Source organism: Rattus rattus, chromosome 5 (assembly GCF_011064425.1).
Source record: "Rattus rattus isolate New Zealand chromosome 5, Rrattus_CSIRO_v1, whole genome shotgun sequence".
Lineage (NCBI taxonomy): Eukaryota > Metazoa > Chordata > Mammalia > Rodentia > Muridae > Rattus > Rattus rattus.
This window is the reverse complement of record NC_046158.1, coordinates 145,936,979-146,009,067: the sequence shown is the minus strand read 5'-3', so window position 1 is coordinate 146,009,067 and position 72,089 is coordinate 145,936,979. Positions and strand designations below refer to the sequence as shown.

At 47.7% G+C, this 72,089-nt stretch overlaps 1 protein-coding gene across 1 annotated transcript; it reads right to left on the bottom strand.

Annotated features, from left to right (window-relative positions):
- Nucleotides 1-43,128: 43,128 nt before the first annotated feature.
- Cbln4 (cerebellin 4 precursor) lies at nt 43,129-50,448 on the bottom strand. Its single transcript, XM_032904724.1, has 3 exons — nt 48,989-50,448; nt 45,912-46,028; nt 43,129-44,466 (listed from the first exon to the last, which is right to left on the bottom strand). Exons 1-3 carry the CDS (start codon nt 49,268-49,270, stop codon nt 44,269-44,271), a joined length of 597 nt encoding a protein of 198 aa, XP_032760615.1. The 5' UTR covers nt 49,271-50,448; the 3' UTR covers nt 43,129-44,268.
- Nucleotides 50,449-72,089: the final 21,641 nt, after the last annotated feature.

Genomic DNA, 72,089 nt, shown 5'->3' with positions numbered 1-72,089 from the left:
CTCTCACTGTCCTGCAGCTCACTGAATAGGCTGGGCTGACTGACCAGGAATCCCAAGGACCCTCCCTTTGCCCCCCACCCCAATCATGGAATTGGAAGTATATAACACTATGGCATGCCCTGCTTTTTTACAAAGTTTTTTTGTTTTTAAGACCAGACTCAGCGTCTTATGATTGGATGGCAAAACTTCACTGATTTCACTCTCTCCCCAGCCCCAGCAATCTTCATCCCCACAAACATTTACCAGGGGTGCTATTGCTTCCCTTGCTTATCGGAGAAAAACTAAAGCTTACCAGGGCAAGTGAAAGACAGATCTAGTTCACTTGCAAGTGTTTGGGGGTTGCTGAAAAAGTTCCCAGCAACAACTTAAATACCCACAGCCGTTCATGGGTTCAGAGGTGATCTGCCGTCTTCATAGCGCATGGCTTCCATTGTATATCTGTACTCCATGGAACATGGGGGGGGGGGTGGAAAGGTAAAAATGGTCTCCTTCTACCCTGAAGAGTAAGCCCTTAAAGGAACGTCTGGAAGGTTCTCACAAAGCTCCACTCGCACACCTCATTAGTTGATGGGACCATAACTACCAAGAAATAAAGGGGAAATGAAGTTTACCACTCCCAGAGTGGAAAGTTAGCCCAGCTCTTGTAGTAAGGAAAGGGGGAGCATGATTCTTTAATAGACCTCTTTCTCCTTCCCTCCTGGACTGAAAAGGCCACTCAATCCCCCACCTGGAGCAGGTAATGAGCTCCAATTCCTTCCCCTTTTGGTTGGTTTTGTTTTTGAGACGGGTCCTCATATAAACCAGGATAGCCTCAGGCTCACAATGTAGCCAGGAGCAGCCCTGAGCGTCCTATCCTCCTGCCTCTACCCCCAGAAAGCTGGGGTTACCATTACACGCTGCCGTGTCCGGTGAGGTGAGGGCTTGCCCCATGTGAGGCAAGCCGTCTACCAACTAAGCCCCCTTCCATTACAGATATCGGCTCTAACTCCAGTTATACCCCTCCAACGGCTTTCCACACCCCCATACCTAAATCCAGCAGGGACCAAATGCCCACGTGGCCACTGCCAATGTCCCCAGCTTGACTTTCTTCATTCTTCCCTGTCCTGTCTGGCGAGCAATGACATTCATTCCCGCCCTGACATCTAACAGTCTGAAACTTCCTGCTCAATTTCTATTCAAGCTCAGCTTTCCAGTTCTTCAGATACTCCTTAGGTAGAACCACCCTAGGCTAAGAGGACCCATCCTTCCCTCCTGCTCTCTGCCCTCACCCCTCCCTCCCTCTTTCCCCTCACTCCTCCTCCCTCTTTCCCTCTTCCTCTCTCCCCTCCTCCTCCCTCCCCTCTCCCCTTCCCCCACTCTCCCCTCACCCCTCCCTCCCACTCTCTCCCCTCACTCCTCCCTCCCACTCTCTCCCCTCACCCCTCCCTCCCCTCTCCCCTCCCCTCCCTCCCCTCTCCCCCTCATCCCTCCCTCTCTCCCCCTCCCTCCCTCCCCTCTCCCCTCCCCCTCCCTCCCTCTCTCTCCCCTCACCCCTCCCTCCCTCTCTCTCCCCCCCCCTCACCCCTCCCTCCCCACTCTCTCCCCTCATCCCCCCTCCCTCTCTCCCCTCACCCCTCCCTCCCCTCTCCCCCCCCTCCCTCCCTCTCTCTCTCTCTCTCTCTCTCTCTCTCTCTCTCCCTCTCCCTCTCCCCCTCCCCCCCTCCCTCCCACTCCCCCTCCCCCCTCCCACTCCCCCTCACCCCTCCCTCCCTCTCTCCCCTCACCCCTCCCTCCCCTCCCCTCCCCCCCCCCTCCCCTCCCCCTCCCCCCCCTCCCCCTCCCCCTCCCCTCCTCCTCCCCCCCCCCCCTCCCCTCCCTCTCCCCCTCTCTTCCCCTCCTCCTTCCCTCCTCCTCCTCCCCCCCCCTCCCTCCCTCCTCCCCCCCCTCCCTCCCTCCTCTCCTCTCCCCTCCCCCCTCCCCTCTCTCCCCTCCCTCCCCCCCCTCCCCTCCCTCTCCCTCCCCCTCCTCCTCCTCCTCTCTTCCCTCCCTCTCTCCCCCTCCCCCCCTCCCCCTCCCCTCCCCTCCCCTCCCTCCTCCCCTCCCTCCCCTCTCCCCCCTCACCCCCCCCCCTCTCTGCCCTTCTCCCCTTGCACTGAACTGAGCTCCGAGGAGCTGGGGCACAGTGACTCCGTCATTCTCAGGTCTCTAGCACCTTAGTGGCTCCACACAGCAGGGGCATCATTTGTTTGTCAGGTCACCCACACAACTAATAAAGGACCATGATAGCGTATTGTGTGTTAGGTCTGTGCCTCCATGCTGCCCTGGGGAGGCTCTGCAGCACAGCGCATCTGAATGTCTTTTCGGTTTTCTATTGGCTTACATCTGGCAGAAGCTTAATAATGTATTTTCCAAGCAAACACACGTCTACTTCCCCACGATTTATTAAGCCCCTACTACATACCATTCGCCAGGCCTGTTTGAATCATGGAGACATGGTAGATAGAATGCATAATTCATTCGGTGCCCTTGGGTCCCCCCAAACCTTCACCTCACCAACCCATTAAACTTTCAGCTCAGAACCCCCAAGATGAGTACACTCCCACCCTCTCAACAGAAGAATAATGGAAGGTAAATTCCTGAACTTTCTTCATGATTTCTTTGTGCATCGTACAGGAGAATACAGCTCATGTCTCTTGGAGATCAGGGTGACCAGAAGCCAGCACTTGACCCATGTCACCTGAAAGGGCCCAGTGTGAAAGGGACCAAGTCTCTGTGACTCCCAAATGACGAACGGTGTTCCACCACCTTGGGAACAGAAAAGTTAGTTTCCTGAAACATTATCCATATCCAGAGGCCTCCCCACAAACGCCATTCCCTCTTTGTTGGAAGTTTGGGTGTGTTTATGAGGATGACTTATCAGTGTGTTAACAACAAAAGTCTCTCTCCAAGCCTGGGATGGCACTCCACAGAATAAAAGCAATTCCACCTGTGGGAGGAGGTGGGCAGGGCAAGCAGCCATCAGCGAAGCAAACCGAACTTGAGTGAGGACAGGGCCAAGAGCTCCAGGGGCATTTGTCTTGACGCTGCTCTCTGACAGTTCTGCACTCTAGAGCTTTCTTTGAGCTGTCTCTTTTAATCCTAAAGTGTAAAACAGAAGCCCTGCTGTGAGGATACAGCCCTGGACACAGTTGCCTTTTTGTTTGTTTTTACTTTTGTATAATTAGCGTACAAATTATCAGGTTTCACTAAGCCATTTTTTTTTTGTTTTGTTTGTTTTTGATTCCCCTTCTCTGTCTCCCTGAAGCCCTGCCCCCCAACACCAGTGATCTTCCACCACCACCACCCCTGCCTCCAAGGCACAGGAATTCTTCTCAACCTATCTCCTACCCCAACCTAACTCCCCTCCCCACCCTGCCCCACCCACCCCCCCACCTCCCCATTCCTTTCCAGCTCTATGACTTAGAGCCACAGGCACATATGCATAAATATGAAAGCGAGGGTCCAAGTTTGAGAGGAATGCAGTATTTACTGTTCTGGTCTGGATTACCTCCCATAATATAATAATTTCCAGATCTACACATATTTCCCAAAAATGTTAGCTATGGTAGACAGAGCCTGAGGTTAGCCCCTGGCATAGGCTTGTACAATACCCACAACCACACACACACACACACACACACACACACACACACACACACACACACACACTACTCCCTGGGCCGCATTGGTTTAACCTGCTCGAGTCCTCAGTTAGGACTCACCTCACTAGGATAGTAAATGTTGACCCGTCTCCTTCCGCTGACAGGACACACTGCACAAGCTTTCTGCCCTTTGCCCCCTGCGGGGTCAGAGGCTGCCCTGCCCTCCATAAAGGGGGAAGATGCTAACAAAGGCAGGTCAGACCCAGCCCATGCTCACCAACAGCAGCTGATTTATGAGAAGAAAACTAAAACAACCGCCTCCAAGAGCCAGCCCTTGCATCCCGATCCACAATTAAAGCTGAACCGAGCAATCTTTGCATTTAAAGGGAAATCAATGTCATTGATCGAATCAAATAAGAACAGCCACATACGAACGCATGACAGTTCTGACTGCTGCAAAACACTGTTCTCAGATAAAACATGGAAAATAAAATCAGTGTGGGTGTCTTAGAGCCGTAGATACGGGGAGGGGTGCCCGCCAGGGAAGCTTGGACGCTCTACAGGGAGGGGTGCCCTCCAGGGAAGCTTGGACGCTCTTATTTCGGCTGTACATGGGGTACAATTGTTCGGAGTGAGCTCTTGGCTGGTGACCCAGGTTTGTCTAAGCCCTCAGCGGCTGGTCATTTGTCGGTGGATTTTATTTAACGGCAAGGACTTCAATGGATTTCCTACCCCCTTTCCTGGGGTTCCACGCAGCAGTCAATTAAATTAGCCCCAAACTTGAAAAGACACCGAAGTAATCTGTTTAGGGGGATTCGGATCACACTGGCTCCAAGTCTGGTTTTGCAAGGCAATCTTAAGTCTCCAGCCACCGGGCTCTGGAATTGCATCCAGCTTCCTCGGAAGGAAACTCATGGGCAGTGGGGCCAGCAGGGCTGCCCGTTGGCCTCAGTTTTAGGAGTGTCATTCTTGACCAACCCCATCCACACTTCAGCCCCAGTGGTGTGAGTCTCGGGAAGCAATTGCTAAAGACCGAAGGGTTCCCCCAACTCCCCAACACTAGTAGACAGTATAGAGCATGTCCATAAGTGTGGGAGCCGCTATGAATCATGCCAAACTGAAAAGGTGACAGGAAGATTAGATTTCTCAAACAAACATTTTTTAAGTAGTTGGGGTCTGGGGTGTGGCTCAGTGTATAAAGTGCTTGCCCTGCATTCACGGAACCCTTCCTGTGATTCCCGACCCAGCATGCACCAGATGTACGTATGCTGGGATTGTAGCCCTTGAGAGCAGAGGCAGGAGGTTCAGAAGTTCAAGGTCATTCTCGGCAGCATAGCGACATTGACGCCATCTTGAAACACAGAAGACACCGTTTAAACAATAATAAAAATGAGAAGCAATAAATAAATCCTTCGTATCTGCAAAAGTTGACCAGGCTAGGCATCAAAAACTGCTTGGGAAATGTTTACTGTCAAGCAATGGTGCTCTCCTCAAACTTCAACTTAAAAGAAAGCCCTCAGGAAGCCTCCGCGGGGACGGGGTTTCCCACACAAGACTCTGAGGTAGAGTTTCAGGGTTATCTAAGTTGGGTAGAGGTGCGGGCTTTTATGTCTCTTCTATTGTAATGAAATAACCCGGAGACGTTTCCATCCCTTTATTAGCGTTTCCATTAAATCTGATGCATGGCGAAGAGCACGGCCTTGTAAGGAGAATCCAGGAGGAGCGGCAGCCAATTGTCATATCGCTAACCGAGAGTGAAGTGGGATGAAAACCGTAATGCGGCGAATAAATCCCAGGATCCCCGGGAATTTACCTCAAGAGCTGAATCGCTAAGCTACAAATAAAAACTAAACATGGAGAGGGGGAAAGGCCGTCAAAGCCGAGAGCTATGGCTTTGGATTTGTGGCTGGAGTGTACAGGGGTGTGTGCACACCTGTGGAGACCGGCGCTCGGCCTCAGGTGTCATTCCCCAGGACTGTCCTCTTCCCGTTGAGACAGACTCTTTCAGTGAACCTAGAGCACACAAATTCCGCTAGGCTGGGTGTCTGGTGAGCTCCAGGGATCTGCCTGTCCCTGCCTCGTGAGCCCTGGAACCACAGAGGCACCTTCACCCTCAGCTTTTTACCTGAAGGTCAAACTCAGGTCCTCCTGCTGAACCCGTCATTAACAGAACCAGCTCCCCAGCCCACATAGTGGTTGGTTTGTTTGTTTTTTTTAACAAATAAATTCATTGATTGATTTAAATGATACTTGGAAGCACCTACTGTGTGTCAAGTGCCACTCTATGTGCTGCAGAGACCAAAACAGACAGAAATTCTGGGGCCATCTGGCTGACATTCTGTGGGAAATGTAAGAGGAGCAGATCAGCACTCAGATAAAGCCGCAGAGCTGCAGGGGCTCTGAGAGCACCTCTGGTCTTTGATGGCCTCCTTCTCTGCTACATGGATGCATCAGAGGCTGGGCCTCAGCCTCACCCCATCGCCAGAGCAGTATGAGGGGTAGAGGAAGGCTGGGCACCAACCTCCTTCCCCACACCCGTGCAGATGGCAGAGCTGGCACAATCGTACCTAACTCCACAGAGGTTACACCTGTCGGGAAAGCCCGGGGCAGGAGAGGAGGATGGGTTTGCAGTGGGGTAGAAGCCAATTGTCTTTACTGATACCTCAGAGAGAGAAGAGGGAATAGCAAGTAAAGACGGACACTCAGTTTTGCGTTCTGTTGCTTTGATAAATATACCATGGACCACCTTGGAAAACATCTGTTTTGCTTACAGGTCCCAGTTTATCATCCAGAGACCCCAAGGCAGGAACCTGGGTGCAGGAGCTGAAGCAGAAACAATGAGGGAATGCTACTTATTGGTTTGCTTTCCATGGCTTGTTGATTCAGCTTTGACATACAGTCCAGGACCACCTACACAGGGACAGTTCTGCCTAGAGTCAGCCCGGTCCTCCCACATCCACCATTGATCAATAAAATGTCCCCCAGACATGCCCAGGAGCCAACCTGATGGGGTCAGTTCCTCAGGTGGGGTTCCTTCTTGCCAGGTTTGATGGTTCATATATGTTCCACCCAGAGAGTGGCACTATCAGAAGGTGAGGCCCTGTTGGAGTAAGTGTGTCACTGTGGGTATGGGCTTTAAGACCCTCATTCTAGCTACCTGGAAGCCAGAGTTCTGCTAGCCACCTTCAGATGAAGATGTAGAGCTCTGAGCTCCTCCTGTACCATGCCTGCCTGGATGCTTTCCTGCTCCCACTGATAATGGACTGAACCTCTGAACCTGTAAGCCAGCCCCAATTCAGTGTTGCCCTTTATAAGACTGGTATTGGTCATGGTGTCTGCTCACAGCAGTAAAACCCCAACTAAGATCCAGGTGACTCTAGTTTCTGTTGAGTTGACAAAGCCTAACAGCAAAGAAGTATGGGTAGGGATATCATCATAGAACAGAACAGGGATCTTGGCTAAGGAAAGTGTCTAAGGGTGGGATCCTGAACCCGGCTCCTTAGGTTTTCAGATAGCAAATTATAGGCAGAAATTTGCCTTAACGCTTCCTGCCTCCCCAACTATCAAGTTAAAGTGTCAGTTCACTGCCTCCTGAGCGGCCCCTTGATGTTCTGCTCCAGAAGAGAATGACGGAAAAGGGCTATTAATGGTTTGGGCCTGTGTGGTTGGGCTGGTCACTTAGCTGACCCAGGCACAGCAAATACCTTCTGCTCCTTGCTCATGGGGAAGCACAGGGGTGTCGGAAGGTAAGCAAGACCAAGTCACCATCTCAGGCTTCTCTACGTCTTGCTGTTTCTACAGTCTTCAAAAGAAAAGTAAGGGGTAACCCTCAGCCAGGTTCACAGAGTTAAACTGATTTGATTTGTGAGTGCTCCCTCGAAGTGACTGACAGCTATGGAAATGACCTGGCAAATGTTATGCAAATCTCAGCAGAGATTTCTCCCCCAAAATGAATGAGTGACTATGTAAGTTATATACTCTGTTCTGAATAGGATAAAGATATTTGATGACAAAAAAAAAAAAGCCAAAAGAAATGAAAGATAATGAAGACCAATCTCATTATAGTGTTAGGGGATATAAAGTCAGGCTCCTCTTTGCCCCTGAGATCTGGGGTGTGCTGTGGGTGCTATGGAATTCACTGTAGAACAATGGTGTTAAATCTCAGAGCCAAAAACTCATATCTGTCTGCTTACCACTGTCATTCTCAACCAATTACTCCCCCTTGTTTAAATTTCTTCTGGTTCCCAAAAAATGGTGGATCTGAATGGAAACGTCTGGATCTATGACCCTGGGCTGAATTCTGTTAGGACCTACCACCTGGCCTCCATTCTGGGCTTTAGACTGTGGCCTTATGTCCTGTGCTGTTGGATGATAAGGGTCCCCTGGAGAGTTTGAAAAATCGTCCAGATCAGAAGAAGTCGTGGAGCCTCAGTGTCCTGGTGACCATGCAAGTTGGACAGAGCTCTTCAACCTGGTGTGCCCCAGGCCTTTCTTGAACGGCACTGGAGGATTCCATCATCACAGTGCAAGGTTGAGAAATGAAACACACACCAGACCAGGAATGAGATCTGGATCCTAGTCATGGAAACAAGGGTGAATGAAGGGAGTGCCCAGACCACAGAAACCTTATCTGCTGCTGAGAGGGCAGAACCAGCCAGTGTCCATCCACAGAGGGATGGAGAGACACAACATGGTTCACAGACAGCAGTGTCCATCCACAGAGCAATGGATAGATACAATGTAGTTCACAGACAGCAGTGTCCATCCACAGAGGGATAGATACAATGTGGTTCACAGATAGCAGTGTCCATCTACTGAGAGACGGATAGATACAATGTGGTTCGTATACAGCGGTGTGCATCCACAGAGGGATAGATAGATACAATGTGGTTCACAGACATCTACTGAGAGATGGATACACGCAACATTGTTCACAGACAGCAGTGTCCATCCACAGAGGGGTTGAAAGACACATGTGTTTCACAGACACAATGGGAACCTATCCCTAAAGAGAATAATGATGTGACATTTGCAAGAAAATGGTTGGAACGAGAAGCCACTGGGAAGTGGAAAATGCTAGAGGCAGATGGACGAATGCTGCCCAGTGGCTCGTAGATTTAAATGCATGTGTGTCTCAAGGGATGGGCATGAAGGTAGAAAAGAGACAGAGATCTCAGGAGAGAGTAGTAGAATACATTTGACACGAAATCAGGAGGGACTTTTTGGGGGAAAGAGGGGGATTAGCTAGAAGGGATAAGAACAGAGATGACAGGGTGGGTGAAGCACAAAGGACATGTGTGCAGATGTCACAGTGAAACATGTTACTCTGTGTGATGATTATTTTTTCCTCCGTGTTATCTTCTGATTGCCATCCATGGATGGGTGCATGCAAACACATACACACACATGCAAACACAATACACACATATGCAAACACACATGCATGCAAACACATGCATGCATACATACAAACACAGACATATATACACACATGCATGCAAGCACCCACATACACATACACACACGCATGCGTGTAAACACACACACATATGCAAACACACATACTCTCTCTCCTGTGTGATGATTTTCATAAATTTAAATTAAAAAAGAAAAGAAGTAAAGATGTATAGAACTGCCCCCTAGGCAGAGAGGCCTGAGCAAAGATAATACATCATTAGGAGCCTGGGGCTGTGACTCCCACCCGTAATCACACCACAGCAGAGGCTGAGGCAGGAAGATTGCCACCAGTGCAAAGCTTGCTTAGGTTGTTTAACAAGGAAGTGCTAGCACAGCCTGGGTTACGGGTTGAGATTCTTTCTCAAAAGAGGAGAAAATTAAGATGCTTGTTTCTCTCATTTAGCTTTCACTAAATGTCATTTTACATTAGTTTAGTGTTATTATTAATTGCTAGTTATCGCTTTAAAAGCATTGCTGCTTCCCCAGCACCCACTGTTGAAATTCGGACATCACCGTCTGGCCTTCAACAGACCCTGCAGAATGGCCCCGTCTTACTCTTCCCTCACTGTCTTCCCCTTTCCAGCATCCTTGGCCTGCCAGACGCTTCTGAGGTGCACAGGCATTCACCCTTCCACGCCCTTGCTCTGACTGCCTCTTTCCCATAAAACGAAAAGCAAAAACCGACAAAGCTAGCCCTTGTATACTGAAACCCAAAGTCTTCTGAGATCAGCCTGAGTCACGCATGTCGTCTTTATTTTGACCTCACCGAGAAGAATCCATGTTAGGACGACAAGAGGAACAAAAAACGAATCAACAAAATGAAACAAACCTACATCAATATCCATAGGTAAAAGGGCACCCGTTGTGACCAGCAATCGGCTCTTCTATAAGTTGGGAAATTAATACACACATTGATAAACAGCCTCTATCATTTGCCCTTCCATTGCTAAAGACTGTTCCTTCCTATGAGTGAGCTGCGTTTCGTCACACTTTCATCCACTTACAAATACTTGGGTTGACTTCTTGTGTTAGATCTTGTGAGCAGTGCTAAAATAGACACAGAAGTGCAGGCGTCTCTTGGACATGGCGGTTTGAATAACTTTGAATATGCACCCATTAATGGCACAGTTGTACCCAATGGTCTTTCCGGTGTTGGGCTGAGGAAAACCTTGATGCTGTTCACCATTTTCTCCAGCGGTATGAGCGGGGTGCTTTCTTTGAGCCTTGCTACTCTGACCAGGCCGGAGGCTGTGTCACTGCAGTTTTGAATCTTTTTTCCACAAGACCGGCGATGCTGACATCACTCACACACTAGTGTGTCCTTTCAAAGAGCATGTTCTTGTAGCATTTGTATCACATGACAGTACCAGGTCAAGTCCAGTGTTTATAGCAATGAGCCACATACATATGACTCACTCGCAAGACATCATAAAACCGTCCTTACAGTAGCCTTTGCTTTTACAGAGAGTAAGAGCACTGCGTCTGATTTTATCTGGGCGATTATTTCTAAAATTCCATTGAAAATGGCCTGCAGCCCATCCTGAGGTATCTCCAATCACATGAGACAGTGTGGCGAGCACACACAGAGGTCTTGTAGATGCTGTACAGTCTAGAGACCACACGGGAGATTGTATGGATGCTTTGTGGTCCTGTTTTGTTTTGTTTCTTTTTCTTTTTTTTTTTTTCCGGAGCTGGGGACCGAACCCAGGGCCTTTCGCTTGCTAGGCAAGCGCTCTACCACTGAGCTAAATCCCCAACCCCCTTTGTGGTCCTGTTGCTTCTTTTCCAGCAGTGGGGAGGTCGGTCCAGGCCCTCTGACGTTGAAGACCTTTCACTCGGGATCCCCCACACCAGAGAACTCAGGTTCCCACACACAGCATCCTTCCTGGTGCTGGGGCAAACCTCTCCTCTTCCCTGCCTCAGCTCTTTGTGCATCTCGGAGTGCTGCCCTGCCCTTGAAGCTGCCAGACCTAGAATTCGGCTAACAGCTCAGCTCCTGTGCTGGTTATAATGGCTTCTCTCTTGTTCTTCTTAAAGTATGTAATACTGACATGTCACGTGTATCACCAGTCACAGAGCTGTGCGAGTGAGTGTCTGCTGCAATCTAGGAGTGAGATGTGGGAGATCCTGGTTTGGGCATTGAAATTTGTTTTTAAATAGTTATTTGGTGTGTGTGTGTGTGTGTGTGTGTGTGTGTGTGTGTGTGTGTGTGTGTGTGTCTTCTATTTATTTGAGGCAGAGTCTCTCCCTGAATGTGAGCCCAGTTTCTTAGCTATGCTGGAACTCAGCAAAAGCCAGCAGCCTCCTTGTCTCACCTCCCCCTCAAAGCTTGGCTTACAGTCATTACCAAATGTCCTCCTGTTACACGGGCAGTGGGATCCACACTTTGTCCTTAAGTCTGTGAGTCAAATACTCTTAACCATTGCACCATCTCTCATTCCCTGAAAGGCTCTGCCAAGCTTTCTATGGTGTAAATCCCACGGCTCCTCCATGAGCATACATACGCATATCTGTCTTCCTTGCCATTTTCAAGTTAACTCGGAGTTTCATCCCGTTTTACCTTTGTTTTCACCCAACAAACTGTAAGCTTCATTTATTCATTCAAGAACTACTTATTGATCTCTGATCTGCACCAGCCTCTGTAGTAGACTGGGGATCTATAAGTGAGTCAGACAGGCACACGCCCTTCCCTTTATGGAGCCAAGAGTCTTGGTGGCAAAGACATATATAAAAAAGGGGGCTCCATAAATCATCACATAATTAAATTTGTGATCTATTCCGCTCTAGTGAGAACCTGCTGATTCACATCTCCAGTGCCTGTGAGCTCTGCTCCTCCCCCTGTGAGCTCTGCTCCTCCCCCTGTGAACTCTGCTCCTCCTCCCTGTGATTTCTGTTCCTCCTCCCTGTGAGCTCTGCTCCTCTCCCTGTGAGCTCTGCTCCTCCCCCTGTGAGCTCTGCTCCTCCCCCTGTGAGCTCTGCTCCTCCTCCCTGTGACTCTGCTCCTCCCCCTGTGAGCTCTGCTCCTCCCCTTTTAGCTGCTCCTCCTCCCTATGGGCTCTGCTCCTCCCTGTGAGCTCTGCTCCTCCTCCCTGTGAGCTCTGCTCCTCCCCCTGTGAGCTCTGCTCCTCCTCCCTGTGAGCTCTGCTCCTCCCCCTGTGAGCTCTGCTCCTCCCCCTGTGAGCTCTGTTCCTCCTCCTGTGAGCTCTGCTCCTCCCCCTGTGAGCTCTGCTCCTCCCCCTGTGAGCTCTGCTCCTCCCCCTGTGAGCTCTGCTCCTCCCTGTGAGCTCTGCTCCTCCTCCCTGTGAGCCTTGCTGTTCCCTGTCATTTTCTTTCACACTATAAATCTGCTTTATACACTCTGAGGGGTGGGATTTAGGAGTCAGCCGTACCCTATGGATGACAAGTGTTTCAAGCATTGTCCTAGGCCTCTATGGGGAGCGTCTGAGATTGATCACGTGACAGTGACAAGTATCAGGAAATGAGACTTACATGGGGATGGTTATTGCTCAACAGCTCTGTTCAACCAGACCAGGGCCAGCAAGATAGCTCAGTATAAAAAGGAGCTTGCCACCAAACCTGACAGCCTGTGTCTGTGTTCTGTCCTGCACTATCCTCCCACACTGTCCCTTCCATATTCCTGTTCACAAAGCTGCAGTGACTCCCTCTGCTGAGATCACTGGGTCCTAACACCCCGTGAGTTACAGACTTAGGTAGTTCACGCTTTTATAACATGCTAAGCGTGGAATATACAGTACCTTATTTACTCTCTCAATGCCCTCCTGATGAAGAAGTCTGCCCTTCCCCATTTGGGATGTGAGGGCACAGAGCCAAGAAAGGATTGGATGACATGCCCAAGATTGTCAGCAGTCAGGACTGGAACCCAGGCAGTCTGGGTCCTGGCATCATCTCCAGAAACACAATATAATGGCCAGCATGCGGGTGGTAGTTGCGGCCAATGCATTTGAATTTGCATTTCTGTATGCACTTGTCCATGTAGAACCAGGTGGGATCCACCACAATGGCAGCGCCAAACTCAATTTCTCATCATCCGATCTCCTCGCTTACATAGAAGAGAAAAGAATGGAATTGCTCAGGATCATGCAAAATGCTGGCTCTCCCCACAGACGGCTGTGTATATGAACACCATCCATCAGACGTGTCATCACAGAAGACGCTTATCAACCACTGACCCGGGGACTCAATCCAGTGCTTCTCAGTTTTGAATTCAGATTCTCCGTGGCTCAGCCATGACCCACAATGCCCACTTCAATGCTTGCAAATCCCTGCCTCGCGGCACCTGTGCTCCAGCTAATATGATCTTCCTGAACACCCCCACATCACCTGGGCTCAGACCCTCTCCCTTCCCTCCCTCTTCAAAAAGTGCATAGATCCAGGAGCCACTTGAGTGGTCAAGCTTTGCCAGGAGCATTCGAGTTGAAAGGGAGCCCTCTCCTCCAAACCCCCACCTCTGCTCTCCACCTCATGCCTTGGTTAGCAAGATGCCAGTGAACACCGTAACTGCAACGAGAAGAACAACCTACGTTCAGCTCAAGTCGCCTGCATGAGTGCGGTACACCAGGCAGAAGGCCGGCGCCATTTGGTGTTTCCTGTGCCGCTCTGTTTGAGGATGTCCCTGGGCATCTGTGATATCATCTCCCAATGCAGGGGGACACCAGAAGTTGTAAGACAGAGGGAATAATGATATTTTGAAAAGGAGAGAAAATGCAAACGTTTCCCTGAAGTTCCATCCTTAGAATGTAAACTCCTTTCCTTGTGCAGGAAAGGTAGCGGGGGATCTCCTTCAGGGACAGGCTGAGCTGGCCTTCTGGCAAAGGAAAGGAGGCTGGTATGCAGGTTCAGGGAGTCAGGATGACCCTCCTCTTCTCTCTTATCACTTTGGGTGCAAGCACAGAATTCCAACAGAGAGCGAATGTGCACCCCTATTTTTCACTCTGACAGTGCTATTTGTGGGAAGTGAACCTCAGCATCTCGAGGGAACTCTATGCTTTTCCATCCTGAACTAGGGCACGAGTGTCCTTTCCAGACAGGAAAATGATACGAAACAGAGAGTAACGCAACAGCTGCCCATTTGTGAGTTGAACACACTCTATGAACCTTACTGATGCCTTTTGGAAAAAAAACTTCCCAGCTAGTGAAGCACCATGGGCTCTGGAAGCCATCTTGGCGACCAAACAGTTACATACAAAACAGTTACAAGGTAAAGCCAAGGAGGTGGCTGTTCAATTTCTTCTGTGCCTCTCCTCAGAAGAAAATAATATGAACAAAACTATGGGGTTTATCAAGAGGATATCGTCACTTGTCAGCACAAGGAAGGATAGTCACCTTACCTACAAAAGTTCATTTACCCTCATAGCAAACCCCACTCACTAGAGATTCGCTGTGGTCACAGTGTAGGTTAATTACAGCCCCAGCAGGTGAGGGATGTGGTCAGGACCAAAGAGAGTCAGGAGACTCCCTCCTCCCCTCCCTCCTCCCCTCCCTCCTCCCCTTTCTCCCCTCTCTCCTCCCCTCTCTCCCCTCCTCCAAGTCTATGTTTGTATTTTCTCTACTACATTAACCAAAGTTACTAGTGCAGAGAAAGAAGGGGAGGGGGAGGGGGATGGAAGGGGGAGGGTATAGGAGAAAGGAAGAAGGGGGTTGGTGTGGCCTGCTTTCCCCGCCCTGTAGCCCCTTCCAGGCTGGTTTTATGTGTCTATGGCCTTGGCCTTAGTAGTGATGTGACTAGTAGGATGGATGTAGGGATGGGTAAAATTTTGTATTCAGTCCCTCAGAAAATGTCACGTGTTGAAAAGAACCAGAAGGCCATGGAGGACTCGACCCTTGCTTTTCAATTAATTATTAAAGTAATGTATTCAAGCAACAACATCAGGAGTGTATTGCAACAAGAAAGAAAATCACTTGTTAGATAAGCAATTAGAGTTAAAATATCTTTGAAATAATCTTTATACTCTATGGAGGGGGAAGTGCCTGAATGCATGGAAGCAGACTAGGATTGGCTGGACCGTGTGGTGGGAGGGGATTAGTGGACAAGCTTGACTATGGAGCCATGCTGCTGCCCCTGGCTCCAGTCGTGCATAGGGATTGACCGATCAAGAACCGACTGGGGAACAGGACCTTAGCCTCGGCACTACCCCTTCACTGTTAATTTTATGCATGCTTAATATTTTTTATATAACCATCCTCAAAAAATGAAAAAATTGAACAAATAATCTTCATTCTTCTCCCCTGACCCTAGATCGATTCCCTACCCCTGCTCTCCCTCTCCGGGCGCAGGAAGGCAACCTGTATTAGATTTCTAGCACACAGGTCCAGAAATTTTCTATTTGTTTACAAATGGATCTGTCCAAATTCTTTCATCTAACAGTGCAGCCAGTGCCTTCCCAGCCCCTACATCATGCGGGAAACTCTCTGCCTCCCATCCCGGCCTTCTTACTCTCCTTCTGCCTGGTTTACTCCCAGCGCAACGTTGGACATTCCTTTACATGAAGTCAAATCTGAACAATGCAAAACTAGTAACTTGAAAGCCGATAACACAGTGTCAGTGAGGAGGCAGTCAGTTCTACAAAGCCCTCCCCTCTGCATAGATCCAAAGCATTTCCCCGGAGGAAGTCAGGTGCCCAGCCCCTGGCAATGACCCATGCTCTGCCCAGGTAGATTTTCCTCTTCTGCCTGTCTTCCATCCAGTGGGTCATGTCACATGTGGCTCTAATGGACAACTGGGATGTTCCCGCCCATTTAATGCAAATACCATTGCCATGAGCATTCTCGCATGAGAATTTACAGGAATGCTTGCGGTTGCTGGTATGCATGTGTAGCCGTGAATTTCTGCGTTATGAGCCAGTGCTGTGCTCGGATTTTGGGGGAGTACCCAAGCTCTACTGCAGTGACTGACCTACTTGCATTCCCACCAGCAACATAACAGAAACGCAACTCTTCCCAGCCCACAGCGCCAGTCACCCTGTCACCAGGTTCGCCCGTTGCTTGTGTTTAGAGCATTCTTACTTTCCCTCTGCCCACGATGGACTGAAGGAGACAGAAGAAGACAGGACTGGAAAGCAGCCATGACTGTATCCTCATCCACAAACACAATGCCTTTCACACAGAAAGCCCACATGTATTTTCTCAAAGAACAAGAAAGAGTCAGACATGAGAGAAGATTGTCAAGTAACCACAGTAGACCTGCATATTCTTTCTGGAAGCTGCAGTATGGGTTGATACCATACACTTGCTCCCAACTTGACCGACTCTGACCCCCAAATCTACCAGTAACTCCCCCTTTCCTCTAAATGCACTGAATCTTCCTAGTGGCCAGTCTAGTGCTACAACTGTCCACTCCTCGCTGTCTTAGGCAGTTTCTGATCTGCTCCTTGTCCCTGCTTGCTCCTCCCCTGCATCACTGTTCTCCAGCCTATTCCGCTCCTACCTCAGGGCCTTCCACATCCCTTAGCCCTTCCTTCTTCTCAGGGAGCTCTTCTACCAAAAGTCCAGGGACTCCTTCCCCTCCAGTCCTTCAAGCCTTTGTTTATATGTTCTACAACATTAACCAACGTCTCTCTCACATGCTGACTGGCAGGCAGGCAAGCAGACAGACAGGCAGGCAGGCAGGCAGACAGACAGACAGACAGAGAGGCAGGCAGGCAGACAGATAGGAAGGAATAAGGATAGAGGGAAGAAGGGAGAGGAAGAGAAGGGGGAGCATACAGCCTGCTTTCACTTGATCCCCGCCTCTGTTTCCCACTGCATGCAGCCTCAGTGTACTGGTTTTTTTCCTAAAGTCCCACATGCCCAGCAGCTTCCTGACAAGAGGGGTTTACCTTACTTCTGCATCCAAGTCCTGCAGGAAGCAAGCAGTCAGTACACACAGGTGGATGAAGAAGCAGTGTACTGACTCCCTTCCCATGGTGCTCCAGTGCCTTATCCTGCTGTGTGGGAAGCAGCTGTGGGCAGGCCTCCTCACTCCTTTATTGACACATCAGATTGATGGACACTTGAGTCCCTGAGTTCTAAGCTGAGCTGTTTGTCGCCTCTCAGGAAGTCCAGGATGCCCAGGAAGGGCTCACCCTCCTGCTCTCTCTGCAGGGGTCCAAATTAGCTCAGACCACCTCTGCTTTGTCCTGCCTGGGCTAGCATAGTTTAGCATGATCAGTAAGGAAGGCTTCTGGCATTCTACCCCTGGGTGAGATACACTGGTAACAAACAGCAGGTCCCTGTTTCCACTAGGGACTGGGCTGAGGGCCTAGACTGGGCAACCTAGAGAAGATAATTGAGCTCTACATGTCCTGTCATTGGGGCTTCCACGGAACAAAGAAACAGAACCTGTAGCCCGCTCTGACAGGGTCAGCCATAATGGACTGCCCCACTGTGAAACACTGAATTCAGTCCAAATCTTAATTTTTTTTTTAAATAAATAGAACAAGAAAGGTTGAAGTATCACTGGCAGATGTGAGGACATGAAATTGGAAACTTGCTCAGAAGTGGGTTTTATTTTCTCTCTGACCCGATAGTGACTTTTCCAAACCCTACCTTAGATGCTGCCCTTGTTACTTTACCGCTGCTGTGATTTAAAACACACACACACACACACACACACACACACACACACACACACACACACACACAGGAGAATTAGATAACAGTATCACACCAACATGTCAGAGTGGGGCATCTCTGATCTAATGAAACATCTTCTTGTGGGAGAATGAGAATGTCCCCGACAGGCTCATCTATTTGAATTCTTTGTCCCCAGTTGGTGGTGCCATTTGGGGAAGTTATGGAGCCTTTAGGAGGTGCATCCCTGGGAGGTGCTCCCTTTCCTGTGAGCTGCTTGGCATTTTCTCAAAGCAACAGAAGGGCAAACGATTACCTCTTTACAAATTCAAGTGGCGAACCTAAGTCGGAGTTCTCTGTTCCTGACTCAGGGAGTCAGCCATGTTGCTGGGTGTGTGTAGAACCCCAATTCAAAGGAAGAGCTCCCTAAAAGCCACAGGGACTGACTGAGATCTCTGGTTATTGGGACAAGTGGTGGGCTTTATATGACGGTTTTGTTCAATTGCATCATCGTTGATCATATTCACTCCCCACTAACTTCTGTCCTCTCACTCTCCCTATTCTTCCCACAGATACACCTTCTGTTCTTGTACTACATATCTGTGTGTGTACATGTGTGTATATATGCATGTGTGTGCATTTGTATGCACATGTCTTTATACATGAGTATGTAACTATGTATGCAAATTTTGTCTTTGGGATGATTGCCAGATTGTCTCATTATCCTGTAAATGACATAATCTCACTCTACTGCTGCCTGGATTACATTGTGCAGACACGACACACTATCATTACGTGGACACACTGCCCTTGGGTGGACACACGGCCAGTGTGTGTGGACACACTGCCATTGTACAGACACACTGCCATTGTGAGGATACATCTGCTAATGGACATCCAGGCTGATCCCGTGCCTTGGCTTCTGTGGACAGTGCTGCGGTAAACATGGTATGCAGGAATTTATGTGCTAATACCAACTTAGATTCCTTTGAGTCTCCCCCAGGTGTCATGGAGCTGGGTCATGAGGCATCTTTGGGCTAATTTCCAAAGTAGTTGCACCTGTAATATTCTCCACCTACCCATTCTTGACCCCCTGCTCAAAACCAACATTTCTGAGTCTTCCGACCTCTTCCACATGGGTACCTCTTGCTCCAGGGCAGCAGGCCTTTGGTCTCCATCTCCTCTCTCTTGCTGCCCTCGCTCAAATTCCAAGGACTTCAGAACAGTTCAGAACTCATACACAACAGTAAGGGATAGGTGGGAGAGGAAAGACCAAGCCTGTCCCCACAACTGTTCACATGCCCAAAACAGACTGTGTGTCAGCTTTGTGTGTGAGCACTCATACGTGTGAGCTGGGTTATCCATGCATGTTGGATAAACTTGTATTTATATTTCTCATTTAAAATTATAAATGCATAGAGATTTTTAAAATCTCCTATGAAAAGGGGACCAAAATGGCTCCTGAATGAGGGAGAGTCACTTTTCTTGGTGGGAGTAGCCATTGGTAGGTTGCCCCAGTGGATGACCCCACACATATATGTATATGAACATCACTAATTAGACTTAGTGGTTTATTTAAAAAAAACATGAAATTGAGAGAGATAGGAGTGTGGGAAGATGGAGAGATAGGGAATATTAAGTATGAGGTTTTCAAAAAATTAAATCAAGTAAAAAGGATTGATTCCTATCAGAGTCCACAGAGTGGTAGTTTGATTGTGTTAGAATCCCTGACTTATCGCTTAACCAGCGGGGTGAATTCAACTACCTTTGTCTGTGCCCCATCCACCTCCAAGAGCCTTGCACTGTTTTCTGAGAGAGGAGGTAAGAACAGTGCCTTACAAACCAAAGATATGAAAACCTAGAAGACAAATTCCCCCAGTCATTCAAGAAGAGTTCCAGAAGAATCCATCTGAGGAGAACAACCCTGTGGAATATTTGATGAGAGCCAGGAGCCGGTGTAGGAGTCCTGCTGTGTCACGTGAGCTCCGGGGTCCTGCTGGGCCTGAGGCCCGTGGTTTTGGTTCTTTGACCAACTTCTTTGTTAATGAAACTTCCCATCATCTGCATTTGAAGTGACCCTATCTAAGGAAGGCGATTGCCTTTGTTTTAAAGCAAGAATGCAAAACGCAGGAAGTCAAAAGCAAAAGCATGAACCTTAATTACAGAAAAAAGAGCTACTAGGGTTTTTGACCCACAGCTGTGTGACCGGCATGAAGCCAAGCTGTGCACTCACTGGCCATATATGGTGAATCGCACTTAGCACGAACACTCCTGCCTAACCAGTCGTCTCTCGGAATTCTTAAAGTAAGATAAATAAAACAACCAAATTTCCAATACCCAACTCTTTCTCTTGGTCTTTTAAAATGAATTCTGTGTCTCGGTTACCATTCCATGTGTCAGAGAGAAGAAAAACAGACACACAGGAGAACTTCCCCATAAATCAATCTTTATTCCATTTCAAAGCCAGCGAGCTTTTCCAAGCATTCCAAAGGTCTCCTTTCTTGAGTGAAATACTACATTTATTTAATAAAGCAGGCAGGATTTACTATCTGGGCACGGGTAAGCACTTTTCATTTTCCACAAGATAGATGACGGCTGCTGAAGGCTTTCTCCCTCTTTTCTGCTTTATTTTTTTTTTCTTCCCGTCTCTCTTTTGCTATGACTGCACAACTTTCCTATCACAATTGAATTACTGAGCAGAGCCAAAGGGAGATTGTCCCTGTGGGGATGTTGCGCAGGATACAGGCTCTATTACCTTTTAAAGATGGCTTTAAAGAATTAGAAATAAATGTTATCAGCCATGCCTTTAAATGATGCTGGCTTATCACTCTGGTGGAGCTATACCACAGTCCTTCCGAATGTGTACGCTGACACACATGCACATCAAACCCATGTGCGAGCATTCTGCTGTATATGGATATGAGGGAGTACACTCACAGAGCTCCAAGGAGGATGTTGGGTGTCCTGTTTCTTGGCTCTCTGCCTGATTTCTTAGAGATAGGGTGTCTCACTGATCCTGGAATTTTCCTAGTGGCCAGCCAACAAGCCACAGTGCTCTCCCTACATGTGGGGAGCGGGTGTGGCGGCAGTCCCAAGATGGCGCCCGGGACTGCAGCTAAGTCTCATGACTAGCACCTGACTTCCTCACACACCTGAAACTAGCCACGTCCATTGTGAGAGCTGCGCAGGCGCACCATGACGCAAGATCAGGCCATGTGACGTGGACCTATGAACTGAGATTACGCAGTCTGGACTGAGGAGGCGGAGTTGAGGGAGGATATAAGGGAGTGTGCTCGGGGGCTGGGAGAGAGAGAGAAAGAAAAGAAAAAAAGAGATTGCTGCTTGCATGCAGAAAAAAAGGTTCCTGAATAAACTGCTTTGAGAAGAAGGTTGTGGTGTCGCTCCTTTCTGCGGGACAGAGATGGAGACAACACCTACAGGTACCTATGCATGGTTTTTTTTGAGTCCCCTTCCTCCCCCTTCCATGTGGAACCTGGGGCTTGAACTCAGGTCTTCAGGCTTTTGGTAGTAAGCACCTTGCTATGCTATGGCACTGCCCTCAGACTTTTGAACTCTGGTGTTTCTGATTGTATAGGATGCACCCAACACACTGAACCCTTCAAGCCCAGCCTTCCAACTGTGATATTAAGTGGAGACATACTGCTTGGGGGGAGCTAGACCACCCCCCACACACACACATACAGACACACACAGACACACACACACACAGACATACAGACACACTCACACACACATACACAGACATATACACATACATATACACACACACAGACACACACAGAGACATATACACACACATACACATTTCATATACATACACACAGACACATACACAGACACACATACAGATATACACATATACACACATACATATACACATACACACTCTCATATACATACACACATACACAGACATACACAGGTATGCACATACATATACACATACACACACTCATATACATACACACATACACAGACATACACAGGTACGCACATACATATACACACAGGCACACATATACACATACACACACAGACACACACAGATACATATGCATACATATACACACAGACACATATACACACAGACACACACACAGACATACACACAGACACACACACACACACACACACACACACACACACACACACTTTCAGTTTAACTTGCAGGAGACCAGAGGTGGAAAACAAAGACGTGAGAAACTTGACAATCTGAGATTCCACAGCCAGAGGAAGACAAAATCCTAAGCCAGATCTGGGTCCCTTGGCTTGATACAAGTTAAGGAGCTAGTGGTGCTTTAAATAGAGTGAAAGCAGCTGGAGAAGAAGAAAGGCGTTTGTTTTCATTAGCTGCCAGCAGGACAGAAGGTGAGGGTTTCTCTCGACATCTTCACCCATAAGTTGGGCGGCAAGCCAGTTTGCTCTTTGGCAGAAAAACTCCAATTAAAAATGTATGACTTCCATCTTCCAGAGGAGGAGGGGCCAAAAGTCAGCGCTGGGCTGTGCAAACACTGGAGGCTGCAGAGGCAAACAGAGGGACTCTCCTTACCTCACTTGCCACCTGCTGTCTGGGACACAGTGCAGCTAATGATGGGCAGAGACGGGGGAGAGATGCAAAGTCACACTCCACAGCCCTTACAGATGACCCTGCCATGAACCCCACACTGTAATTCCAATGGACTACAATGGGTGCCAACAACTTAACCAAATGGTTCCTCTAGGTGCTTACACGCATGCTTTTATGTGCACAAATACATGCACTTCCAAATGTGTGTGTGCACATACACACTTGCATAGTTCCTTGTCAATTCTTGTCCTGGACCCTGGATTATCAGTGTCTGAAGATTCTTCCTTTATCTCCTTTGATCACTCTTGCCTTCTTTCAGTCTGGCCTTGTTCATCTCTACTCTGACTCCTCCAGTAGATAATAAGCAAAGGCTAGTTCTTTAATGGAAGGAAAGATAACCACAGTGACAATGCCCCATTTCCCATTATCTACTTACTTCCTTGTGCATGTCGACCACCTATAATCTTCTCTCCACATCCTGTTTTCTTAGCTCCATTGGAAGATTCCATTTCCACAATGGAAGCTAAGGATCCATGCCAATGGGGCAAAGTGAATCTTCTGGGGGTGAGGGAGGCTTGCCCTTCCCCCAAGCTCAGCCAGTCCTCAGATACCTGGCCTTCCCAGCATTTGACAGCACCTCCTTTCTTCTTCTCTGTGACACTAGGCAATTTGTGCATTCACACTTACAGTTCAGCTTCTATCTGAACAAGAAGACCATCGGGGCATGGTGGCTCATACCTGGAATCACAGTGCTCAGGAGGCAGAGGCAGGAAAGTAGCCACAAAATTAAGGTTGTGCACTAGATAGTGAGTTCCAGGCCAGCTTGAACTAGAATGTAATACTTGTCTGAAAAAGAGAGAGAGAGAGAGAGAGAGAGAGAGAGAGAGAGAGAGAGAGAGAAGAAGAAGAAGAAGAAGAAGAAGAAGAAGAAGAAGAAGAAGAAGAAGAAGAAGAAGAAGAAGAAGAAGGACAACGATGACGACAACAACAGAACAGAAGAGAAAAGAAAAGAAAAGAAAAGAAAAGAAAAGAAAAGAAAAGAAAAGAAAAGCAAACTTGCATCAGCAAGAACTTACTAGAAATTCATGGTCATTCACAACCTACAAATCCAATCTCTTCCTTGCCAGGGACTTGATAAAATCACTTCTTCTGATCTCTATTCCTGAGTGAGGGTCCTGATCTGTGAAGTTTCATTAGTTGTAACATGGGTTTGTCCAAACTCATCCTTCTAATGTCTAAGGCATCTTTTATTACCCCTAATGACTCAGTCAGAGTACAAGGTAAGTCTGGGTAACTCTGGGTAGTTGTAGTACTAGGTAACTCTGGGTACTTTTTTTTTAGTACAATTGCTATCACCCTTGGATCCATGAGGATTCTCTTGTGACCATTTGCCTTGTGTGTATATTTGCCTATGATCGTTGTCTTTCTTAGTTTATTTTATTCATCAGTGAACTTCCCTCTATAAAGCCTCCTCCCCCAGTGTTTCCCAGATCTTTAAATTCTCTCGTGTGTTAGCATCCACCTAGCCACAGCTGGACCACATAACTCATTTCTCATGACTGGAATAGGATAAAAAAATAATAATAGTGATCACCTAGCACTTGACTTGCCACTTTGGCTGGCACATGTTGACCAAGCATTCTGCTGTGGTACAGCCAACTCCATGTGAACCACTCGGGAAGCACTGAGACTTCCGGTTCACGGATGTATGTCAAGGTGATGAATTCAGTCACTGACCACACAGGCTTGAAAATTGATTCTTCAGCAGAGACTCCAGACAAAACCATGGCTTTGGCTGATAGCTTGACTGACGCCTAGCGTGAGACCTTGACCCCAGACCACACAGGTAAAGTAGGTTAATCTATCTACCCAGAGGAACTGATCTGGTAAGTTAGCGTCTGGAGGTGAGACCTTTGTCCTTGTCCAAGTCATGTGAACAAGGAAGGGTTCAAGCATTTACCACCAAGACACAGCAATGAGATAAAGCTGTCGAAGAGTCACAGGCCACCCATCAAAGGAGGAATTAATGAACTGATATTCCTTCCTTGTTTTGACCATCACGGAAATATAAAGAAGAGAAAGAGGCTTGCCAAGTCACATAGCCTGTCACCAGCTGCATGGAACACAGCTCTTAGTATATATGTCGTGTAGGATGTCATAGCAACATGTGGTTGAATTCCTTATGTGTCTGAAGAAAATTAATAACCAGTTCATACTTGGTCTTTTGCTCGTCTCTCCTAGAAAGGCCACAGTCTGAGCTACTCTGCTCATCAGCAAGGCATTCATTATGGGCCAAGAAGTATTACTCTGAAACAATGTCACATTTGAGGTCTTGTGTCACCTAGATGAGATAAGACATGGACACACACCAGAAGTAGCAGTAACAAAATAGGAGTCTCTAAGCTGGGCGCATCAAGTGTGCATTTTTGGCTCCCAACGGAGAGTCAACACGAGTCAGCATTGGGATATGTTTATCAAAATGTCAGTGTGTGTTTTCCACGGTCTCCAGAGAAAGAGGATGGAACAAGGTAAATTGCTCCCCTGACCCCATGTTTTCCTGGGAGAGGCACAGATGGCTTCTGCTCTTGTTTTACTGACATGCTGTGGACCCATGTTCTTGTCATGTGACCTACCTGTGTGCCTGGGAGAGCACCTGATGGGTTAGTGGATGGCATGAATGAGTTCCTCAAGAAGGGTTAAATCCTACTATGGTGCTAAAGGTGCCACCTCACTGGAAGAGGCTGCCTGGTGGTAAGAACAGGAATCTGACACAGGACTAACTGCTTTAGAATCCCTTCCTTCAGACAGAGCTTGTAGGTTGACCCCTGTGGTGCTTTGTAGTCTGAGCAAACTTGAGAAAGACACAGGATACCCAGCTCTCTGGCTTCACATTAGCATTGGGCGTGCCTCTAGGGCGTTTCTGGAAGAGATAGATGAGTCTCTGGATTGGTGAGCTAAGTAAAGCAGATGGCCCCTCCCAGGCAGCATGCAAGCCCTGGAGGTCCTGGACAGGGAGAGGGAATGGAGAAAGATTGGATTCATTCTATGCTGGCTGCTGAGCAGAATGCGGATCTCCTGCTGCCCTGTGTCCCACTGCCCTCCCTCTGTGTCCCGTGCCCTCCCTCTGAGTCACACTGCCCTCCCTGTGTCCCACTACCCTCCGAGTCACACTGTATTCCCTCTATGTCCTGTGCCCTCTCTCTGAGTCCCACTGTCCTCCACCTGTGTCCTGCTGCCCTCTCTGAGTCCCGTTGCCCTCCCTCCCTGTTCTGTCACCTGTGTCCTGGTCCTCAAGCCTGAAGACTCAGGTGAGACTCTGCCCCATCTGATCTGTATCTTGCCACCTTCTACCTTCCCAGTGGTTTCCCGGGCTCCAGTTCAAAAACACAGAAGCATATCATTGGACTTCTCAGCTTCCAAGGTCTAGATCCATGGTTCTAACCCTTTAATACAGTCTCTCATGTTACAGTGGCCCCTGGCCATAAAATTATCTCTTTGCTCCTTCATAATCACATTTTTGCCTCTGTTATGAATCATAATGTAAATATCTGATATGAAGAATCCCTGATATGTGGCCCACAAAGGGGTCAGGACCCACACAGGTTGAGAACTGCTGATCTAGGTAAGTCCTTTCAGAGGTCTGCCTTCTATTGGTTCTGTTCCTGGGGCGATCCCTAACTAACCTAGACCCTACTGTGTCACGGCTTGTGTTGATGAGGGAGAGAAAGCTGCCTAATGATGAAGACCATGTTTAAAAGATGGAACCCACCAGGGAAGAGCACATCTCCAGGTAAATCAGATAATAAAGCCGCACAGAGCACATACACAAGGCGAGCATATAGGGTTGGAGGTGGGGATGTGGTGTGTACATGTATGTGTGTGTGCTTGTGTGCTCGTGTGTTAGCATGTGTGTGTGCTTGTATGCTCATGTGCGTGAGCATATATATATGTGTACAACATATATGTCTGTGTGTGTGTGTGTATGTGTATGTGTACAACGGCACACTGCATTGTTGGTACCTACATAAGTTAACCAGGAATCCACTAGGACAGGACATTCCCCTGTGATGCTGGAGCCAACAGTGAAAAGAGTGTTTGCATGGAGGAAGAAACCCAAAGCCAGGGCTGTATCTTGCAGGCGAGGAAGCCACTCAACACTGGTAGCATAGAAACGTGGGTTGTGACTGGAGAGAAAAATCCCTTGCAGTGATGAAGCCCGGCGAGGACCTCACAGTGTCATCAGTACTCACATTTAGAACTGAAGAGGGGCTGGAATTGGAGGGCATCGGGGTAAATCCAGTTTGGATGGAGAGATGGATGTGGGTGTAATTAGACACCGTTGTTCTCCCTCGATTGTCCATGGAGAGCTCGCAGGGCACCCATGCGAGGAGCAAGGAGCACACCTGTCTCCCAGGTCTTCACTTGAGAGAGCCAATTCCCAAGATGGTGGACTGGAGTGCCCTGCAGAAAGGCTCTGTACGAGCTGGTCGTAGGACATCTTTCCCTGCTCAGAGCGTGCTCAGGGATGGAAGTGTGTTTCATCATTGAACCTGAAAAGGTTCTTCTGGCCATCCCGGGACAATCTGGAGTTTTGAGCAAGTAATGATAGCAATGGATTATATCCAATGAACACACTCAGACACCAGGAGACACACATATAAATAGACAGATGACTGCCCAGTCTGGTGGAGAATGAGACATTGGAATAGCCCCACAGACCTTCCACAAGATGTATTTTAATTCCAAAGTGGGATGGGGGGGCAGTGACCAACAGCCGTAGACAAGCCTCCACCTTGACGATCAGAACTATATCACAAGGAATGGGGACAAGTTTAAATCGCGCCTCCCGCAAGGCCGCAAGCAGCAGCGCTTCGGTTAAGTCTCTGGCAAAGATGCCTAACTGGAATCCAATCGTGAAAAGTCGCAAAACGAACCCAAAGCACAGGACAAAGTAAGCACCGGGCCTGTTATCCTCAGAGAAGCCAAAGCCAGGAATGGGAGACGCTCAGTTGGTAAGCTGGAAGCCACCCAAGCATGGGACCTAAGTTCAGATCCCCAGCACCTCCACGGAGCCAGGCAGAGCAGTGTGTGCTAGCAGTAAGGACAGAGGTGGCGGATCCGAATAAGTGAGCTAAACCCAGTGAGGAATCCAAGGATACAAGGGACGGATTGAGGAAAACTCCTGCACTGGCTGGTTTTGTGTGTCAACCTGATACTAGCTGGAGTTATCACAGAGAAAGGAGCCTCCCTTGAGGAAATTCCTCCATGAGACCCAGCTGGAAGGCGTTTTCTCATTAGTGATCAAGGGGGTGGGGAACACAGCCCATTGTGGGTGGTGCCATCCCTGGGCTGGTAATCTTGGGTTCTATAAGAGAGCAAGCTGAGCAAGCCAGGGGAAGCAAGACAGTAAGTAACATCCCTCCATGGCCTCTGCATCAGCTCCTGCTTCCTGACCTGCTTGAGTTCCAGTCCTGACTTCCTTTGGTGATGAACAGCAAAGTGGAAGTGTAAGCTGAATAAACCCTTTCCTCCCCAACTTGCTTCTTGGTCATGATGTTTGTGCAGGAATAGGAACCCTGACTAAGACATCTCCTAACACAACTCTGAGACTCACATGTGCTTGTCCTATGTGGCTTCACATATGACCACACACCCACAGAAAGTCAAGGTCACTGGAGGTGGCTGGGGAGTGAGGAAGCATCTGAGTCCTATAGTGTCCGAATAAGGAACGTGATTCTGATGCATAACCTTTTGCTACAAGGGACACTGTTGAGATAACTGTTGAAACCCAGTGGAGTTCGAGAACCAATGCACTTGTGTAACGAGAATTCTAGAATTTTGGTCTCTTTAAAAACACGGGGATATTACAAGGATATGTTTTTGTTTTAACCCCCAGTGTGGCGTATATGGGGCTGCTTCAGACAGCAGCTGACTGTGGTTGACTTCATGCTCTAGCAAAGGAGTGGTTTTGCCAGCTGCAGATAGTTTTTGGATTGTGATGTTTGGAATTCTGGGAGCATTTCAGATGCTATACAAAGACTGGGGCTCAGAAAGGGGGATTGGTGGCAAATGGTCCTTCAGCGGGGCTGGTTGTGGTTTATTAGAAGCTATGTTCAAAAAAGAAGCAAGTAGAAAGAAATTAGATTCAGATCCTCTCTCTCTCTCCCTCCCCCCCCCCTCTCTCAAGATAGGGGCCAAAATCAGGGGGATAAAGGGTGGGAAAAAGAACCCACAAAGTAGCAAAATATCAGCTACAAACAAAGAAGAAACAAGTCGAAAGGAATTAGATTCAAAGGTTTCTATTTCTCTCTCTCTCTCTCTCCCCCCTCTACTCTTCCTTCTCTCCTATCTAGAGATAGGAGATGAAACTGGGGGATACAGGGTGGGAAAGAGAATAACCTACAAAGTAGCAATGACCAGCTACACATGTGTATGGATTTCTGGCTCGGATGCTCCAGGACAGCGCTGTAGATCTTCTTATTTGTTAGCAATGCATGTGTATTTGGGGGTCAGGGGTGTTCAGAGGGTTCATGGGCAAAACCATGGTTCTGTGGTAGATTTTTTTAATGCTCCCAAACAACATAAAGAAATGTATTCATGGTAGGTTAATGGGAAAAGGTTGTTACAAAGTGGCGTGAGCTCAGTTTTGTTCCTTAAAGGGAAACACACTGGACCACACAGATGCCTTAAAACACACTCAAAGTGCACACAAACGCACCCACATGGGCACAAGTCTGTGGCATCAATAGTAAGAGCCTCTGAGTGGGGCATAGCCTAGAATCTTTGTCATCGTCTTCCAAGGGCCCAGGTTCACTGCTATTCTTGGGTGTCCCTATGGTGATGGGAACCGGACATTTGTTTTCAAGGTTTGCAGAGCACAGAGCCCACATAAGCAGCAAGACAAGGTTGAGGAGGGTATGAAGGCATAGAATATCACTCTGCAATCCCAGGGGTTCTAGGTCTGTCCTCTTTGGGCCTCTTGCACAAAAGGCATCTTCAGGATTCCTTGAGGGATCCAGGGTAGAGGCTAAGAATTAGCAGGCTGCTGAGCATGTCAGCCATAGTCACTGGAAGGTCGGCTGCCTTCCTCGGCTTCCTTGAAGCTTTATGAGGCGCGTATGCCATTAGCGGCAACTTCTGCACATCAGAAGCAGGGAGGCTGGCTCATCACAGGGGCCTTCTGTCACCCCGCGCCCAGAACTGAGGACCAGGGGCCTGTTAACAAGCCTGCTCCTCCCTTGTCCTGTCAGTCACGGAGCAGGCAGGGGAGAGAAGGGAGAAGTTCCTTTGAGTTCCTATCTGCGTCACGCAGCGGGTCCTCCCTCCTGCCAGCGACCCCACCAACACCCAGTGGCTTTTGTTGACTGCACTACAGCAGACTCTCCATCAGACACATCTCAGACTCTGTGGTTTTAATGGAGTTTAGATGAAAAGATGAAGTAAGTTCAATTTTCATATGACTGGGTTGTTCTAAGCCAGAGTTTTGAACATGCTAGGTTGGCAAGGGCACTGCCAGCGACCTACACTCCCAGCCACAGTCAGGGTCTGACCCGAGACTGAATGGTGCTGGGATTGTGGGACTGTTAGAACCGAGGAGTCACAGACCCCCGTGTACTGAGTGAAGAAGAGAGCCCAGTTCTTCTGGAGTCCGCCCCATGCATGCAGCATGGCTTCCTCTGTTTTAAGTGAACGGGTGATAATTTGATTGCTCAGGGGATGTAAGAAGAATCAATAAAGCAGCTAGGAACAATCCAAGCTGGTGCGATGTGCTCGCTTCACAAGACAGAGAGACGCCTTGCACTTGGACCTTCTTCTGTCTGTCTAAGACTTCATGTTCTCATTAAGAAAGCAATAGGAGAGGCAGGCAAGATGGCTCAGTAGGTAAAGGAGCTTGCCCCCAAGCCTGATGACTTGAGTTCAGTCAGTTCCCAAGACCTACAGTGGTAGAAGGAGAGAACTGACTCCTGCATGTTTCTTTATGGTCTCATACTGTGGCACATGGATACATACATACATATATACATATATACACATACACACATATTCATACATGAACACATGGATAACACACACACACACACATATATACACACATATTCATGCACGAACACATACATATATAAATACATACACACATATGCATGCGGGCACATATATATGTATATACCTATAAATACATATATATGTCTATACATACGCCTACACGTGCATGCACTCATACATATACATACACATACATATATGCAATCATACACACATGCACATGCATGCACTCAAACACACACATACACATGTATGCATGCATGCATGTGTATACACACACATACACATGCATGCATGAAAACATACATGTGTGGACAACCAACTTAAAATGGTTTTATTTGGAAGAATTTAAAAGAGAAAATGATAGTCAGTAAAGAGACAACCATTCCTCATTATCACATTAAAAGCAACCCTCACGTTAGGGTGGCCCTCTGTGGCCTGTGGCACCCAGCATGTATTTTTACTTGAAGGCTCATTGTCATAGGGTAGCCTAGGAGCAAGTGATACCAGCCTTGCCCAGCCTCTTTGTTGACAGCCCTAGTCCCGGCACCCAGACGTGGGAGGCTCATGAGTTAGAGTCTAGCCTTGCCTACATGGTGAGACTCTAAAGATAAAACAATCCCCGTGGTTCTAAGGAACCCGCAGCTTCCTCAGCTCCCACCCTAGAATTGTGGATTCGGAAATGGCAGGGCTGGGGGCCATGTGCAGAAACAATATAGCATTTGAACGGAACATCTGATGAGGTCTTAGGTGAAGTGAAGTTTAAAGATAATTAGAGTCTAAAATCCTCTTGGGGAAGCAAGGAAGAAAATAGCAGAACCACTTATGTGCCCGAGGTGACTTAGGGGTTGACTGGAGGACTCTCAGTCCTGGTACCTTTCTAACGGCCTTCACAGTCACTGGGCAGCACAATTCCTCGGAGCACCTAGGAGCAAACCCTGGAAGCCCCTCCCACCCTCACCACTAAGCAGCATCCCCTGTGGAAGGACAGAAGGAAGTAGGTCTCTGCGACCATCATGAGTCAGGTTGCTCCAGAGTCTGCATGCCTCCTTGGGATTAGGAGAACAGTCCCCTGTCCACGCCGGATTCCAGCTGGGAGAAGTGTGGGGATCCTGAGGGTCAGCCCTGAGCTTCAGAGCTGGGCCTGGAAGTTGGGGAGACAGGTTCACAGTCATCGGGACTGTGGACTTCCATCACACTAACTCGGTAGATGAAGTAACTGTGCTCCCCTCCTTGTCCTGTCCCTCCTTCACCTTCCCAAGCTCAACTCCCGACTCATCTCTTCTTTCTTCTTGAAGAGAACAGTTTTGGAAGCTTCCCGGCCCTCTCTGTCACAATTCACCTAGAGCCGCAACCTGATGGCGCTCAGCCGCAGTTCCCACTGGAAAAGTACACGCGGGATAAGAGGCTGGAAGCAACAATAAATGAGAAGAAAAATTACACCAACCGGTCTAACTACGGTGTGGGCCGAGAGTCTCAGAGGTAAAGTGAAGTGGAACCATGCGAGGTTCTTAAGGAGTTGCTTCCCTTACAAACCTAAGTGCGTGGGTCTATAGGTCACCTGGGCTTTAAAGGAGGCTGCTGCTGGCTCACAGGAAGAGGGGCGTGGTCTATAGGTCACCTGAGCTTTAAAGGAAGCTGCGTGCTGGCTCAGAGGAAGAGGGTGGTTCACAAGGGAAAACCCCTGCCCCATACAGGCCACCAAGGGTTTCCTGTGAACTAGAACGTATCAGAGACCTGCTCTCCACAGGGGTTCACGTGGGCTTTGAAGGGCCTAATGCAAGCCAAGTCAAAAGTCCAACATGCTCCCTTCCTAGAACCAAAGGCACTCTGGAAATCCTACAATGACATGCAATAAAGAGCTTCCCCTCCGAAGCACTCGGCTCCCACCACTGTTCCCAGAGGCCCCGTGTCACTCCTCAGCCTTGCACAAAGCCTGGCCCCGAAAGAACACGTGGTTAAACCAGGTGGGGATGGCTGGCAGCAGGCGTCTGCTTCAGAGCGTGAACTCGTTCTGCGTTCGCACGGCGAAGTTCCCGCCCATAAACTGCAGAGGCATGTGCCAAGAGGGTAGCAAATGAGAAACAAAGATGAGAGGCCAGGTTCACAGTATGGGGTATGAGATAGGCGTGCAGAGTATACAGTAGGTACACAACTAGTGAATTTATTAATATTAGTAAATAATATATCATAAATTATATAAATAATATCAATATGCTTGTATTCATATAAATAAAATACAATAAAATTAATAATAATCATATATATTTATATTTATATATAATTAATAAGATGGGCTGACCCAGTGTGTCTTCAGTTTAAAAAAATGGTGGAGGCCAGGGCTATGACTCCTTTGCCTCACAAGTGTTTGCCTTACAGGCATGAAGATCTGCATTCTGTCCCCAGAACCAATGTAAAAGGCCCAATGGGACAAAACATACCTGTAGCCTCCATGCTGGGGAGATGGACACAGGAATCCCCAGTGCTCTTGTGGCCGCCTGTCTAGCCAAATCTCTAACTAGGATGGCGAGTGACTGAAGAAGGCACCCCATGTGCACCTCTGGCCTCCACGTGCACATGCACACGTGTCCACAAATGCACATGTGCATGTATAAACATAGACACAAATAATAAGTAAAGAAATAATTTCTTTTTCAGAATTTTTGGTTTTTGAAAAATAAATTCTTCTCTCATACAACACGGCGCAACCAGTTTCCTCTCCCTCCGCTCCTCCCAACTCCCGCCACCCTCCCCTCTCCCCATTATCCACTCCTTCCCCATTGCCCTTCAGAAAAGCGCAGGAGGCCTCCAAGCGACAACACCCAAACATGACCAAACAAGGCGTCTTAGTTGGAGTTTTATTACTATGAAGGGACATCCTAAGCATGGCAACTCTTACAAAAGAAAACACTTAACTAGGTCTGGCTTACAGTCTCAGAAGTTTAATGGTGGGAAACAAGATGGTGTGCAGGCAGACATAGTGCTGGAGAAGGAGCTGAGGGTTCTACATCTGGATCTGCCACACTGGGCACAGCTTCAGTATAGGACAGTTCAAAGCCCACCCCCGCAGTGACACACTCCCTCAACAAGGCTACACCTTTTCCACTGGCCACATCTCCTAACAGTGCCCATTCCCTATGGGTTAAGCATTCAAACACACGAGTCTATAGGGAGTCCCTATTTAAATCACCACATTTCACCCTAAGGCCCTCATAGGCTTGCCATAACATAATGTATTCAGTCCAACTCCAAATATCCCATAGTCCATCAGCACTTTTTAAAAGTCCGAAGTGAAGTCTCTTCTGAGAGTCATAAAAATCGCTTAACTGTAATCTCCTATAAAATCAGAATTAAAAGATCATATATACTGCCAACATACAATGACACAGGATATACATTACCATTGCAACACGTAGGGAAGGGAGCACAGTGAGGAAATAGTGGACCAGAGCAAGACTGAACACCATCTTGGCAAACTCCAAGCTCTGCATCTCCGTGTCTGATGTCAAAGCTCTCTTCAGGTCTCTCGACTCCTTTCAGCTTTGTTGACTGCGACACAGTTCTTCCTCTGCGGCTGTTTCCACTCCTGCTAGCGGCTCTCTGGGCAGGTATCTCACGGCTCTGTCACCTACATCACTTTGGGGTCCCCAAGACAACCCAGGCTTCACCTTCACAGCTTCACATGTGCAAGGTCATCCCTGACCGGTTTCTGACGTGAGCAGCTTTCCTTAGCCCCAGAAAACAATTCCACAACCCCCCTCTTCTATCCATGACTCTAAAGCCGGAACCAGGTGGCCAAAGCTGCCATGTTCTGCTGCTTGCCGTGGTTGGAACGTGGTTCCCCCGCCCAATTGCGTCTTCACCGTCTGTCTATGATCCACCATTTCTTTCACTGCCTAAACGTGGCTGACCTGAAACTTGATCTGTGGACCAGTCTGACCTTGAACTCAGAGATCCGCATGCCTCTGTCTCCTGAGTGCTGGGATTAAAGGTGAGTACCACCAAGCCTGTGCCTAAACTGCTCTTTAGTTCCTTTTCACAGGATGGAAGCTTAGCTGGGTGACCTTACCCTGAGGTCACCGCCCCCTTCATTCCGTTTAATATCTTTAATCCGTGTAATCTCCTTTAACACAGGGTTTAGCTCCATTCCACTCTCTGGTGCCCCTTTTCTCCTCGAATCACACCTTCTGTATTTTTCCTTGTTCAGTGTGCTCCTCTTCACCAAACTGTTCTTCATAAGGGTGGACACTAGTAGTCACAAGACAGAATCCACACTAGGCTGTTTTGAGATTTTCTGTTACAAAGGCAGCTAGCCTAAGTCTCTTCTCTTTAACCTCAGGCAGACTCTTTGGACAAGAGCAAAAAGCAGCCACATTCTTCACCAAAATATCACAAGAATGATCTCTAGGCAACGCTCTCCTCTGACCTCTCGAGACAGGCCCCACCAATACAGATCATCCTCAGTGCCCATCTTCTATGCTTCTATTAACATCGACCAGTAGGCAGTGCTTAGAGAATCCCGCTTTCCTAAACCAAAGCCTCAAACCCACATTCCTCCAAACGAAAACATGGTCAGGCCTATCACAGCCATACCCCAGGCCTGCTACCAACTTCTGTCTTAGAGTCTTATTGCTGCAAAGAGACAGCATGATCATGGCAACACTTATAAAGGAAAATATTTACTTGGGGCTGACTTATGGTTTCAGAGGTTTAGCTCATTGTCAACACGGCAAAAAGCACGGTAGCATACAGGAACACATGGTGTTAGAGAAGAAGCTGAGAGGTCTACACCTTGATCCACAGGCATCAGGAGACTGCCTGCCATACTGGGCATAGCTTGAGCATAGGAGACCCGAAAGCCCGCCTCCACAGTGACACACTTCCGCCAAGAACTCCACACCTACCTCAACAGGACCACGCCTCCTAATAATGCCTCTCCCTTTGGACCAAGCATCAAACACATGAGTTTATATATGGAGGGCATAGCTATTAAAATCATCATACACAGTACCATGAGACAAGGCAAGAAAAATCAAACTGAGGCTGGATAAGGTATTCCAAGAAAAAGAAAAGAGTCTCAAGAACAGGCAAAAGAATCAGAGATGCACCCACTCCTACCCTAACAGGATTCCCACAAAAACACCAAGCTAACAGCCATTACACATGTGGAGAGAACCTGGTGTAGGATCCACACAGGCCCCAGGCTTTTAGCTGCAGTCTCTGTGAACTCATGCAAACCCTGCTTAGTTGACTCAACGGGTCTCGTTTTCCTCATGTCTCCCATCCCCTCCGACTCCTATAATCTTTCCACCCAGTCTTCCTCAGGATTCCCTAAGCTCTGAGAGGAGGGACCTGACAGAGACCTCACATTTAGACTCCCTCCATTGTGGGTCTCGGTACCCTCTCCTATATCCCTGCTGCTGCTCTCTCATGATGACGGGATGAGGTACTGATCTATAAGCTAGCAGAACATCATTAGGAATCATTTTTATTTATTTATTTACTTACCTATTTTGGGGAAGATAATTTTGTAATTATATTTATGTTCAGAAACCTTAGCGTACATTTAACCCAGTTTAGTGGCAAGTTCTTTAGCCTTTGCCTTTTCCAGCTTGGCAATGCGAGCCACAGACTTAGGACCCAGGACGTGGCCTCCCCAGTGGCAGCGGATCTCGTCACATCTGTCATTATAATTGGTCCTAATAGCTTCCACCAGCTTAGCCAGAGCACCCTTGTCTTCCCAGTTCACCTGTGTGAAGGCAACAGTGGTCCACGTCTTCCTGTGGACCAGGCGCCCCAGCCTGGCCTTTCCCTTGATGATGCAGTAGGGCACCCCCATCTTTTGACATAGGGAAGACAGGAAAACCACCAGCTCAATGGGGTCTACATCCTGGGCAATCACCACCAGCTGAGCCTTCTGGTTCTCCACCCAGGTGGTGACTGTATTGACCCCTGCTCGGAGGACAGACAGTCTCTCAGTTGGGAGGTCCCATTTGCCAGCAGCTTTCTTCTCAGCGCAGGCCAGCAGCCTCTGCTTCTTCTCCTGCTTTGTCTCTGGCCTGTACTCGTGGTCGAGCTCAAGCAGCTGAGTCGCTGTTTGCCTGTCCAGGGCCTGGGGGAACTGGTTAATGGCAGGAGGTACTGTGAGCCGCTTATAGAGGATGGCTCTTTGCCGCTGCAGCCTGATGTAGCGGAGCCATTAGAGGAAGCGTGTGAGATCTCTTTTGGGCTGGGTGTCCTGCCCAATGCAGAAGTTCTTGGGCCTTTTCTCAAACAAAGGATTGACCATCTTTTTGGGGCCACCTTTATCCCCTTGGCCTTCTTTCCTTTGGGCATCCATCTTGCTTGACTGGAGGAGAGAGTTATTTATTTGTTTGTTTGTTTGTTTACTTATTTATTTATTGGCCAGTCATACCAGTGACTGGCCAGCCCTGAGATTCAGCATAGAATTTTTTTTAAAAACCTGCTTACAGGGGGAAAGATTAAAAGAAAGAAAAATGGGCATCCCAAGTCCCAAGAGAAGGCTCTTACATTCCTTCCTTCCTCACAGGTAATGGCCTTGAACTCTCAAAACCTCATGCATGACCTCGTGGCTTTAATTCTACCTCAGCTCCACCGTATTGTGCCAGCTAGCATTGTAAAGGAGGACTTGGGACTTTTTCTCTTGTTTTTAACAATTCAGAAAATGAGGAATCTTGTACAACAGGACTTTTTAACGGTTCTTGTGGACTCTGTGGTCCCTTTATGAGTGCTTATAAAATATTGTCTTACCTTCTTCCAAGAAGGAAAAACAGGAAAGTCCTCTGGCCCCTCAGTCCATCCCGGGGTGGAGGTGGGGTGGTGATGCCAGCCTGAAGTCCCACAGCCTCCAGAAGCCTGAGCTGGAGCCTGGCTCCCAGGCCAGGGAGAGCAGAATGTGGCTTCCTGTGGAGCTCAGACAAAAGCCCCCTTGGGTTGCTGAAACGCAGGGCAATCCTCTCCCTGGAGAGAAGTTACCAGACTCTCCTGACAGCGTTAGTTCTTCCAATTATCCCAGCCGAGAACAGGAGGGGAGATGTGGAGTTTCTTCTGATACAGCCTTGGTTCAGAAGTCACCCCTAACGAACAGGAGCTGAGCCCTTGCTGCTGTGGCCTTATTCCTCCACCTGCAGAGAACTGACCTCACCTCTCGGAAGAGAAGGGGGAAATAACACCGAATCTACAGAGTACGGCCCCTTAGCTCTCACAATACTACGGTAAGGATGTATTGATGTCAAACACCAGTCTAACTCATTCCCACTGAGTTGTCAAGTCGGATCCTAGCAAAGATTTAATGGCTGTTTTTCTGCTTATATTATTATTTTTTTGCTGGGTTAATTTTTCTCCCTGAATGCTGCTATTTTGATCAAATGCTTCCTTTGTTAGCATTTCCTCCATTTGTTTTCTTGCATGGGGCAAAATCATGACAGCGCTCGACTGTGGTGTTAAAAAATGCTAACGGTAAAAGCAAAGATATTTTAAAAGGAACACGTGTGACTGTTTATGCATTTTAAGACAGCAAGGGATAGGATCTTAGAAGAAAATAGTCTCCTACTCCTCACAGACAAAGAGGAACACACAAAGGCCCCAGCCCCACCCCGGAAGTCCCATCACTCAAGCTGAGCATCATGGGAGTGAACTAAGACCCTGGTCCATGAGACAGGGGTCTGCAGAGCATAGAGCTGTGAAGTGGTTCTGTCAACAGAGCACTGGGGTTGCTATGACACCATAGGGCCTGAGTTTATCCGCAGAACTGGCCTTTAAAGGCTGGGCACCGTAGCCGCACTTACAACCCGACCCCATACAGAGATAGGGACAGTATCCTTGAAGCTCACTAACCAGCCCGCCTCTATGAATGGGTGATCCTAGATCCCACCAACTCTGTCTCAAAAACAAAGCAGCTGATTGTGATGACATATGGCAATAGGATTTGCTGAAGGAGATGGGAGTAGGATATCACATGTTTGAGGCTATCCTGGGCTACGCATTTGCTGGATATCGTGGCACATGCCTTTAATACCAGTACTCAGGAGGCAGAGGAAGTTGGATGTCTTTTGAGCCCTGCCTGCTCTACGTAGTGAGTTCTGGGAGAGACAGAGCTATGTGGAGAGGCCCTGTCTCCAAAATCAAAGTGGACAGCTCTTGAGGACCGACACCTGAAATTCACCTCTGGCCTCCACATACAAATACACATACATACTTGTGCACCCACCAACCATATCTACCCACATATGCATTACCAAGTATCCCCTCACGGTGACACATGCATCCACACACACCTCCACCTTCCTCCCCACCACACACACATACATACACACAGAGAGAAGGAAACAAAGATAGTGAGGGAACAGGGGTCTTTGTGTAATTTGGAGCCTGGAGATATTTTCTGACCTGCAAACCACTGTAATGTTAGTCCTTCAGTGGCTTGCCCAGTGGGCTATACAGACACAGTAATGGCGAGTGCTGTCCTGTGCCTGGGCAGTAAATCCCATGCACAACACACCTTGTCTCTCCCGGTACTCCCACCTCAAGGCGAGCCCAGCCTCTGCTTCTTGGATTTCATTCATCTTTTCTCTAGAACGCTTTGAAAGAAAACACGAAATGACTCCCAGGGAGGACAGGTCGGTGGAGCCATTTATTTTTAACACTTGTCATGAAGATAAGAAAGAAAACACAAGAACGTGGACATGGTCACCCACACCACACTAATTTCTCTGTATTTTCTGCCTGTTGTTGGTTATGCTTTGACAGCAAAGCTTCAACGTGACAAAAACAGAGAAACACCAGAGACAGGCTGGGGAGAGGCAACTGTTCTTCTCCAGAGGCAGTGCGACCCCCAGAGGGGAGCACTTTGTTTACAGGGAGAAGCAAGCTCTAATTCCCTCGGCACCTCAGAACAAATGCTGCTGCAGGGGAAGGTTCTTACACCTCCACAGGCCACGTGCGAGGTGCCCTGTGCAATGGCTGGCTCACTCAGCTGTGTTTCAGGTCCAGCATCTTTCCTCTAGTCAGAGCCATCCTGCAACCCTTGCTTCATCTGTCCCAGTTGGTTCCCTGGCTCTCTCCACTCACAGGACATGGTGCCAGAATGGTCCTCTCCAAAGCCTGGGCCTGAATGAACACCACTGCTAGCAAGGGTTGAAGCATCCACAACACGGTTAGTCGCATGTAGGCTCATGCCTGTGTCCCCGCATCTGCACGGACTGCATGGACTTTGTTAGACTGAGGCTGCCTGATATCCCATGTGGCCCCAAGGCAGGCAGAGACTCCACCCTTAGAGATGGAGGTTCTAGAACTCCTCCCATGGTGCTACAGAAGCAGACCAACTGCTAAGAACACTGACCGCTCTTCTAGAGGATCCAGGTTCAGTTCCCAGCACCAACTCTGTCATTACAGTTCCAGGGGATCTGACAACCTCTCCTGACCTCCATGTGCACTGCATGTACATGGCAGACATCTGTGCCCATGCCCTTGCACATAAACTAAAAGAAAAAAAAATAAAAATAAAAACTTGCTTAAATGCAGACTGCAACTGAAGGAGGTCCAAGTCAGCAGCTGCAGCTGAGGGTGCAGGGGGCAGCTGTTACCAGTGTGGAAACACAAGCTCCTCCCAGATCTGCTCCCTCAAAGACAGCATCTGAGCCAGGTCCGCAGGTGATTCTTACTGTGTGTTGTCATGTTAGCCTGTGTTAGTGTTGGTTTGAAAAGCTGACAGAAGAACTTAGGGTCAAGGTCATAGGGCTATTATTGCCTCTCATAAAGGTTGAGTATAGCAAAGTGTGTGTGTGTGTGTGTGTGTGTGTGTGTGTGTGTGTGTGTGTGTGTGAGAGAGAGAGAGAGAGAGAGAGAGAGAGAGAGAGAGATTTTAATCTTGAAAGCCTCACCAAAAGATGGCCTAGATCAGTAAGGAATAGATGCCGACTTCTTCAATCCTCTCCTCTACCGAAGAGTCACTAGGGACCAAATTGTGCCAAGGATTTGCGTGAGAACAGTCACCGATGGTCATCTCTCTCTGTTTTCAACACTGAGAGCCACCAGGTCAGCCAAAACAGGAGCTTGCAAAGCCCAATAGACACTGCGGCTCAAGAGACAGGTGGTTTATACAGCACAGGACGGTGGAGAAAGCCGGCAGTCCTCGTGGGAGCGCAAGGTGGGACCACACCTACAGACTGCCGCTGCTTCGAGCCATAAATCCAGCTTTGTTGTTGGTGTTTAGGGGAACCAGCAAAACAGGGAAAGGGAGCTGTCAGTCACGCTACAACCCCAGGATCTTGCAGCCCACAGTCTGTTATGAGGATGAGCTCAGCCATGTTAATTGACAAGGATTGTTTCAAAAATTAAAGTGGGGGTGGGGGTAGGGAGATGGCTCAGCAGTGAAGTGGATATCACACAAATGAGAGGATCTGAATCCAGATCCCCAGAACCCAGGCAAAGAGTCAGGTACAGTGGCATGCATCTATAACCCCAGGCTGGGGAGAGGGAGCCAGGAAATTCACTAGGGCTTAATTCACTAGGAAATTCACTAGGACTTAAGCTAGGCTAGCCAACTGGTGAGCTCCAAGTTCAGTGGAAACCCCTGTCTCAAATGACGTCAGAGCAACCGAAGAAGAGACTTGATGTGGACCTCTGGCCACCACACACATGTGCATACACACATGGCTAATGTGTACACACAGGTTTACACACAGTACTAACTTGTATGCACAGCCTAAGGCAATAATTTGCTTAAAAAGAAAAGGTAGAGGCTAGAGACTAAAAGAATGCAAGAGGGAATGACTAAAAATCAAAAGAAAGAGGTGGGCAAACTTAACTCAGTAATAAAAATAAATTTTTAAAACATTTAAATGTAAATAGATCAGTGACGTCTGCCCTGGACCATGGGCAGCTCCCCCAAAGCACACGGAATCAGGCAGATTCCCCGCACAGCTCTTTCCTTCAGCCTGGTTTGCGTGAGTTTCAGGAGGAAACTGCTGCCAGCAGACAAAAGCTAAGACATTGCCAAGTGCTGAGGGGCCGAGGCAAACTCGGGGCTCGATGAGTGTGCATTTTTTGCACACATCAATTTCTAAAAACAATTTGTCAAGTTACAGAATACACAGAGAGCACCTAACGCCATTTGTGAAAATATTTGTAAGACTACTTCCGTTCTTCATCCTGGTCCATCCCAGCGATACGTTCCCTCTTCCTTAGCCTCCACACTCCTTCTTACCAACGACGCCAATCTTATACCCTCCACAGGTTTTCTTGTTGTTCTGCCCGTTTAAGGGCTTTGAACGTTCGGTATCACAAAACCCAGGGATCAGCCTTGAGGTTCCCGTTCCTGCTGCACCCCAAGCACTTCCTGTGTCTGACTGAAACTCTGTAGCCAATTCCAGGCAACTGCTTTGCAACTGAAGTAACTAAAGCTCAGAGAGACAGAAGAACCTGCAGCAGTCACAGGGATAGCAAATAAAGTTGCAATCCTGTATCTACCCAAAGTCACTGCCTTTGTGACTGAATCATCCCTCCTTTCGGTTGTGCTTCCTCAAGCCTTTTTTTTTTTTTTTTTTTTTTAATTTTCTGGACAACGTGTCTGCGATAGCTCTAAACCTCCTCGAATCTAGTTAAGTTGAATCTACATGGCTGTCATCCTGGCCTGATTACTTCACTTGGGCTACGGCATCGCAGACCCCTACACCTGATAGCCACAGTCTCAGGTCTTCCCTGACACAGATGCATACGTTAGACAGTTAGATGCATAAGTTGGGACTTAAAGCTCACCACTTCACCAACGTGTTTTTATGTTTAGAAGAATCAAGAAAGGTAAAGGGAGCACCCACAAAGATGGCTTCAAGCCCATTTGTCTAACACTGATCTTTTTTGCTAATAACCTAATTCACAGTCGTGCCATGGGTGTCCGTTGGTCGTTCCCACACTCTTAGCACACGTTGCCAAAATAACGACTAACAGAGCTACTCCCTTACGGTTGCCCTGCTGTGATATCCAGATGCAGACTTAGTCTGCACAGATGGGTGGAAGTAGCTGCTTGGCAGAGTTGGTTCATGGTTAGAGCGTCCCAGTGCCCTGAGAGAGAAAGCCACCTTTGCTAACTCTGCATGCAACACTGGAAAGAAAAAAACCAGTATTCCATATTATAAAATGAGGATTATTAACTGAAAGCCATCAGGGGACGACCTCCATCAAGGACAGGACTGTTGCCAGGATCTTCGGGGAGTTCTTTCTAGGAAAGCGAGAAGTCTAGAGCTGACTGAACACCCTGGCGTGGAGATCAAGCCCAGACTCTCTGGAAGTTGTGCCTGACTGGATCTCTTATAACAAGTTCCTCATGGCTCCAGCTACAAGAGGACCTTTGCCCCAACAGGGCCACAGGCCTGGACATAGAACCGCCACCACCATCCAGTCATGGAGATACTGTCTCCCCCTTCCCAGAGAAGTGCTGAGCACAGCAGAGCCTTCTCCGCAGTCCTCTGGTTGGAGATTCCAGCCTGGATCTTGGCCACCAGTCACCCATACATGGAGCAACCTTGTGATATTTCCAGAGATTGTTTGAAGTTCATTTTCCTAGCAAGTCCTCGTGAAGGGAGAGTTTGCTAAATTCATTGATTCCCTTTTGGCAAGCTTGCAACTCCCGGATTTGGTCAGATTAAACAGAGTAAAGATTTCCTATACTTACTCAAAGGACATTACCTAAAAACTCGGGAAGGTTCTTTTTCCTCTAGGAAAAAAGGAAACAAGAAGAGAGAGAGGGAAGGATGCAAGAAGGGAGGGGAGGATGGAAGATGGATAAACTCCATTAAAGACACATCCTTCGAACCAAAAGGACCAAGCCAACCGTTCCACTAACATATAATAATCTTTATTCTGTAACAGAGACGTAAATAACTTTATGAATTCGTATGATCTATACAAAAGACAAAATAAGATATTGCACTAAATTTAGTTATGGAGTATCTGGATTTAATGTTAGCTGAACAGAAAAATATATACAAGTTAAGGAATTAAGGCAAAACCAGAAGATATTTCAAACACAACAGGAGATTTGAAAAATAGATACAATTAAAAATAAGGGCACACCATCTCCAGTTAATAAAGTGGTCACGGTGAAGGAGAAAATAATTCCTGGTGGGTTTAATAAGGTAGTTATTATCAATCACGTTAATTAAAGTTGAGCAATAGAGTATACAATGTCCCACCAAGGAGAGGTACTTTGCCAAGGTTTGGGACTGAGCATTGGAATTGGGGTAAATAACTTTGTCTTTGTCAGATTTATGATCTGTTTTTCCTATTAGAAAATATAATTTGGAAAATATGACTCTTTCACATATATAATTAAAATACAACTATGGAGCATTCGTTTTAGGGGGCGGGAGGGAGGTCGTGGGGGTGAGCTCAGAATTAAGGGACATTTTGAGGCAAGACATTTGTCACCTTATGGGTAGAGTGAACACAATGCCAGTCACTAAAATACAACCCCAGTTACCTTAAGAGAACAAAACAAACAAGTTCAAAAGTAATTAGTTTAAAAAAAAAAGTCTAATCAATGTATCCACACGTGTCCACATGTCTTTGGCAGTTCCACTATGACCGCTGAAGTCAGAACTTCCAACTTTTCTAACTTTCAGACCCACTAGCCAGTCTTTCAAAAACAAAGAAATAAAACCTCCCCCCACCTCTGCAGCCAATGCTGCAATGGCAGGAAACTAACAGAACAAACCTTGAGGCGGCTTCTGACAGTTAACACGAAAGCAATTAGGGGTTTTTCAGCTTTGGAGTCCCGGTCCACATGAGAGGAAACTGGTACACACACGAAAATGATCTGCGAAACTTTGTGTTTGTCCAGACAGGTCTAGAATTCTCAAAGAGAATCCATAGTCACCCACGAACAAAACAGTAAGAGACATCAATCCGAGAGTGCTCTTCCGACAACCCGGGGGTGGGCACACTCACGCTCGGGCGTCACGGAGAAGTCAGGTTCTATAGCGGAAACACCAGAAAGCCAGAAAACGTGGAATACTGCCAGCCGCCGAGCAAGTTACCTTTCTCCAGTTTCAGGTAGACCTTATCTTCTTTGTCCAGGTACAGTAGCACTCCGTTCGTGGCGGCTTCGCGGGTCACGTCCTTATCGCCGGCAAATGCAGAGATGACTGGCTTTCCATTTAACATCAAGTTAACCTGGAAGGAAAAAGATCAACCCCCCACCCCCAGAAAGCTCCTTTTAAAATCAAAATATGTACTAGGAAACAGACCAAGGCAGCTCTCCTGGTCAAATATTTGCTATTTGAAAAATAGTCTCCTTTCCCTTCACACTGGACATACATGGGGTCAGATTTAATGTGTGTGTGTGTGTGTGTGTGTGTGTATTTCTGTGTGTGTTTTCATATAGAAACTTCCCTAAGTACCTACAGAAATAACCCAGACAGCCATCTAGTCACGTGAAAACTGACTTCTCCCTCGGCGTACAAACAATGCTAACTACTGTACCGACCTCATATGCATGGTGTCAACTGTTTTGTAACAAAGTTGTCCACTGGCTTCCCAGTGTTGATCTAACACTGACAACGTCAGATGCCACCAGCTGCTCCCAGCCACTGAGTTGGCGCCTCTGTTTCTGGAACTTTCACAGCAACGAAAGTCACTTGAAATGCCAAGGGTTCCCTGGGAAGTAGACATGGTCACTAAACGCTCCCTTTTCCTGGGTTAGGATTAATCTGGAATAGATTAGATCTAAGGCTGCTCGGTTGATCCAGTCACCGGGATATAAAAGTGGCAGGCGACTGTGCCGTCTGCTAATCCCAGGGAACTAAAATATAATATGAACACTAAAGCACCCGGCTTTATTATTCTATTTATTATTTATTTATTCTAGAATTCCCGTAAACATGCACCACAGCGGGCAGATCACCAGCCATGCAACTGCAAACTGGGGAGAAGTTGCTAGAAGAACAGGACCCAGAAAATGAGCTCTGGCATGCAGAATTCAGCACACCCTTTCTCAAAGGAATCGTTATTAGCTGTTCCCAGGGAGTTTGGTTCCAATAGTTAATGGCCTCTCACAACTTTTAAATGACAGTAAACCTGTTTTGTTTATTTAATGTCCATTTGCAAAGTTTGATGAGAACTTTTTTCCCCGTATAAATTTGAAAAACTTTTATTTTGGCGTGAGATAAAATTAAGATGTTGCATAGAGATCCCTGTCATGGACTCTTTGCCAACCTGTGTTGTTGTTGTTGTTGTTGTTGCTGTTGCTGTTGCTGTTGTTGTTGTTTTCAATAGTTAATTGAACGTCACCATTTTTAAGCGGTGGTAAACTTGTTTTGCTTATTTAATGCTCATTTGTAAAGTTTTGTAAGGTATTTTTTCCCTTACAAGTTTCAGCAACTTTTGTTCAGGCATGAGATAAAAATCGATCTCTACGGTGAGTTGTGTCATGAAAACTTTCCCAAGCTGTGTTTTGTTGTTGCTGCTTACTTTTCTGCACGCCATCCTGTCACATACCCAAGTGGAGGTTGTAAAGAAAAAACAGGCAAATCGCATGCTTTGGGAAGCAAGCACGAAGGGTAGACAACTACCTCGGCCATGACAGGCAGAGGTGGGGAGCACTCCATGGGAGCACGTACCTGGATGGTTTGGCTCTGGTAGACTTTAATGACGTGAAAACTGAAACTGTAGATCCCTTTCCTCGGTGCCACAAAGACGGATTCCAGTGTGAAAAAATTACCCACGTTAACCAGGATCTACAAATAAAAGCAATGGATGTGGTAAATTATGATGGTTTCTTCCTCCTCCTCCTCCTCCTCCTCCTCCTCCCTTTTCCTTCTCCTCCCTCTTCTTCCCCTCCCTCTTCTTCCCCTCCCTCTTCTTTCATTCTTTTATATCTTCCTTCTCTCTTCCCTTCTCTCCTCTTTCTTCATTTTTTAAATTATGAACTTCAGAAGCAATAGAGAATAAAACCACTAATCTTATTTCTTTCCTATTACATTGACTTGGAAAACAAATGTGCCTAACGGAAGTGTCTTCTACCTTTTAAATGGCACGGGAAAAAAATAAATAAATAAAACAACTGTTGTAATGGTGCCTCAGTTTCCAGGCCGATGTCTCGGGGATCCTCAAAGTAATGTGTGAAGGTCTGTATTGGCTTCTCACTGAGGATCGAATGGAAGGCGTCTGCCGTGCAGTTACATACCCACAGTCTACAGGCCTTCTCGATGTCCAGAAGGGACAGTACCCAGCCAGCCAATCAGCATCTGTGGGCTCTCTGAACACATCACAGAGGCACGGAACACCCTCCATCCACCATGGGGCATAGCCCATGGCACCACCAGTTGGTACCACAGAGATGGGGAAGCCAGGTTCTTCCCCTAGCCTCTGCCAGAGCTCTCCTCAGACCCATGGCCATTGTTTTTGCTTATGTGCCATCTAAGCCTTAACATAATACATTGGCAATGAATCAGCCCTGGCTGGGGAGCAAGAGAAGGGCATAAAAATGGCAGACAGGAGACCGGGTGGTCTTTCTGTGCTCTCCCTGTGTCTTGTTTTATCTTCCTATCAATCCATTTTGAAGTTCAAGGGTCAAAAGTGAAAAGTTAAGTTGGACACTGTTTCTAAGAAAGCCACAGTGCGCCTTGTATTCCAACGTGTGGCCCGGCTGTGACATTAACCCTGAATTTCTGTGCATTCTCAGTTAAATTTTAGTGTCTCAGAGGTAAGTCTCTTGCTGGGAGAACATAAGAGCCTGAAGAAAACAAGGAGGCTTCCTTTCATGCCTCACCAAGAAATAAATCCATAAAAATCAGATGTGTCCCTAAAGATATATTTTCTGCTTATTAGAGTCAGTCTGCTGTTATCTGTCTTAAATATCATCTTCTTGTCAAGATTAACGCATTTCGCACTTCCTGCTCCGTTTCCTCAAAGTGCACCCCTCTTCACGGCACACCGGGATGTCAGAACGCATAGGTAAATGCACCAGACTCAGCCGTGCCCGGAAACACAAATCTGCGTGCAGTTTTACCGAGATCCCAGCCTCTCGCCGTAAGTATCAGCTCTCTGCCCTCTGACTTGAGACCAGATGGACTTTCTAAGGCACCGTCGCCAGCTGTGTACGACTCCCTGACAAAACATTTACAAAGAGCATCTTTCCCCAGGCACAGTAGAATAAGGCAAGGTGCTTAGCCTTGGAGACTTGGAGACTCGATACAAGAGACGTCCTTTATTGGCAAAGTAGAGGTTCTGACTATTGTTGATTAGTAAACAAGAAGCTGGCCGTGGCCTCCACAGGGTGATAGAAGCATCCGAGAGCACATCGAGATTTATACTAAACGTGTCTGGTTGTCTCTAAGACACACGGCTCCCAGAACAAAAGAAAAATCCCTTTCCTAGGCTAATTGGTGGGAAGGTCATTCAAAAGAATGCCCCAGAAACACATAGCACAGTCCACAAGGCTTCGACATTTACACAATGCCCTAAAACACAGACCAGGCTGGTGTTAGGCTCCCTTTCCATCACTGTGCTAAATACTGCACCGAAATCTCCAAAGGCATTACTTAATTCATTTTTCAAAAATTATAGCTATCCCGTTCTAAGCCTCTAGGGAGACATCTCTGTCTCTAGCCAGCTGGCGAGTGCATTGCTTGGAATTAAGTAAAGAGCACGAAGGTCACCTGAGTCCCTCCCTGGCACATCCAGAAGCCCCACTTAACCCGCCTGCCTGCGGGACTCCGCATACAACTGTGAACTGTGACTTTGGAATAAGGCAGACTCCGGGTACTGTTGGGGTTGGAACCAAAGTGCTGGAGTGGGGTTTCTGCCCTGGGGGCTTTACTAAGCCGAATCCCAGTGGTTGCCTGTCACTCCAGTCTACAGATCCCGGAGCAGCTAGGCAGAAGCTGCAGCTCTCATCAATTCAGCCCCACCCCCTGGCTGCAACCTCAAAATCTGTGCTTTCTCAGCAATTTACAGTGCCCCGGGGGAACGGGGAAGGGAAACCCAGCTCCCCAGTGTTTACCTGCCCAAGTTCTATGCCATTACTCCATCCCTTTTCCTCCTGCCTGGATAACTTTTCTGAGAGGAGCAGTAGTGAGAAAGGCTTTGGCTTTACACCAGGAAGGGTTGTGGTGTTAATCCAGCCATCCTGGACCCTGCAGACTCAACCTAGCTAGAGCTCTGGAGATGGTTTCTGGCTCCCCCAGAACCACACCCCTAATCATCTATATCCACCTGGAAGGGTCCCTGCACCTTGCGGAGCCCCAGAGCCTTTCGGAGAGATGGGATTCCACCTGGAAACACAAGTCAAACATTTCAGGTTGTCTACTAGGTTCCCCTCAGGAACGCCTCCAGGGCACCTGCTGATAAGTCTGAGCCGGAGGCCCAAGCGATAGATCTCAGCATCCAGGGGCAGTATTCCCTTCAGCCCCTGATGACCTGTTGCTGTTAAACTTGGCTTGATCCCCAGGTGCCTTCCTCTGCGCTCCCAAGCCACCCACCGCGCAGGCCTCTGCCAAGACTAAGGGGATAGAATGGAGGCTATGGTTGTTGGGGAAGGGAGGCAGCTCTGAGTTTCAAACTGATACCTTCAGGGAGATAGTTGATAAAATGATCTCTCCACATCCCCATCATTCTAGCTTACTCTGGGCAGGCAGCCCCCTATACCCAGAGACCACCCATCCCCTGTGCGCTCTGCATCCCCCGGGGGTCTGACCTGATCAAAGTAAATGATGCGAGTCTTGTTGCTCATCTCAGATGGCTCGTGGTTGGTGCTCCGAACCGCTGAAAAGGCCACCTTGGAGTTCGCTGCCCGGACCGATATCCCCAGAGGGGAGGAAGATGATCCCTTGGAGTCTGTGGCTGGGTTCGAGTCGCACACCACCAGACACTTGCCCTCCAGAACGATCGGTTCCGTGTCATTCTGTGCCCAGACAGGCAGCACGAGAACCAGCAGAACAGCTGGTACCACGGACAGCGCCCGGCGCGCGGAGCCCATGGTGAGCCTCGTGCGCAAGCGGCAGCCTGGCGCTTCTGCTCCCGGCTGGCGCCTGCTACCCCGGTATCCGGGAGCTGGGGAAGATGCTAGTGGCTAGATCGACTGCGCTGCAGGAACAGCGGCGGCGGCGGCGGCAGCAGCGGCGCGCGCACTTCCACCAATTCTCTGTGCTGAAGTCTCCCTTCGAGCTGGCTGGCTGGCTCTGTTACCTTTGTCCTTTAAGGAGCTCATGCAGAACTCCTACCCTAACTCCTCCACCCCCCAAATCAGTTTTGCCTGGGGCCACTGCACCCACACTTGTCCCTTGACATCTAAAAAGTCTCCAGACCCTCTCGGTCACACCGCAAAAGAACAAAATAAATCCTCACCCCAAACCCAAGCACTCTCAGAGAAGCACGGAGCTGAAGACACAGTGGGGACTCACTCAGCAAGTAAACGCTAGCGAGGGTGGCTAGTGAGGAGCAGTGCGGGTGTCGGTCCGGTCTGAGGGACTCTGGTTGGCGCAGGAACAAATTACAGAGGCAGGAGGTGTTTCCGGGGATGAGAAGAACGCCAGGTTGTGTCCATGTCCAGGATGCTAGCGACTCCCCCAAAAATAGTCAAAAATTCCCCCAAAGCCCGGTGTCACTCCGACGCAGGTAGGCGGTTCAGCTGAATGCCGGTCGCCAAAAGCAGTTCTAAGGTTCCGGGCGCCGGCTACCCCGGGTTCCCTCGTCCCTGTGCACAACTTTGTGTCTCAGCGCGCAGTGCAGCCGGGAGGGAGAGCGCCGAGAGGGCACCCGCTCGCTATTTATAGGAGTGCTGCCTGCAGATGGCTTTGGCTCGCTCGCCCATCCCGCGGATCCCCGGAAAGCAGAAAAGGCGTCCGGTGACCCCAGCGGAGCAGCGCCTGTGTGACGTTGAACGCACACGGACCGAGAAGGGCACACGGCACTGCCTGCTGCCAAGGTCCGAGGCCACTTGGTCCCCCGAAATCTCACTCTGTGTGCGCAGAGGATGGTGCCCACCGGAACGCGCCTGCCACGGCTTCGCGGCTGCTTGCCGCCAGCTCCACCTGGACCCGCAGAGGGAGTTGTGGGTCCCCTCACCCTGCCCTGCGCAAGACTCTCTGAACCGAACGTGGCGCTGCCAGCTCAGATGTGGAGATGAAAGGACCGCGGCGGATCTGCGCGGTTTGTTGCCTGACTCTAAGAAGACCCGCCAGTGTCCCCCCAACTGCGCCTGGTCCGGAGATTGTCCCTCGTAGCCCTTGAGCCTGGAGAGCCCAGAAAAGCCCTGGGGCAGTCCTGTGCCCTGGGCGGGGCGGGTACGGAGGAGGCGCCTGATTCCTTTCTTCCGCTCCAGAGGACGAGCCTAGGAACCCACAGGGGCGCGCCTTCCCACTCACGCTGTGCATCCACCCCAAGCAGGGCCAGGAAAAAATCTTAGTGAACAGTATCCCTTAAATGTAACAATTAAAATTCACAGCCGGGAAAGTGCTGCACCCTCCCCCGCTTTGATGTTCCTCCCCTGTGCACTCCACTGCCATTTTGGCCTCTGACTGGCAACTTATTTTCCTCTTCGGAAGCCACGGAAGGGAAGCGGGGAAGCAAGACTTGGCTTTGGAGTTGGCCGAATGAACCTGACCAAGACACATACCGTCATGAGTGGTCAGCACTACCCTAACTTAAGGGCCCTGGCTTTCTGGTTCTGCATTCCTTGGGGTCAGGACACTCCCAGATTGCTTATTGACTTCTCTTGACTTCCAACTGCAGGAGAGCAGTGCAGCTACTTCTCTAATCAAACCAACATCCCCACGGAAGCCACCAGCACCCCGGACCTCCTGATTAGTATGTACTGGTCGCTAGTTTTAGAGGTTGAGTCATGTCCTTGGGTCAGACCAAGCTTCCCAGACGGCCATGTGCAGTCTTGGAATGGTGTTTAAGCTCCTCCCAGGCAGAATCCAGACCTGCATCTTTAGTCGGATCTCCTAAGGCTCTCCAAGGGAATGTATGCCGCAAACTCGTGCAGAAATTCCAAGAATTAAGATGCACGACGCCCCTAAGGTTGATCCTTAGCCCCGGTTTCCTGTAATGATCTAAAGATGTGCTGTCTGGAAGCACAGTGGAGGGAGGTGGGCAGTAGCTGGTGCTCTGGGGTGATGCTATTGTTGGATTTCTTTCATCTAAGCTGTAAAGAAACAGGAATGCTCACTTGGCCTTTAGGAGAGGGCCATCTTGACACCACAGTAAATACATAGTTTCTCATCTGACCTTTCTGACTTCCTTATTCAAGCACCCATCACGCACCTCCGTGGTACGTGAGTGCGTGTGTGTGTCTGTGTGTGTGTCTATGTGTACATAGGTGTGCATGTGTGTCTGTGTGTGTGTAAATGTGTGTATGTGTGTACATGTGTTTGTTTGTGCATGTTGGGTTGTGTGTACATAGGTGTGCATGTGTGTATGCGTGTGTGTGTGTGTAAATGTGTGTATATGTGTGTACATGTTTTTGTGTGTGCATGTTAGGTTCTGTATGTGTGTGTGTGCATGTGTATGTGTGTACATAGGTATGCGTGTGTGTATGTATGTGCAAATATGTGTGCATGTGTGTACATGTGTTTGCGTGTACATGTTGGGTTGTGTGTGTGCATGTGTGCGTACATATGTGTGCATGTGTAAATATTGTGTGTAAATATTGTGTGTGCATGTATGCATATGTATGAATGTGTATGTGTGTAAAGATGTGTACATGTGTATATGTGTGTGCGTGTGTGCGTGTGTGTGCGCGCGCCCGCGTGTGTGTGTGTGTGTGTGTGTGTGTGTGTGTGTGTGCGTGAAGAAGTCAGAGAATGGCTTCACCAGTGTCCTGCTCTGTTGCTTTCACCTTACTCCCTTGAAACAGGGTCTCTTAATGAACTCGGAGCTGGCTATCAGTCTGCAAACTGCCACAAGCCTCCTGTCTCCCCCTCCCCCTGCACTGATGTCACAAGCATGTGCGTCCACACTTGGCTTTTCATGTGACTTCTGGGAATTTAACAGGTCCTGCTTGCAAAGCAAGAGCTCTCGGTGGCTGAGCTATCTCCTTGCACTACAGCAGCTGGGTGTGAGACCAGACACTATAAGAAATTTGATTCCACTTTTTCTCCAGTAAGGGTAAGAGTGCCTTCTCTGGCCAAGATGGAGAATCCTAGCTAAGCAAGCCTTGGTTTTTTTCAACTGAGAGAAGTTTGAGAAAGGAGTCTATTGAGAAAGTTGTTAAATATATAATCTTTCTCTTCCTCACAAGCCCCAATGTATTCTCTCTGTATTCTTTTCTTCACTTCGGACTTATTTTCTTCTCTTAGAATTCCTTTTCTGAAGAAGTTCTTATCTAAATAAATGTCTTCCTTCTATCACTGACAGTATTTTTGCAGGCCCCAAATCCAGCAGGGTGACCACCTTACAGACCCAATGGCTAAATGAACAGAGACTGAACACTTCTAAATAGAATGTAGTGTATCAGCCATTTGTCCTATAGTACAAGCTAATCAAAGCGAGACTCCCCAAAATATAAATCCAAAGCTTCCTTCATCTGGGCGAAAAGGTCTTAATCTTCAAGGTGACCTGTGGGTGTAGAATGGGGCATTTCCTGCCGTCACCTGCTAAGACAAGTTATATGATAATGTGAACCAGTCAGTCATACCTTTGTCCCTGACAGAAGACTGAACAGAGAAAGCTTCAAGGCTCTGAGAACAGGCAATCTGTTTAATACAAGAAGTCCATTAGATATGGAACCCAGGACAGATCACTGAAAGGAGGCTCCCAGACTGTCTTTGTCCAGACCTCAAGGCTGAGACAGCTTTGGGGAAGCACTGTGTGCTACAGCCGCAAGGTCAGTGCACTGCTCTGCTGTCACAGCCACAGGGGGTGGGGGGTAGAAGCTGCAGCAGAGTTCACCGGGATGGCAGGAGGCTTCCACACTGGAGGACGGATGCCAGGCCTGGAGGCTAGGGAGCTTTCCGGTCCCCAACTTTTGTCAGGAGAGGTCAGCAACCCTCTGACCTTGAACTTCCCGAGGCCATCCTGTATCCTGCTTCTTGTCACAGAGCATCCTTGATGAAACAGTTGTCCTTAACTCAGACCACAAAGGACTGGGGAAACTGTGAGAAGGAACTGCCAACTGGGAAATGGCAAATAGGCAATACTTGGCTCCTGCCAAGAGACACGGGAAAACCCTGTCCTCTGCCTGGGGCAGGTTTTCTGAAAAAGTCTCCTCCGTCCTAGCTCCAGCACCTGCCTCATCTCCAGCTGCTTCAGGAGGAGAAAATTAAAATAAAGCCCAAGTTGCTTTTCAGATGCTAGTCAAGTCTGTCCGTCTGTCCATCTGTCTGTCTGTCTGTCTCTCTGTCTCTGTCTCTCTGTCTGTCTGTCTCTCTGTCTCTGTCTGTCTGTCTCTCTGTCTGTCTGTCTCTCTGTCTCTCTGTCTCTCTGTCTCTGTCTGTCTCTGTTTCTCTCTCTCTGTCTCTCTCTCTCTCTCTCTCTCTCTCTGTCTCTCTCTCTCTCTCTCTCTCTCTCTGTCTCTCTCTCTCTCTCTCTCTCTCTCTTCTCTCTCTCTCTGTCTCTCTCTCTCTGTCTCTCTCTCTGTCTCTCTCTCTGTCTCTCTCTGTCTCTGTCTCTGTGTCTCTGTGTCTCTGTCTCTCTGTCTCTCTCTCTCTCTCTCTCTCTCTCTCTTTCTTCCTTTCTTTTTTTGGTTAAAAATACAGTAGTATCGGAGATGGCTGAGAAGATTATTAGAGCCAGAGGCAGGGGGTGACTACAGGACGATGGTCTTCTCCAGATAGAATGGGTCAGTTCCACAAATGATCTCACAGCGACCGTGACAGTATGCACAAGACCTGCAGGAGCTCAATGAAGACAGAGTCCCAGCAGGAAGTGGTGAGGTTCCTTTGGCACTTAATGCCTGCTAAGAGAGGGAAAATCAGTTCCTTCGAGGATGTGACTCCAAGATGGTGGGCCATGCTCTAGAGCGCACTCGAGAGTATTTGGGCAACACAAATTAGACTTGGCAGGTTCCCTGTGTGTTTCTGAAAATCAATTAAAAATAGAACACAAAGCTGGGTGCATGGAGAGGTGGGGTTGGATCTGGGAGGACCTGTAGGTGGATAGTATCAAAATACATTGCATGGCATACTCAAAAATGATAAAAAATATTCTAAAGTGTGGTACTAGAAAACTTACCATCTGCGACTCAACTGTTTCCCCTTCTCTGAGGTTCCCAGATTCCGCCGGATCTGCCGGATGCCAGCCCCGCCCTGTTCCCTTTGAATGCATGGATGCCCGCCCCGCCCTGCTCCCTTTGAATGCATCTCGCCACTTCACATCTCTGTAACTGGGCTCAACTTCTCAACTTCAAGGCAAATTAATGTGGGACTGATCTTCCGCGGAGATGATGGCGTTTTTTCTCCCAGCGCATCCAAGGACAGCTTGTCTCGTCATCTTCTATGGGAACTTAGTGTTGGGAGAGCCAAGACAGGCATGATCCAGGGGCGAGCTTCTGCTTCAGAAGATGGTCTGTGAGAAGGCGGACCGGCATGCAAGGCATTGGGTTCTGAAGGACTCGCCTGGATCTGAGTGACTGAAGACTCCGAGGAGCGTGTACAGACAGCCTCGGGTCGGTCATGCAGGCCGTGGGAAAGCGAGATCACGTGACCCGAGGTTCACTCACTGCCAGTCGAAGCTCTCTGGGTTGTTTAATTACCCCTTCTCTGTTACAGTAAAAATATAAAAGTGGCGGAACTGGTCCCCGTGCTTAGCGTGGTAAAATCAAGACTCAGCAAACTGTAACCCAATCATCAGATCTACATGTTAAATTCTCAATCTTACCATCCGCCGCCATATTCTCTTCGCTGCCAACCTCCTCTCTCTGGCCTCCTCTGCCTCTCTAGAACTTTTCTCCCACCCATCCTTCCTTCTTGTCCAATGACAGACCTCGTTCTATCTTATACCTGCCTCCACCTGCATAATGACACCAACCTACACTTCTCTACGGTGATGGCTATCTGACCAAGAAGCTTTTCCTTTCTTTCTCTTGAGTAAGAGTAAACGGCTTGAGGAGAGCAAAGCCTCGAGAAGAAGAAGAACGATGCGAGGACCACACAGTTGCAGAACTGTGCCAGGAATATCCTCGTGGTTCCTTCTGGAGACAGTGAAGCGGTAGGCGATTTAGTAAAGATGGCGTTATCGAGAAAACTACATGATGTTTTCACGATCTTTTAGTTTAATTTACAATTTAAAATTTGTCTGAGATGTTCCTCTTCCCACCCCAGTGTCAGCCAAGAAGATAAGAGTTGAAGTTGTCAGTGTACATTGAGGTCTTGGCCGCCATGGTGGTCACATTTTTTTTTTTTAAAGAAAAGCAAGGTATATAATTTTTGTTTTCTAGATTTATTTGTTTGCAATACATATACATATACATCATATACATATATATCATATACATATGCATCATATACATATATATCATATACATCATATACTTATACATCATATACATATGAATACACAGACACACCAGAAGAGGGCATTAGTTCCTGTTATGGATGGTTGTGAGCCACCATATGGGAATTGATTTGGGAATTGATCTCAAGATCTCTGGTAGAGCAGTCATTGCTCTTACCCACCGGGCAGTCACATTTTGACTCCCCATTTTGCCTTTCCCATAATGCCCTGTGTTTGTCTTGGTCAATCTATTCATTACAACGTCGAGTTATTGATTTTTTATTGTTTTCCATGGGCTACGAACTCCCCCAGGAGCACAGGATTTAGTGGTAAATGGAGACGATTAAATAAATGTTTACTGAGAGAGAAAAGAAAAACTTACCACTGCTCTGGACTCTCACTGTGCAAACAGCATCAGCTCAAACCACTGCTGATGAAAGACGAAACAGGAAAACCTTTCAAAGAGTTGAGAGGAGCTTGAGATGTTTAGTCTAGTCTCTGCTACTGTGCTGGTGGCATTGCTGTTGCTATGATAAAATGCCATGAACACATGCAAATTCTGGAAGAGTTTAATGGGCTTAGAGTTCCAGAGAGAGAGAGTTTCAGAGAGTTCCAGAGAGAGAGAGAGAGAGAGAGAGAGAGAGAGAGAGAGAGAGAGGCGTCTATAATGGTAGGGAAGACGTTATAGCAGGAAGCTAAGAGATCCCATCTTCAAGTGCACACGGATAAAGCAGGTAGTGAGACCTGAAGAAAGGCATGGCTATAAACTTTCAAACACGATTCCTATTCCAAACTACTCCCTAAGACTGGAACCCCAAAGGAGTAAAAAGACGAGTATCAGAAGGACCACGCCTGCCTGTTTGTTTGATAGCATTTGCGTCCTTTTTACTGATACGGTATTAATGTGTGTGCTGGCTGGTTTTGCGTCAACCTGACACATGCTAGAATCATAGAGAGGAAGGAGCCTCCGTTGAGGAAATGTCCCCGTGAGGCCCAGCTGTAAGGCATTTTCTCAATGAGTGATGGATGTGGGAGGACCCAGCCCATTGCAGGTGGTGCCGTCCCTGGGCTGGTGGTCCTGAGTTCTATAAGGAGGCAGGCTGAGCAAGCCATGAGGAGCAAGCCAGTGGGCAGCATCCCTCCATGGCCACTGCATTAGCTCCTACCTCCAGGTTCCTGCTCTGTTTGAGTTCCCTGACTTCCTTTGTAGATGAACAGCAATGTGGAAGTGTGAGCTGAATACACCCTTTCCTCCTCAACTTGCTTTTTGGTTATGGTGTTTTGTCACAGCAATGGAAACCCCAACTAAGACAATATGCTGTATTGTTTTTTACAGTTTTTATTGGCCTTATCTATCAGACAGACCCACTGAGTGCAATTTAGGCTGTCCATATACTTCTGGGTATGGGACCAACAAGTGCAGCAGGATCAACCCACAAGGAGCCACACCCTTAAAAATATCTGAGTCTCCCTCCCTTAGAAGCCACCAACTCCCGACAGCTCTTCGGTTACGGACTGGGGCTCGTTTACCCCTCCCCTCCATACTAGAACGTTGACTGTCTTGATCTTGTGTAGGTCTTATGTAGACAACCACAGCTTCCCTGAGTTCATGAGAACTGTGGTCCTGTCGTGTACAGGAGACACTGTGTGGGGTCGGTTCTCCCTGACTTCTGGTTCTTAGGATAGCCCCACTTCTTCTTTGTCATGGTCCCTTAGCCTTGGGGTGGGGCTGTGTTACAGAGTAGAAAGGCCACATGGTATAGACACAAGGGCAGGGATAAACAGCTGAATGCCTCTCCCTTCTGCCCCTCCCCTTCCTTCTTCTTCCCCCACCCCCTTCTCCACCTCAGCACCCACATGCAGGAACATAGCAGCGAACACCCCTAAATCACACACCCAAGAGATCTCTCCATCCCAAAGTTGCTCCAGAGTCCTAAAGATTCATGAACTCTGGTGCCCAAACTGTCCATGCTCTCTGCTGAAGACAGAATCGTCACGTTAAGACAAATGCAACTGGTTCCGTGTTTACACAGACTATGAAGACTGGGGCTGGGCTCGGGGAAAGAGAAGACCCAGAAAGGCGTTACCAATGCCATATAACGATGTGGGAAAGAGCAAGCTATGGATTAACCTATACCATGTGGTTCCATGTTAGCGCCCTGTAAGTGCACACAAACGTCTACATGCTAGTAACAGACGGGAAATAGGAGAGAACTTGACAGCAACTCATCCACTTTGGAGGAGCACAGGGGAAAGAAACCATTAAATTTGCTTCAGATGTTTATTATCCGAATGGTCCCAGGAACCACACATCACATTGTGAAGTGCGTTTTAAATAAACTCATTTTTAAAGAGGAAAATGTTGCTGGGCAGATCTCCCAACAGCAGCCTGTTATGGCAACACTTTCAGCCCGTAATTCCAACTTCACAAAGTTTGGAGAGAAGGAGACCCAAGGTTCCTTCTCACACACGGTCTTGGGGAAGCAGCAATTTTCCTTCTTTGGTTATTGATCCAACTCATCAATACAGGATCACCCACTCTGTTCTGGAAGAGTCTCAGACATGAAAAGGCTCACGGTAGACGTCTGAGGAAAACTTGGAAGTGGTAAAGCTCATGAGTCACATCTAAGTCCTGGTTGTATTTCAGATCCAACCCGGCTCTTTATGTAATGTGTTTAGCGCTCAGGAAACCCTGATAGATGCCCAGCCTCTTTTCAGTGCAGAATTAGGGAGAAAATGAATGTGAGGTCCCGACGGATGGCTGCTACTTGGACAAATTACCAGGGAGGCTTGTCTCCAAGGCAGACTCGCTAAACCCAGACTGAGTTGATGGCTTTGTCCATGAACGGGGGATCTGTTTTATGAACTGGCAGCCACAGGGATAGGCAGCTCTGCCTTTGTAGATGTCGATGGTGAGATGCAGCTAGCAAGAGTCCATCTGCAGTCAGGCGGTTAGCTCTAAGTGTATTCAGGGTCAGCTCTACCTCCTGTTAGCTTTATGACCATGACCATGGAGCAAGTTACCAAGCCTCTCTGAGCCAAGATTGCTATCATAAAAATCATACTCTGTGAATGGCGTCAGGAGGGTTGGGTGGAGAAAGGTAATAGAGCACTAAACACAGTCCCCGGCGCACAGAAGGTGCTAATTAGATGCCGTCATTATTGTAATTAATTTATGGAATCTACTCATGGCTGAAAGCGAGTGCCTCAATGCACAGTACCCAACATCAGAGGCCATTAACTGTTGGCAAGCAGCAGCCACGGCTCGGTCTCCTGGACACGGCGGTAGGGAGGAGTGAGCCTTACCCAAGAAGGAGAATCAAAGTTTAGCCACCACATGTTAACCAAACCTGGGCTAATGAGGGCCTGCCACTGGGCACATGGAAAGTTCTAGAATGAAGCTAAGCTCCTGGGAAGATTTCTGAGTGTTTTACAGGGAGTGGAGAGTGAGTCTAATTTTCTATTTCTTTCTTTCTCCCATATTACTTTTTATTTTGTGTGTGTATATATGTTTGTATGTGTGTATATGTGTGTATGTGTGTGTATGTGTATATACGTGTATGTGTGTGTGCATGTGTGTATGTGTCTATGTGTGTATGTGTGTGTATGTGTGTGTGCATGTGTGTATGTGTCTATGTGTGTATGTGTGTGCATATGTATGTATGTGTGTACATGTGCATGTGTATGTATGTGTGTGTATGTGTGCATGTGTATGCATGTGTGTACATGTGCATACATGTGTATGTATGTTATATGTGTGTATGTATGTGTATGTATGTATGTGTGCATGTGTGTGTGCACATGCATGTGTATCAAAACCAGAGGGCAATGCTGAGAGTCTATCTCTATCACTCTCCCCCTTACCTTTTAGAGACAGATCTACTGAACCCAGTGCTCATCCACTGGTTAGAATGGCCAACCAGAAATTTCTTGAAACCTAACTACCTCTACTCCTCTTACCCCTAGCACAAGACTTAAAGATGGGAAGCCCCTGGCCTGGATTTTTATGTAGTTTTGGGGATCCAAACTCAGATTCTTACATTTGTGCACCAGGCACTTTACCAGCTGGGCCAGCTCCCACTCCTTTTCCCTCCTCCCTCCTCCCTCCTCCCTCCTCCCTCCTCCTGGGTCTCATCTGAAAGAAGCACCATCTTGGTCAGTGTTTATTGCTGTGAAGAAACACCATGACCATGGCAACTCCTGTAAGAGAGAGCATTTACTTGACTCTGGCTTACGGTTTCAGCAGTTTAGTTCATTCTCATCATGATGGTCAGCATAGAGGCACACAGGCAGTCAAGCTACTGAAGAAGAAGCTGGGAGTTCTACACCCAGATCTGTAGGCAACAGAAAGAAAGAGCCTCAAAGCCCACCCCCAGCAACACACTTCCTCCAACAAGACCACACCTCCTGATCCTCCTCAGGTAGTGCTACTCTCTGACGAGTACGCACTCAAATATAGGAGCCTGTGGAGGTCATTCTTATCCAAACCACCACCAGCACGGAACGAGGCAGACAGAGTCCTCAGAAAGGAAGTTACATAAGAGTCGTGAGCAGCAAGGGGTCAGTAGCCCTTATTCTACCAGCAGAGGGATCCAGAGAGTAAGGTAGGGAGAGGACTGTGCCAATGGTTAAATGCCAGAGAGGCCACTTCAGAAACTCACATTCGACTTGTTTTCTCCATGCCGGGAAGACTCGAGGTAACTGTGAGCACCCTGACTTTAGCAGCATGAGTTTGGGGTAAGAAACAGGAAGAGTGTCCCCCAGTATGTGGGTCCCCATGCTAGTATTCTCAGTGGGCTTCCAGCTACAGCACAAGCAGCAAGGGAAGTGAAAGTCTCCAGGTGCCACTTCTGAGGTAGTGAGCATCTCGCACCAGCAGGTAGCATTCTAGTGTTTTCTAAGGCGCGGTCTACCTCTACAGCAAGCCCACAAAAGACCAGGTCAACAACACAACCTAGCACCAAGGTGGGAAAGCAGGGGTTTGCTCAGATTCTGGGGGAAGAACTGACTGGGACTGAGTGCTGGGTAGGACGCCTCCACAGAGAAAACCTCACAAGAATAGTGCAGGATGACCAGGGCTGTGGGTGACTGTTACCACGACTCTTAGTTCCGACTCTGATCCTGGATAGACTGAAATCCACAGTGTGCAAATGCCCTTTAACCCAGAGAGTTGCCGTCACTGGCAACCAGCCCACAGAATGGCTGCCATCACAGTTAAGAAGTGGCTCTCGGTGCTTCCGAGTCACGGCTCAACAGATGGGGCCTGGGAGGTGGGGACCCAGCACATGAGCTTGTCAGGTGACAGCACCACATACAAGAATTGAATTTGGGGATGGGGGAGGCAGAGGCAGATGTGCTTCCAGTCATAGGGTATTGTTGTTGGGGGATTTGGGTTGTTTTGGGATTCGTCGGTTGGTTTTAGTACATGGCTGTTTTTGTTTTTGTTTTGTTTTCTTTTTGTTTCCAGCACTGAGGATTGAACGCAGGGCCTCAGGCATGCTACACTCTTATCTCCAGCCCTCCTTTCATGTTTTATTTGGGGACATGACTTCATTACGTTGCTCAGGGAGGCTTTGAGCCTATGATCCTCCTGCCTGAGCTTTCCAAATGGCTGAGATTATCGTCTTGCATAGTCAAGCTCAATTTGCAATTAAAAAAAATAAATAAAAGCATTGGTCTTAAATCAAGGTAAGGAATAAACGTATTTGATAAATGTATAGGCATACAGTTAAATACATAAATATAAATAATATAAATACATAATATAAATAGTACATAATTAAGGAGCAGGGGGCCGAACCCTCCTATGACCTTAGCATGGCTCTCCATGTTGCCCTCAATACAATGCTGCACTTTCTTGTGATTTGTCTGCAGTCATCTTTTCCAGTGCTTGGGGATCCACGAGGGGAGAGGTGCGCTGACCTCCACTGACCATAAGCAGCCTCCCCAGGAGAATCCTTGGCACATAGCCGATCACCTTAAGTGGTGGCTAAAGTAAACAATAAATTGTCATGGAACGGTTTCTAACCTGGACTACTATCTAACCTGAGCTACATCTTCTGGCTGTGTTTCCAATTATAATACTTGCTAGTCTTGATGGTCTTAAAAGTTAACGTGTGTGCTCTCTAATTCTCACCGATTATTTATAATATGTAACAGTTGTGTGCTCTCTAATTCTCACCGATTATTTATAATATGTAACAATCCACCCTTTTTTATGTGGAAATTCATGTGCTGCTAGGAAAAAATGCTGTAGGTAGTCCTTTCCCTTCCCTGGATACCTATTTCACAGCTGCTCCATTTTTCCCTCCTTCACACTGGGCTATGAGTGTCTACGTTTCAGACAAGCTACCAACTGAGCTCCTTTCAAGCCTGCCACTGGAGCTCTGAGAATAGACCTTCTTCACTAGGCTGCATGCTCCATGGAGCGAAGCCTGCCCTGCTTTGTCCTCTGATGCTAATTGGGTACCTGTAGGATTTCCAAAGCAGATCCAAGATGGCAGGCTCTGGCTTCCGACTCCATTGACTTCTGGCTATTTGGCCAAGAGCCGTCTGAAATGACGAACACTTGTGCCAACGGACTGGACTTTCCTGGCCATCTGTCTGTTGGCTAAATAACTCATCTTGGATAGACCAACTCATCACTTAGGCAGCTGGTGTTTTAGAGACTGACTGAGCTGAACCACTTCTGGTCTAGGTCCAATATTTCCTGACTGTGGAAAAAAAAGAGAACTCCTTGGGATTTAGCATGGGTTTATGAGTCTTCACGAGGAAAACAAGAATAGTGAAGGAAACAGGTAACTGCCTTTTGACCAGAAGTTATATAAGTGTGACTTATATTACTGCCCCTTGTGGCTATATTCCATCCTCTCATCTTGTTCCCTCTTTTCTTCTCCAAGCCTCTACTTCTGTTATTTTTGCTTTCAAAAGTTCTTTGACCAAGACGTCACTCAACCAATGTTGAATGAAAACCAGACCAGGGCAGCAAACTCAAAGGAGTTGTGGTGGCAGTCCCCAGTATATTTTTAAAAAAACCCACTTTTTCTCTTCTTATCCCTAGGGACTCTTCCTCTTTGCAAACCAGAGCTGTGCCACCAAAGCTTAAAGTGCAAATGCTCATTTTCCAGCTTCCCTTGCAGCTAGGCCACAAGCAACAGAGCGAAGCAAGCCAGGCATGTCCATGCCAGACACAGAATTAGAAGGCTTTAGAGAAGACAGGAACATTCCAGAACCCCTTGTGGAGAAGGCAACAACAGGTTTAATGATCTGAGGGCAATAAGCAGCATCAAATATTCAGAATAGGCAAGGGGGGTGCTTCAGACCACAGGATCTGTGCTCAGGAGCTCAACCACCCAGCCTTGGTGGTCCCCACACAAGATCATCATATCAGACAACATTCTTGACTACAACTCCACTCTCCAACTCGCTGAGATGGTTTGTGAGACACGAACATGCTGTCAGACAGTTTTCTTTTCACTGGACCTTGTCAGAATTTGCCTTTATTTTCTGCAAATACAGATCTAAGCGGTCAGTTACATCATGAAACTATCATAAAGGGTGACACCAGGAGAAAATAACTGAAGACTTGGGTCAGCCGTGGCTTCCCTCCCGAACACCTCAGCTGCTGAACCTTGTGCAAGGCGAACCTTGTGGTACCGGTTATCAGCTCTCTTTTTTTTTTTTTTTTTTTTTTTTCCGAGCTGGGGACCGAACCCAGGGCCTTGCGCTTGCTAGGCAATCGTTCTACCACTGAGCTAAATCCCCCCGGTTATTAGCTTTCAACAGGAAGATAAATCCCAGAATCTATTGGCAAAAATCCCACTTGCAGATGTTATCAACTAATTGGAATGCTCATGTGAGCCACTCAGGATACAACAATGAACTCCAAGACTGCACCATGCAACCGCGTTAGGATTTGGTTGGGGGGCTGGAGAGATGGTACTTAAGAGCAAGTCATGTTCTTACAGAGGGGTTTGCTTCCCAAGACTCAAAGTTCACCAACAACTGCAGATCTTCCACACACTTGGCCATGGTGGACACAGACACTTGGCCATGGTGGACACAGACACTTGGCCATGGTGGACAGACACTTGGCCATGGTGGACACAGACACTTGGCCATGGTGGACACAGACACTTGGCCATGGTGGAGCACACACATCCCTCTTACGTTGAAGCAGTTGAAGCTGCATTCATCCCTTACAAAACAATCTTCTTCAGTTTTGCTCTCTCCCTTTGAGAAGAATGTTGAATGGATTTTCCAATCCATTCTACAAAAGGTTAATCAGTATGAAACGGACATTTGTCTGTGCACATCTTAATATCCTCGGCTCCAGCTATGAGAATGTCTTGATTAAACTTACAAGAAAGAACTAATATAGAAATCAACTGACTGGATGTAGTGACATTATAGGACTGTTAGGTTTCAACAGGACCTTTCCAGGCAATTGAGTGGGGACGTAGACTAAATGATCTGGGAACCAGTGTCCATAAACTGAAACAACTTAAGTGACACATTGTAACTAACAGTTACAATTTAAATGACACATTGTAACTAACAGTTGCCCTGGAAAGCACATTCACTTGCCACGCTGTTGGCCAAAAAGAAAAGGCACAGCAGCTCCTTCTGCCCAGAGAACTGTGCCTCATGACTGGCAAGCACATCGAGGAAGCTAAGCCACAAGTACGGAATGTGTTTCGACCACAGATGTACAGGGAACTACAGACTTCTTCCCAAAGCTCAACTGATCTAGTTTCCCTAGAGTTTACTCCACAACAAAAGCCAGTGCCAAAACGTAGCCAGATTCAAAAACTCAAGTTCACATTGCTATGGAAACGAATGTCACATCAAATGGGAAAATGTGAAGGGGAAAAAATTTACAGCAGTTATTTCAAGGTCCCCAAGCTGTGGGATCCGCACCTACTTGTATGCACACACATCATGGGATAATCCAGCACGTGCTGGTCCTCTCGGCTCCAGACTTACAGAAAATGTGGCTTTTCCCAAAGGGAAACAATCAGAGGTGTCTTCCTAAGGAGGATCTACAGAAATCATTTTTTCTCTGGTGCTGAGACTCCAGGCTCCTCTGCCTGATAAAATGCAGACGAGAAAAACACCCAACAGCTCTGTTGCTCTTTCAGAACCCCCTACCTCAGTCCCTTTCCTGGGTTTCCAACATTCCTCTGCCTTAAGTCTTCCCTTTGAATGCCTGACGTCTGGTTTGCTTTGCTCTGCTAGGAAATCCGTGATGTTCGAGTGTCGCAGGAGTAAATTAAGCACCTGTGTGAACTGTCCGCAGCACCAAATCCTATGGTGAATGGTGAGTAGCCACGTAACGCTCACCTTAGCTAGAAGGGAAATGGACACTTTTCTAACAACCTTCAAAGACAGTGGTTCTCCACCTTCCTAATGCTATGACCCTTTAATACAGTTCCTCATGTCATGGTGACCCCAGCCATAAAACCATTCTCGTTGCTACCCTATAACTGTAAATCTGTTACTGTTATGAATTGTGATGTGAGTATCTATGTTCTCTGATGGTCTTAGGCGACTCCTGTGAAACGGTCGGTTGCCCCCTACCCTCACTCCTGCAAGGGGTCACAACCACAGGTTGAGAACCACTCGCTGCTCAAGGACTCCTCCAGAAACACGCTTCTGCCTCCGCTGTCTCTTTCACTGCCACGTCCGTGTCTAAGCACACCTTGGCCTCCAAGAAGGCTGAAATCTTTTCCATCTTCTCGGTAAGAATCCTGTTACTTTCCCTCCATGGTTTGCCTTGCCAGTGCTGGATATCTTTTAAAACCCAGAGCTAAGCCAACATATCATTTCTCCGATGGAACGCCATAGTAGACACCAATTACCTGTAACATGCGATCCCAACTTTTCCTCTCTCCTCCCCAGCCTTCACTCGCTCCTCACCCGCCTCTGCTTTCTAGCTCTTCATAGCATAGTGCGTCCACAAAAACTGAACGAGATCCTTTGCGTTCTCCTTCTGTCTGCACTGTCCTGACCCCAAAGCCCGAGGTCTCACTCCTGAGATGACTCCTCCCTGCCTCTCCTCTATCCTTTCCCTTCACCACTCCTGCATTTCATCAGGATTGCTTTAAACATTGCTCCCTCCTGCCCTGGAACACCCTCACACCCAGATCATCGAGCTGGGTTCTTCCTGTCAACTGCCACAATTACCGTTCTACAGGATATTGTCTTTCTTGATCACTGAGACCTAAAATCCTATCTATTCTCTTCAGAACTGTGATTCCTCTGTTTGCCACAGTTCTTCGTCCGTCATGAAAATTCAATTATTCTTCACTGAATGGATGGATGGATTAACTAATAGATTTTGGAAACTGGCACCCAAGTGCCTTGGAGGGGAAGTCCTCGGTCATTCAGCCTGCCGTATTGTATAATACAATGCCCAAGTCTAAATCTGCATGACAATAAATGCCCTGGCCAGTCTGCCCCTTATTCCGGATGCAAATGTCAAAGGCTTAGCTTAAATGCTGTGCAAACTCTCCTCCAAAATCCCATGTTGGGCTGTGGAGCTATCTTGGAGGAATGACTTTACCACTGAGAATGATATGTCCCAGGACCTCATCGGAAGCGATGTCTGCAAGGCACCCTTAAGAAGCTTAAGTGTGTCCACCCTGGCCCAGGATTGTCCTACAGCCATCTCTCTCACTCCCTGAGTTCCTCAGCCCCACCAGGAAAAAGCCCTGTGTGTCAGCATGTGACCCGTGGAGAGTGGGATTCTAATTCCTCACTTCCTTTGCAGAGTCCTTGTAAGGGTTATGTAAGATAGGTAACAGGCAAACAAACTCATCCGTGCCCTTAGCTCTTTGGATGTCTGAATTTCCTGTGTACACACCCCACTGGCTGCACATTATTGAATGTTAAACACCCATGCCTCCTTGGGAGGAAGTCTGATCTTTCTCACTCTCTCTTGGAGGCTCCTTTGGGGGAACATTCGGAATCCGAGGAGGTTGTACCCAATCCCAGTGTCCATTCTGTCTGCAGGCCTGCCGAGCAACAAACATTAACAGCCATGCAATCTAAACCATCAAAAGCCCAGGCCTGTGTCAATGACCACCCTAGAGCCACTGGTGCTGGTGGGACATTGCTCAAGCAAGCCCCTTACTACATCTGTCACTGCACTCGACGTGGTAGCTGGCATGGAGGAAGGGATTCCTTTCTGGTATATATGTGTAGACAGCTGCAAATAACCAGCCAAATATGGCCTCAGTCCCTAGCCTAACTTTAGTATCTGTTCTGTTTATACACAGGGCACAGTCTTCACCTCCAATTCATGGGGTGGAAAGACTTTCAAACTCATCCCCACACTCTCTCCAAAATGATCTCTGCTGGGCTAATGTGACATAGGCTTGAGTTGAATCAAGGTTGCCAGTTCAAATTCCCTCTTCCCCACGATGGTTAATATTGATTGCCGGGTTAACCAGAATCACCTACAAGACAAACCTCTGGTGGAGGTAGGAAGTCCCACTTTGGTTAGCACCACTCTATGGGCTGGGATCCTGGGCTAGCCTGGAAAAGCCCACTGGACAAAGCAACTCTCTGTTTACTGTGACCAGCTGCGTCCACATCATGACACCATATCTTCCCCACCATGATAGACTACATCCCCTCAAACTCTGAAAGGAAATAAATCCTTCTTCCTTTTGTTCCTTTGGTCAGATATTTTATCATAGCAAGGACAGAAATTAGAAATATACTCTGAACTGCTAACTTAATTTAAGAGGACATTTGCTCTAACCTTGGTCAAAGCTGCACAGTCAACTACATGGAAAAGGACTGGATGAGAAGCGCGTTTGTCAATATTCTCTTGGGGTTCCCTGTGCTCCAACACCCTCACAGCCCTTCCCTCGGATACAGTAGGACAGGGATTCAGACTTACTTCCCGTTGTGTAACGAGCAAACTCAACCTTCCCCTGTTCTCAGGTTACAAAAGGGGAGTGCCCACGTCAGAGGCCACGCGTCCTCTAGCAGATACCAAGCGTCCTCCACCTTTTATCTGTAGGTGTTTTGACTTCATGAAGAGGTCGAGTCCTTGTTTACCAGGCATTTTTGTTACATATCGCGTTTTTGTGAGTTACGGCATAGTCATAAGAAATACTGGACGAATAATAATGAAATAATGAAGTTAGCTAAAACTATTGGCCTGTGCTCTGTATACTTCTTAGGTCATCCTCCCATCCAAGCCATTTAGCCGCCATCTGCACTGTATTCATTCAGCAGCTGTGGACGCCATAACATACTCTGTGTCCGTGGCACACTCTTCTCATTGGAAATTAAGGAAGTCCAGGCATGGCCCTGCCTCTCCTCCATGTGAGGCCAATCACCAGCTCCTGTTGCCCTTAGAAGGAACTCATGGCCCCTCTCTACAAGGATCCCCAGGCCCAGGTCCTGTCCCTCCATCCTGGTGCTGAATCACATGGCCCTGCTGTCACATTGTAACCTTCGCTGAGGTCCCCAAGAGGGTCTTCTTGTCACTGTGGGAACTTCCCATGGGAAGCATTCCAATCCCTGCCTCACGTGGTCACGTGATCATTCCTCAGAGCGCCACTGCTTAAATGAACTTCCTGTGAAGGTGGAATGTTCTGGACCAACCTTATCTAACGGGGCAGCTGGAATCCTTGAGTGGCTCCCGAGCCCTCAAAATGTGGATAGCAGAAGTGAAAGATCCAGCATGGGTAGAGGAGGGGTCCCCAGAGTCCTACTCCTTGTTAGAAGAGCTAAGGGCATTTTGCCCACTTACCTTTGACAATGCCACCAATGGCAGGTTGCTCATGCCCCAGTGGATGGCCTCGTATTCATAAGTATACGGGCAGCATGAATTGTACTTAGCGAATTATTTATAACAGTAAAGAAGTTGGGAGGGACACAAGGTGGAGTTGGACAGAGGCAGTGGTGGGTAGACATGATATAATTAATTTAACATAAATTTTATTAGTATGTAAAAACTTCAAAGAAAAAAGTATTATTTTTAAAAATAAAATTTAAATTTCAAAGTAGAAACAGTGCCTGTGCAGCGAAGGATCTGTGATAGCTTCATTTCCCTTGGTAAGTTCATGGGACTCGTAGCTACCATGTTAGATGACGCAGCTGTAGAATTCGGTTCAGACGCCTTGCTCCATCCTCTCTCTAGTCTTATAAAAACCAACACATTAGGCCACAGGGCTTGCCACATATAATCTCTATATGCCGAAACTGATTATCTTCAGTCTTCCCCACTAACCAGCAATTGTGAAATCTGGCGTCCAGAATCTTCTGTTTGCCCTCAATCCATAAGACATAGTCCAAGGGCTCGGCGTGCGGTAGATGGTAATGTGTGCGAATGGATGAATGACGGGACCCCTGAACGTCTCTGAGTCTCATTTTTCTCATCAGTAATATCCATGGGTTCCTCCAGGCTTGGACATTTTGTAGGATTCTTCTCCAAACAGGAGACTACAGAACTAGTGGCAAGTTCTAGATATATCTGGAACTGTTTCGTCCCCATGATGACTTTCCCCAGATCATTCAGAAAATGGCAGCAATCTGTGGTCATAAGGTCTGAGTGCCATGGAAGGTTTTCACTACAACATTCTATCGCCTCAGTAAGGCACACAGAACCGAGACAACACACATTTGAGGGAAACCGTTCATCGGGATGACCACGGAAGATTGAAAAGATTTCCCCACTCCAAGGTAAAGACTGAGGATCAAAAATACAAGAGGCGCTGCTTCCAGTAATCACCCCACCTCTGGTTGATGCACCAGAGCAGCTAATAAAATAAGGATCAGAGAGATTTAGCCTCAATTCATAATTATCTTTTACGTCTTATTACTCTGGGTAATAACTTCTAGGGCTTTCTCAGCAATGCACCCTTCTATCAGAGCAGAGTGAGCCGCATGAAGAGTGCAGAAGGTTGTGCCTGGCCAAGCTGTCGAGGGAAGCGTCTATAAAGTGGATGGAAAGGCGTTTACATGGAGACTGTGTGGTTTATAACCACTGCAAAGTGGCAAGAGTCTCGCATACAGTCTAAGGTTCATCACTTATGGTTAAGGGTCTGTGTTTAAATAAATCATCGCCTTTGGGTGTACAGACTCGTCTTCCTCCCCGTTTCCCATGCTCAGACCCTTCCCTCCTCCTTGTCTGAGACAGATGTGTAATAAATGGCTACAATGCAAATGCTCACTGCCCGGATCAGTGCTTGGCACTGCAGGCACTGCAAGAAGGTTGCTGGTATTCAAGTTTTTATCTTATGTGTAGTGTGTGTATGTGTGTGTTGATGTGTATGCATGTGTCTGCAGTATGTATATGTGTATGGGTTGATGCATTGTGTGTAGTATGCATGTTTGTGCATGTGTGTGGTATGCATGTGTCTGCATGTGTGTGTGTTATACTTGTGTGCGGTATGCATGTGTTTGCATGTTCACATGTATGTATGCATGTTTCCATGGTATGAATATGTGCGTGGGTAGATTCGTGTGTAGTATGCCTGTTTGTGTATGTGTGTGCAGTATACATTGTGTGGTATGCATGTGTGCACACGTGTACATGTCTGTGTAAGTGTGGGGGCTGGAGGTCAACACTGGGTATCTTCCTCAATTGCTCTCCACTGAATCCAGTGCTCACTACCTGACAAGACTGGCTAGATCTTGAACTTTCAGAGATCCGTCTGTCTTCACCCCCGCTGCCAGGGTTGAGCTTACAGACCATCCACCATGCCTGACTTTTTATGTAAGTGCTGAGTATCCAACCTTGGGTCTTCATGATTCTACAGCAAACTCTTTTTCTACTCCTCCTTCCAGGCTTCTACCCGCATCTCAGCCATGTTTTAAAGCCCGTGCATCCATATTCCACCCTTAGACAGATAGACATGACACACAGCTTTCAACACATTGCCCCTGGGACTCACAGGTCTCTCATCATTTTGGGGAGTTGTGTAAACGTTCCCTGAGGAGGTGAAGAAGCATCTGTTCACCCCCAAATAGTGCACCAAAGAAAGGACTCTGTTCACTTCCAGTTGGGTGAGGCCAAGAGTTTAATTGGGGTTCCTTACAGGAGTATGAGTAAGGAGCTACATGCAGGAGCCTGATTGGCTACATTCCTGAGAAAACATCTCCCCCCCTCCCCACACTGCAACAAGTTATCTGCCTATGTGTTCTCGGAAATGGGAGGAGCCTCATGAACCTCTCCTACACCTTAACAGAATATTAATGAGCCCGATTTTACGCAGGAGTCATGTAGGTTATCATGTGGAGTGTTCAAGAGGGCAATGGCCATATCATTCCCAGAAGGCAGTGTTTCATAACGATGTCTCTGACCCTATGGATACTTGGTATCCATGGTGAAGGACTCCATCTTTATCAGGGTTAGAGGACTATGCGGTGATGACTTGCACATAGTGTATTCTTGCTACAAGAATCATGGCTCACTCCAGTATGGTCTCTGCATTTGTTTTCCCACTTCAGCTCACCGAGAGCTCTGCATCTTCTGTTGCTGACCCAGCGTCACATGGCAGCGAGTCATACTATTCTACTCTGGCCTCTGTAGAGCCTTTTTCTGCTATCGATTTTCCTAAATACCACATGCTCGGAAGTCATAGCATCCACTTAGTTGTGACCTTGACTAAAGGGATCAAGGCTTTAGACCTCCTTAAGAGCAGTCTTTGAATACAGGCTACTTTCAAGGCAAGGAAGCTCTCTATAGCCAATGGAAACGCCCAACTATCAAGTCACCAGGAAGCGATCCACCAGCAACACTCCCAGGATCCAGGGGAAGAACATCTGTGTCCTCAGAGAGGGGCTGGTGCTGCACGGTCTCTATCACAGCATCCATTGGAGAAAGCTTGCACAGAGAATTGACTGGACCCATGGCAACAGCGGCATCTTCCCTATCTCAAGGGAGAGACAGAGACACCTGATAGAGGCTAGGCAGGCAAGCAGAATGCCTGATGCTCCCAATTCGTTCCCCAAATGGTTTCTTTGTGTGTTCTCTCTGACCCTGAGGTGACTTGGCTTCCTGTGAACTAAGCTAGCTGGGTTTCTGTTCTTCACAAAGATGCAGCCACTGTATGTCATTGAATTTTCTTCCTAGTGGTTATGGGCAATGTGAAAGAAATCATAGGATTTAAAAATCCCATAGAGGAATGTAGACCAAAGGTAAGGATAATACATTCCTTTTAAATTTAGTGATACCTTTTAGCTTTACTTTGGTTTAAGTGCATGATGTGGTAGAAACCTTTAAGGGTATATGAAACCTAAGGGTCTGATTAAATACTGAAGTAATATTCAGAGTTAAGTGAGGGAGTTTAAAGGTTTTATTTCCCTTCAAAGTGTGGCTCTAATAGTATACATAACTTAAT

What these genes read in the sequence shown, in the direction of transcription:
- Cbln4 (XM_032904724.1), bottom strand. Translation starts at nt 49,270, where the DNA reads ATGGGCTCCGCGCGCCGGGCGCTGTCCGTGGTACCAGCTGTTCTGCTG. An exon ending in GCATCATTTACTTTGATCAG is followed by an intron (nt 46,029 to 48,988) that starts GTCAGACCCCCG and finishes TTTTATTTGTAG; the next exon opens with ATCCTGGTTAACGTGGGTAA. An exon ending in ACCAGAGCCAAACCATCCAG is followed by an intron (nt 44,467 to 45,911) that starts GTACGTGCTCCC and finishes TTTTCCTTCCAG; the next exon opens with GTTAACTTGATGTTAAATGG.